The sequence below is a fragment of the Spermophilus citellus genome (genome assembly GCF_964194105.1).
Source record: "Spermophilus citellus genome assembly, chromosome: 13".
Lineage (NCBI taxonomy): Eukaryota > Metazoa > Chordata > Mammalia > Rodentia > Sciuridae > Spermophilus > Spermophilus citellus.
This window is the reverse complement of record NC_138193.1, coordinates 101,502,080-101,573,364: the sequence shown is the minus strand read 5'-3', so window position 1 is coordinate 101,573,364 and position 71,285 is coordinate 101,502,080. Positions and strand designations below refer to the sequence as shown.

Here is a 71,285-nt window from a genome sequence, read left to right as displayed (position 1 = left end):
TTCTAGATTGGGCTTTTGGCATCCGAGATCACAGGGCTCTTGTCAGGGCTTCATCTACCAGTTACCAGGCCAGCTTCATCTGCAGCTGCCCTTTCTGTCCCCTCTGGGCTCCAGCCAAAGAGCACCTGTTTGTCCTTGGAGGATGCCATGTTCCTTCCTGCCTCAGGCCCTTGGCTCCCGATCTGCCTCTGCCTGCCTGGTCCAGGACCCCTCCTTTCCATGTCACCTGTTATCTTTCATTAGAGGGAAGCTCCATGGGACAGGGCCTTTGTCTGGTTCCCCATAGTCATCCCCATAGCCTAGGACAGTGCCTAGGACATAACCGCTATTTGCTGAGAGAATGAATAAACAAATAAGCACTTCAGATTTCTGTCATACCTTACTCTCTCAGTTTATCCTTCTTAGGATCATGTCCCCTCTGTTAAGTGCCCCTGTTACTGACCTACTCTACACACACACACACACACACACACACACACACGGCACAGGTGTTCCTCATTCCACTGAACATCACTGTATCGCACTCGGCAGATCCCCAGATACTGCTTTGCTACACATTGAAGATTTGTGGCAACTCTGCTTAAGGCAAGTCTACTGAGCCACTTTCCCAACAGTCTGAGCTCATCCCATAGCTCTAGGTCCATTTTGGTAATTCTCACAGTTTTCCAGGCTGTTATGATGATCTGTGATCAGTGATCTTTGATGTTAGTATTGTAATTGTTTGGGGCACCATAAGCCCTACCCCACGAGACAGTGAATGTGACCAATAAATGTTACGTATGCTCTGACTTCACCAAGGCTGTTTCCCAACTCCACCTCCTTCTCCTCTCCTCCTCCTCCTCTCCCCCCTCCTCCTCCTCTTCTCTCTCTCCTTTCTTTCTTCTCTTTTCCTTTCCTCCTCTTTCTTTTCTCTCCCCCCCACTCCCTCCCTCTCTTCTCCTCTCCTCTTCTCTTCTCCCCTCTCTTCTCCAGGTCTCCCTATTCCCTGAGACACAACAATATTGAAATCCGCCCAGTCTGTAACCCTACAATCTCATCTAAGTGTTCAAGAGCAAGGAAGGTGCACGGAAGGCTGAAGGCTAGGCCTCTTGTGATTAAAAGTGCTGCTCCAGCCAACAGGTGAATGGTATGGAACGGATATGGAGAAAGTTTCGTGGTCAGGATAGAAGATCAATCGAGCCACAACATTCCCCTAAGCCAGAGGCTAACCCAGAGCAAGCCCCTAACTCTCTGCAGTCCTATGAGGGCTGACAAAGAAGCTGCAGCATGTCATTCTAAGATCTAGCGAGGATGATCAGTGAGGTGGCCACACCAGCAACGCGGATTTTCAATGTCAACGAAAGAGCCTTTCCTTGGGAAAAGGTGCCATCTAGGACTGTCACAGCTAAAGAGGAGAAGTCAATATCTGGCTGCAGAGCTTCAAGGGCAGACCAACTCTCTTATTGGGGCCTACTGGGACGGGTGATTTTTTTAAGTTGAAACCAATTCTCAGTTAACATCGCAAAAACCCAGGGCCCTTAAGAATTATGCTAAGTGGACTCTGCCTGTGCTCTATAAACGGAACAGCCAAGCCTGGATGTCAGCACATCTGGTCACAACATGGTTTCCGATGTTTTAAGCCCTCTGTTGAGACCTACAGCCCAGAAAAAGATTCCTTCCAAAATATTACTGCTCATTGAAAGTGCACCTGATCACCCAGGGCTCTGATGGAGGTTCACATGGTTTTCGTGCCTGATAACCCAACATCCCCTCTGTAGCAGGGATGCTGCAGGAAATTCAAGGAAATTTCAACTTCTAGTCTCATGACTTAAGAAATCCGTATTGTAAGGCTATGGCTGCCACAGATAGTAATTCCTCTGATAGGGGAGGGGGAGTAAATAGAAAGCCTTCTGGGCAGAAGTCAGTGTTCTAGATGCCATTAAGAACTTTAATGATTCGTGGGAGGAAGTCAAAATATCAGAACTAACAGGAGTTTGGAAGAAGTTGATTCCAACACTCAGGTCTGACTTTGAGGGGCTCAGTTTGAGCCTCAGTTCAGGAAGTCATTGAAAATGTGACGGAAATAGCTAGAGAACTAGAGTTAAGAGTCAAATCTGAAGTTGTGACTGGATTGCTGCAAACTCATGATAACATCAAACAGAACAAGAGCTGCTTCTCATGGAAGAACAAGGAAAACAGTCTCCTGACGTGGAATCAACTGCTGGCGAAGATGCTGTGGACGTGCTTGACTTGACAACACAAGATTTAGAACATGACACAAACTTAGTTAATAAGGCAGTGGCAGGATTGGAGAAGACGGACTCCAAGTTTAAAAGAAGTTCTACTGTGAGTGCAGCGGTACCAAACAGCTACTGAGAAATCCTACGGAAGAGTCAACTAACTGGTGAATTTGATTGCTATCTTACTTTAAGAAATCACCATAGCCACCCCAACCTTCAGCACTACCACCCTGATCAGTCGGCAGGCATCGACACCCAGGTGAGACCCTCTACCTGAAAAAAGATTATGGCTCACTGAGGACTCAGGTGATTGCCAGCAGTTTTTAGCAGTTTTGTTTGTTTGTTTGTTTTGTTTTGTTGTTGCAGTGCCAGGGATCAAACCCAGGACCCTGCACATGGTGGGCAAGGGTTCTACCACTGAGCTACACCCTAGCCCTTTTAAGTAGTTTTCTAATTCAGATACATAATGCTATTGCTCACCTAGTAGATTACAGCCTAGTGTGAACATAACTTTTATATGGACTGGGAAGCTAAAAATTCCACGTGACTTATTTTATTATCATTATTATACTCACTTTATTACAGTGGTCTGGAACCAAACTTGAAACATCTCTGAGGTGTACCTGTAAATATGATAATATATAATACACTAGTCTAGTAACTTATGTCAGGTCTACACAAAATGATAAGCTCTACAAAGTCAAATATTACCATTCTACTCACCCTGAGGTTCCTAGTGGTGACCTTATTATAGTGTTCAATAAATGTATGTTAAATGAATTAATGGCCAAAGTTTAGAGAGGCCCAGTTATTCTAATTATTTTTATTTTTATTTTTTGTAGTTATAGATGGACAATATGCTTTTATTTTATTTTTATGTGGTGCTAATGATCGAACCCAGTACCTCACACATGGAAGGCAATCACTTTGCCATTGAGCTACAGCCCCAGCCCTATTCTGAACTATTTTTATCATAAGGTACTCAGGGAGATTTTTTATAAAAAAGGGGGTGGTGGTGGTGGTCAGGAATCAATTAATGAGAAAGGCACTTAAGGCAGTAGGTATTATTTTGGCCTGTTTTGTGAGCTGTAACATATTACCTGAGGCTGGGTAAATTTATATATTTAATGGGCTTATTTTGCTCAAAATTCTGGTGACTAGAGGGTCCAAATAGCATGGTACCAGCACCCTTTGAGGACTTCCTGACTTCCTCACAACATGATGGACAAACGGAAAGGGAACAAGTTGCATGCAGAAGGCACTAAGGTGCAAGAGAGCAGACTGACACAGACAAATTTGATTCATCATAACTCATTCTCACTAATCCAGTCCCATGAGGCCTGATCCAGCCCTCAAGACAGCATTAATGCATTTATGAGGGTGGAGTCCCCATGACCAAGTTACCTTCCATTATGCCCTACCTTTTAAAAGTCCCACCACCTCAATACTGCCAAACCAGAGGCCATAATTCCAGCACATGGAGCACTGGGGGCAAGTCATAGCAGCATGTTAGCCACATTCCTGATATTTCAGAGCTTCTGGAACTTACTCTGGAGATGAAGAGGAGATAGTGGTGCCACACCCAGGCTCCTGTTGCTAAGCTGCAACCCCACTTCCCTTCTTTTGGTTACATGGAGGAGACTTACGTCAATATGGCGTCTCATGACTTATCTTCTTCTATTTTATAGGGTAGAATTACAAATATGCAGATCTTACTGAGATTTCTTCCAATATTTATATTTTTCTCTATATATGATATGTTAAAGTTTTCTATATGTTCAAGTCATGTCTGGGTGACCCATTGTTTTTTACTCCAGAATATATATATATATATATATATATATATATATATATATATATATATATATATATATTCCCCATTTTAGACTGAAAATCAGTGGAGAAATGAGACACACTTGAAAGACCACTGCCTTGTAGCCATTTCTGATGGAAGACACATGCTCTGTTAAGTGAGGGACACTCCATGAGGTTAATTTGCTTTATTGCTCATGCATTTCCTGAAGCATATGGTGACAGGCAGTCGATGTGGGCTGCGAAATCTTCAGGGACATGTAAAATCTTCTCAGGAGCCAAAGATGGTTTAGTGTTCCTGGCTTGGTTTGCAGGGGCTGCCTGGCAGATCCTGATGCAACCCTCAGCCACATGGGCAGACTTACTCCCTGGACATGTGGAGGCCAGAGACTAGGCTGGGACAAGCCACTAATTAGCAAATGAATTCCCCATAGACCACCCTGCCACTTCCTATTTGCTGGCAAAAGTTTTGCCATCTGTGCCCAACAAGAGCTATCTTGATCCTGGACATGGAAGACAGCTTGGGTCTTCTGAAGCTCCCAATCCTAGAGAGGTCTAGGAAGTGTAGTCCCTAGAGCACAGACCACAAAGAATCCAGTATGTAGGAGTTCTATTTTTAGGTTAACTCAGTGATAGGGTGTCTTTGAAACCAAGGTGTTTTTCTTATACCTGCCCTCAGAAACTAGGTAGAGTTTGTTGTATACAAGGGAGAAAGACTAATAACAAATCTTCTCACTCTTTATATGGTTCGAGTCACGTGTCAGTCTGTATTTCTTGTTATAACAAAATGCCGGAAGCAGTGTACTTTATAAATAAGAGAGGTTTATTTATCTCACTGTTTTGGAGGTTGGAAGTCCAAGATTGGGCAGAGTTACTGATTCAGCCTCTGGTGAAGACCCCTATGACTGGGGCACCAACCCACCTCTCTTAAAGTTCCCAACACTTTTTAACTTTGACACACTGGGCTCCAAGCTTCCAACACATGGGGTCCTCAGGGACACACTCAAATCTACCCAGACCATAACAGGAGGTAAAATAGACATAATCTAAAATTTGCCATTTTGATCCTTTTAAATATAGAAGTCAATGACATTAAGCACATTCAAAGGTCGTATGACCACCACCACTATCCATTTCCAGAGCTTTTTATTATCCCAAACAGAAACTCTATACCCATTAAGCAATAGCCACCCCCAGCCAACAGTAGCTGTATTCTGTTTTCTCTCTCTGAATTTGACTATCTGTCCCTTTGTGCCGTGGCTTATTTCAGTTAGTCTATCCCTACAAAGGTCACCCTTGTTGTAGCAAGTGTCAGAATTTGCTTCTTTTTCTAAGTCTGAACAGCATCCCATTGTACATGGGGACCACTTTGGGTTTATCCACTCATCCTGCTGGACACCTTTCTGCTATTGCTAATAAGGCTGCGGTGAGCACGGATGTACACGGATGTACGTGTGCGTATGTGTTTGAATCACTCTTTCAGTTCGTTGTGGGTATATACCTAGGAACTGCCAACCTGTTTCCCACAGTGGCTGTGGGAAATGCATGGAGTTCTGGTTTCTCCACATCCTCACCAACACTTGTGATTTGGTTTCCTCTGAATAATAGCAACCCTAAGGAAGTAAAGTGATATCCTGTGTGGGTCTGATTTGCGAGTCCCTAATGTCTTATATTGTTGAACATCTTTTTATGTGCTTATTGGCCTTTGTATATCTTCTTTGGAGAAATGTCTACACAAATTCTTTAACCATTTTTGAGTTGGGGTGTTTTTGTTGTTGAGTTGTAGGAGTTCCTTATACATCCTGCATATTAATTCCTATAAGACATATGATCTGAAAGTGTTTGCGTCTATTTGATAGCCTGTCTTTTTACTCTTAATAGTATCCTTTGATGTAATTCCCTTGTTCCTGTGTATTATATACCACAGCTTACAAATTCTAAAGTATGTTTTTTATTTTTAGTTTCATGAGCAACATATGAATATAGTCTCCTGATTTAAAAACTGTTTTTTTTTTCATGGACACACTACCTTTATTTGATTCATTTTCTTTTTATGTGGTGCTGAGGATCGAACCCAATGCCTCACACGTGTGAGGCAAGCACTCTATCACTGAGCCACAATCCCAGGCCCCTGGATTTTTTTTTTCTTTCAAGCAATACAGTTAAACTAAAGTCAACATTAGGCTTTACTCCCAAATCCCAGCTTGCTCCCAAGAGACAGAAACTTAGCAGTTTGCTTTTATTAGCCCAAATCATTTCCCATGCATCTGAATATAATTTCATTCATTCATTCATCCATCAAGTATTTCTTGAACGTCTGCTATGCTGTCGACTCTGTTCTATGTTCTGGGGACACAGTGGTAGCAATGCACGTAGGTCCTTACCCTGTTGGAATTTGCATCCTAGGTGTGGGGGAACAACAATAAACAAGGAAATCTGGACTGTGAGAAGTACTGTGAAGGAAATGAACAGGAGGCCGTGAAGGAGAGACTATGTGGGGAGAGGAGAGGGAGCCGTGCTGAGGAGGAGGAGGTGAACTGAGACCTGAAGGGACTCATCTGCGTGCAGACCTGCAGGAAGAGCGTGCAGGCAGAGGAAGAAGAGTCTGGAGTGGATGGCCTGCGGTGACCTCAGGACAAGAATGAGTGTGAGACCTGAGATGCGGGCAGTGGGTTCATGGAGAGTACTGGAGGCCAGGGGAGGCACTGGGCTCCATCTTAAATGAAATCACAGGGATTTTAGGCCAGGGAGGGATCTTTATAATATTGCTCAGCTTGCTGTCTAGACACAAATTAGGAGAACGTTGAAGATATCCCGAGCAGGGCTGATGAAAGCTAGGACTAGAGGAATGAGAGCAGAGAATGGGAGAAGCAAATGGTTTCAAAATGAATTTTGGAGTCTAGTGACGGTTGGGTTGGGTCAGTGAAGGAAATAAAGGAACTGAGGATGATGGTTGGTGTTTTGATTTAAGCAACTGAGAAGAGCAGTACCATTCCTCCATCCAGGTAGGCCAGGGGTGGGTGGGACGGGCAGGGCTGTAACATTGGGTTCTCTTTTGGACTTGTTAAGTTGGAGATGTCTGTTAAAGATATCAAACAAGTGTGCGGAGCGTCATCTGCAATCATGCATGACAAAGAATTTTTTTAAAATGAGGCAGTGGACACCTGTCCCAGTTGCTGTTGAGAGTTAAGAGAGGCAGGAGAAATGTACATTTGGATTTTGTGACATAATGGCCATCGTGACAAGACCAGTTTCATGGGGTATTAAGGACAGAAGGGATATTGGAATGGATGAGTGGATGAAAATTATAACAATAACTAGAACTTAAGTAAAATTTACTTTGGGTCAGACATCGATCTAACTTTTTCCCATATATCAATCTGCAACAGCCCCAAGGTAGGTACCATTATCACACTATTTTGCAGATAAGGAACGACCTTTTAAGTAACTTGCCTGAGGCCACACATTTAGGAAATGACAAAAACTAGTCTTTGAACCCAAAGAGTAGCGACAACTCTAATTATAAATGGAGAGTGTATTAAGATGAAACCAGATACTATGATAAACACCCAAACTCTAAGTAGTTGAACAAAATAGAAGTTTATGGTTTTCTCATCTAAAGTCCAATCAGAGAGAGGAGTAGGAAGAGTGAGGATGGGACTCTGCTCCATACAGTCACTCAGGGTCCCAAGCACTTGCCTTGCAACCCAGGAGTCATCTCCAGCTCATGGCATCCACAGTTGCCTTAGGTGTCAACATCACATTGGCAGAGGCTGGAAGAGAAAGTGGAGGATCACGGAGGAGGATTCTACAGGCCAGACTGGGAGCTTGCATGTCATTTGTGCCCACGTTCTGTTATCCAGGCCTCAGTCACATGCGAGAGGAGATGGAAAGTGTGGCCCCTGGCTGGCAGCCACTTGCCCGCGGTAGCACTACTCTATGGAAGGGAGCCGTGGGTTTTTGGTAGACAACTGGCTGCCTGCCACTGTGAGCAAAGACATGGTGGTCACCTGAGAAAGGTACGCATCATCATTAATATTGTAATGTGGGAAATACAGGAGCACTTTTGTGCACTGATGAGCAAGTTTTCATAGACAGGGAGAATCTAATGATGCAGGAGAGAAGGGATAATTTCAGGAACAAAGTCCTCAGCAAGGTGACAGGAGATGATGGTCTGTTGAAGGGAATAGGGAGGATGTGGGCAGGTGAGGCGAAATTAACATTGGCACAGACACAAGGAGGAGTGGAGATTTCAAAGTGAGTATTAGGACTATCCCTGCCTCAGGGTTTCTTTTCTTTTTCTTTCTTTTTTTTTTTTTTTGGTCAAAATGTTAAGCAAGGTCATGAGCTAGATGTGATGCAGGGACATGGATGGGAGATGTGAAGAGATGGAATGCACAAAATAATCATTTTAGAAAGAGAAATGAACTTAGCAGGGAAACATTTTGGGATTACCAGGCTGTGGCGCATGATCATTTGAGGTTTGTGGTCATGAATTTAAATGAAAATTACCTCCAGAAATTATGTGTGTGTTTACATTAATGATGTCTGTCATTCTCCATGTGTAATTTAGCAACTTGCTTTGTCTCCTTCCGATGTGCTGTGCGTACAGTATTCCACAGAATGGATGCACCAGTTTATTTAACCAGTGCCCTGTGAGGACAGCTAGGTCATTTCCAGTTTTTTTATTTGGATGAAGAAAACTTCAGGAAGGATACATTACCTGCTGCCTCGTCCACACACAAGTGTTTCTCCAGTACTTACCAAGAAATAGATTGGCCGGGTTATCAGGTGAGTGCATTTTTATTTTTAATAGATTCTATCAAATTGCTCTCCAAAGTAACTCTACCAATTTATACTCCCACAAAGAGACCATGAGAACGCTGTGCACATCTTCATCAGCCCTGGATTCAAGCAAACTCTCTGTTTTGCTTGTCTAGTAGAATAAAAGGTTTTAACATACATTTCCTTTATTATTGGGGATATTACATCTTTCCGTAGGTTTTTGATTATTTTAATTTCTCCTTTTATGAATTATCCTTTCATATCCTTTGTCCTGTTTCTTGTGTATTGTTTACTTTTTCATATTATTTATAACAGATATTCATATTTTTGACTGTTATTTATTTGGATATTATAATTATTACAAACACTTTTCTTAGTTGGTTGCTAAGTTTTAGATTTTATTTATGGTGTCTTTTGACATTGTAGGTGTGACCTTTTTTAAAGGCTTTCATATTAAGTTCCTTATTTCACAAGATTTCCCCGTCACTAATTCCTAATTAAACTTTTAATTTTGAGATAACTCTAGATTTTCATGCCTTTTTAAGAAATAATGCAGAGAAATTCCATGGACCCTTTACCCAATGTCCCCCAATGGTAGCACCATCCAGTGTCACAACCAGGGTATTGACATCACTGTGGTCATGATGTAGAACAATTCACCCACCACAGAGACTTTATGTTGCCCCTTTAGAGACATGCCCAGTTCTCTCCCTCATCCCCACCCTAGTACCCCACCCTCCTTAGCTCTACCAATCACTAAACTGTTTCCTATTTCTAAAATTTCATCACCTCGAGAATGTTATATAATTAAAATTAACTGTATGTGGTCTTTGGGGTGTTGTTTTGAGTTTGTTTGTTTGTTTTTTCCCTGACTCAACCTAATTTGTTGGAAATTCATTCAAGTTTTTTTTTTTTTTTTATCAATTGTTGTTTCTTATTGCTGAGAAGTAATCCATGGTATGAATATTTCCCTGTGTGGTTAAGCCTTCATCTATTGAGAGACATCTGGGTGGTTCCCAGGTTTTTGTGTGAACATAAGTTTTCATTTCCCTGGGAGAAATGTTCAAAAGCATAATTGTTAGGTTCAATGATCGGTGCATGTTAATTTTTTAAAATAGACTCCCCAACTGTTTCCCAATGTCTACAACAGTTTATATTACCATCTGCAAAGTATCATAATTTCTTTACCCCCTGCTCAGCATTTAATAGTGTCACTATTTTTTTTTAATTTAGCCATTTTAGTAGATGCACAGTTGATAACTCATGTGGTTTAAATTGCCACTTCCCTAGTGGCTGGGGATATTGGGCATCTTTTCGTGTGCTTACATCCATAATTATACTATCCTTGGTGAAATGTCTGTTCATGTCTTTTGATCAGTTTCACATTTGGCTGTCTTCTTAACTACTCAATTTTGAGGTTTTCATAGAGTCCCGGTCCTTTGTGAGACACGTGTTTTGCGAATATCTTATCCCCTCTGTAGCTTATCTTTTAATTCTCTTCATAGGGTTTTTCCCAAGGCAAAAGCTTTACATTTCAATGAAGCCCAATTTATTAATGTTTCCCTTTGTGGAAAATACATTTGGTATTAAAGCTAAGAACTCTCTGCCTAGCCCAAGATTACAGACATTTTTCTCCCATGTTTATGCCACTGAAAGTTTTGACATTTTATGCTTCACGTTGAAGTCTGTGGTTCATTTTGAGTTGATTTTTGTACAGGATGTAGGGTCTAAGTCAAGGTTATTTTCTTTGTTTTGGTTTTTCCTATGGATGGGGTCCAATATTACTAGTGCCGTTTGTTTAAAAGACTTCGTTCTTCATCTAGAGAATTGCCCTTGCACATTGTCAAAAATGTTTGCATCTATTTCTGGTCTCTGTTCAGTCCCATTGATTTTTTCCTCCTCTTCCAATACTGCACTGCACTGCCCTAAGTATCATAGCTGTACAATATCTTGAAATTACATAGACTAATCCACACTTAATTCTGTTCCAAAATTTTTTTATTTGTCCTAGTTCCTTCACTTTTCCAGGTAGATTTTAGAATCATTTTATCTATATCTATTAAATATTTTATTTACTTTCTAACTTTTTTCTGTGATAAAACTATAAAAAAAGAAAACCTTCTATATTTTCTTCTAATTATTTTACAGTTTAAAAAATGTTTAGTTTTTTAGTAATCTGGGGTTTATTATTATGAATGGCATAAAATAGCATAAAATAGGAATTAAACTTAGTTTTTGTACAATTATTTATTCTTTTTTTTTTTTTTTTTTTTTTTTTTTGCAATTCTGGGAATCAAACACAGGGATAAGCAAACACTCTACCACTGAGCCACAACCCCAGCCCTCTCCTAACATTTTTTTATATCTTTTTTTTTATTGGTTGTTCAAAACATTACAAAGTTCATGACATATCATCTTCCATACATTTGATTCAAGTGGGTTATGAACTCCCCTTTTTTACCCCAAATACAAGTACAAGTTGCAGAATCACATCGGTATCCCAACATTTTTAATTGAATATTTTCTTACTCTTTTGAAATACCAGTTTCATCATACACTAAACTTCTATATAGTCAAGGGTTTGTTTCTGCATTCAAGATTCTGTTCCCTTGGTTTATTTCTCAATTATTCATCTATGGCTTTTCATTTTATAACTCTATCATATGTTTTGTTAAAGCAAATGAAAATAGAGACCTGGTTCAAAGAATCCCTGAGCAGACAGAGCCAATTGCACTCAGAAGTGACCTTTGCTTGGTTTGCAAACATAAGCAAAACTTAACTTGAGCCATTTCTTGTCAACACCCATTTAAAAAAAAATGGAACATGAGTTTAATCGATCAGAAACATCCACAAACCTGTGTAACTAGGGACCTTTCAAGTAGGAAATAGACCACATAAGCAACTGTGTAATCAGCCAATTGAGCATTTTCTTTGCTTCACTTCTGTGATCATCCTAAGTCTCTCTCTTGGGTTCCCCCCAGGGGAGCTATACAACCACTTTGGAGTTGGAGCTGCCAATTCACGGATCACTTTAGAATTTGTTGTGCCTCTGGTGACTTTTTTACCACTTTTGCGATCTGACAGGATAACTTCCTCTTCACTGTTCTGCCTTTTAAAAACAATCTTATGTATTTTTTCTTTCAGGTCAATATAAATAATCACCTTGTCAATTTTAATTAAAAACCCTGGTTGCCGTGGTTATTAATATTGCACTGAGTTTATGAATAAATTTATCATGGATATCTTTATAATATCAAATAATTTCTCATTATGGTACACACCTCCCTTTATTTCAATTTCAATCTTCTTTTATGTCCATTATTAAATGTTATGTTTTTTTTTTATATATGTCTCTCATACTTTTATTTAGGACTGTCCCTAAATATTTCTTGAGTTTTAATTGTGAGGAAAAGAGGATCGTTTCTCACGTGTTTTCAGATTGGCCACTGTCACCTCGCCTTTTCACATGGGTATTCCCCTGGTGTCCTCATAGCAACCCTCTGTGGCAAACAATATTTTAAAATATTGATAAAGAAGAGATGAAACTCAGGGAGATAAGCCTGGATCCACCCAAGAGTAGGTCCTCTGGGCTCCCAGTGCCGGGCACAGCCCATTACCTCACAGAACTCATCTGCTCCAGGGAAGGTTCTGGAACGTGTGGGGACAGCATCGGTAGAGCTGTGGGGGGTCTCCTTTGAGGTCCGTGGCCTCTCTCTGAGGTCCCGAGAGGCCTCCTCTGCTGCAGCCCAGGCTCCCGAATGCTTTGTCGCCATACCTCACAGGCTGGGTCTGCTTTGCCCTGCGGTGGCCTCTACCTGGCCCTGTGAACATGGCCTGCCATACATGAACCCAAAAGTCCATCCTCCAAAGTGAATGCTATGGCATCGTGAAAAGGTTAAAGGGTTATTGAGCCAGGGGGTCAATAGTGGGGGCCAGGCCACTGAGGACAAGGTGAGAGAGAGGAGCATATGGAGGAGCCTGGTGGGCAGCAAAGAGGGATTGGAGTGAAGGAGACCAGCACTCAGGCATCACGGTGAAGGACGACATCTGTACGGGCACCAGGCCAGGCAGCAGGAATTGCAAGGCCTCGCCGCTGCTTTGTGGAGTAGCCACCACATAAGATAGGGTGTGGCCTGGGGTGGCCTGGGAGCCTGAGGAGCGAGAGAGCTGTTGGTCCACTCTCGTGACTCTGAAGTGGGCTGGGGGGCTTCATCATGGGCTGATCCTGGGCTTCTCTGACTACTGAACATGTTTATCCCTCTCACGATTCATCATGGTGCCCGGAAGGGTTCTATCTCAGCTGGATCAGGAGGCCAAGGGACAGTGCATCATAAGGCATGCAGGGTCTGTATCCTAGGGCCAGTATCCTACAGAGGTGTCAGTGAGGAGCAGAAAGGCAGAGTCCCTCAGAGGAAGGGAGACTCGGGGCTGGAATCCCACCTAGTCTTCCCGGCTGAAATACTCAGGTCCGTCACTCCTGTCAGTTCAGGGTTGGTACCGATGGAAGGTTTTCAGCCTCTTGACTTTATGACTATTGCTATTTTCTCATCTACAAAATAGTAATAAATTCCACGGTCCCCCAACTGCAGGTTGCTCACCCCTGGGTGGTATGATAGATTATTTATGTAGCAAGTGTACGTACCTTTAAGCAATGTTAAACCACATGGTGAAAAATGTATTCCTCTTTATTTTTGTCCCCAGGGATTACATAAGGAGAAAGTCTCTGGTCTTGTTGAAAGTAGGATGCTGTGGGTTCAAGTAATAAGACATCCAAATTAAAAGTGAATAAAGGGTTGGAGGTGTAACTCAGTGGTGGAGCACTTGTCTGCCATGCACAAAGCCCTGGGTTGCATCCCCAACAAGGAAGAAAAGCAAATGAGACAATGAGGAAAATGTATCATCTCACATAATCAACCCAGGGGACGCAGTTCTGGGGAAATTCAGGAGTTCAGTGAAGACTCGTTAGAGACCCAGGTTCTTTCCCCTGTTCTTTATCATCTTTGGCCTATTGGCTTGGCCCTTAGGTATGTTCCTTCATGGCTACAAATTACCTGCTCCAGCACCGCGAATCATATATATATGACCATATATGTGGTTTTATATATATATATATCATATACAAATGATATATATCCCTACCTAAAAACATTTTTTAAAAACCTTAAATCATAGTTTAAGACTTGAAAAAATTATTGAGATAAAATTCACACAAAATAACCCTTTTAATGGGAATCATTCAGAGGCTCACAATATTGTACAACCAAAGTAAACTTTTTTAAAAGTTGCGATAAATAACACGTAACAAAAAATTGACCATCTTAATCATTCGTGGGTATACAGTGCAGCGTTAATTTTATGCACACCTAGGCAATGGATCTCTAGAACCTTTCATCCTGCAAAACTAAAACTCTACCCCAAAATAACTCTTCCCTCTTTCTCCTCCAGCCCCTGCTAACCACATTCTACTTTCTCTTTCTGTGAATTTGAATACTCTAGATAGTGAAATCCTACAATATTTGTCTTTTTGTGGTTTGCTTAAGAGAAATAAGCATATGACAGGATTTCTTTATTTTTCAAAGCTGAATAATATTCCATTGTATGTGCCTTCCACATTGTCTTCACTGGTGGACATTAAAGTGGTTTCCAGGGTTTGTTTGGTTTTTAAACCAGAAGTAGCTCTTCTCAGAATCTTCCAGCTGACCTCACTCAGATCTCAGTGGTACTGCTGGACCACAAACCCATGCCCTGGCAGAATAGAGGCTAGGAAAGGGACCGTAGCACTTTCAGCCCCTGGAGAAAGAGGGCTCGTCCATTGAGGGAGAGGGCATCAGATACCTGTTGGGACCACTGGTGTCTGCCACAGTGGATCTTGAACTACTCCTCTCTGATAGTTGTTAAAGTACCTCAGTCACAAAAGAGCATCCAACAGGTGATAGGATGGCCTGGCATTTGATGTTGTAGCTGCTTATGACAATTAATGGTGAGTATGAAGTGTCCTTTCAAAGTTGGGCTGGGGGCAGAGCTCAGTGGTAGAATGCATGCTCAGCATACCCAAGGCCCTGGGTAAAACCCCAGCATCAGATAAAATAAGTGGATTTAGGTTTCTGTATTCTTTATAAAAAATGCAGAGGTGGTAGGCAAAAGAGAAGACAGAAATCTTAAAGGTGGTAAACAAATGAGCCAAGTGTGGGATGCTAGGGAGCGGTGCAGCAAGGCTTCAATGGAAATAGCACACTCCAGGGCTCAGCCCAGGGCCTGGATCGTGGAAAGGCTTTTCTCGATGACTCACAGCGGTGACTGTCATTCCAGGTCGGCAGATCCAGCCAACAGAATCGAGCATTCCCAGTTCAATCAAGATTCTCAGCTAAACAATAAATGGTGTTTTTCAAATAGTGCATGAGACATACTTACACTAAAAAGATTGTTCATTGTTTATCTCAAATTCAAGTTGAGTGCAGCAACCTGTGTTTTATCTGGAAACCACGGTGCCCGCTTCCCCTGGAGTAAGGGAGAGCTGGGATACGGCTTGGAGACACTGGGGGAGTCTTGGGGCTGCCCATCCTCTATGAAGGAGCTGACAGGAGGGGTGTGGAAGCTCTGGGGAAGCCAGGGACACACACCCAGGAGCAGCCCCAGCCCTGGCACTACCCTGGGTCCCCGGCATCAAACTGGGACTCTCCAGCTTCCTGCTTCCCACCCTCCAACTGCTTGTGACATGGGAGGGACCACGCCTCTGCAGAATCCAGGCCAGGTAGGAAGGCATCATGGTGGTCCACAGGTGTGCCTAACGTCTCCCTCTGCCTGCTTCATGGCAGACACCCCTTCACCCTCAGGATCTCCCGGGATGGCCCTGTGGCCCTGCACTGGGAGAGCAGGATTTAAGTGCACAACTGTGTGTCCAGGGAGAAAGGTCTCAACAATCCTAGCTGCTGGTGTCTGGAAGATGGAGGCTGTGATTCATACCCCCCGCCCCCCAGGAGAAAGAGACTGGTGAGCCCAGGGTGTCTTCTGTCTGTCCCAAGCACTGTGCAGCCCCATCGCTCACATCCAGAGAGCAGGATGACACATCCACAGAGAGGGTGACACAGACACTGTCTAGTGCTTACTCACGCTCTGCCGTGTGCCTGGGAGTCTGGTGTGGGTGTCCTTCCCGGGAGAGACAGAAGCGCTGCTAGGGCAGAGACCTCGCCTTCCTCTCTGGCCCCGTGGAGAACCCACAGGAGCCCGTGGGTGGCCGCCTGCCCTGCTTGGAGCTTCTGTCCTCCAGCAGACCTCATGAAGAGGTGTGCCGTTGTGTGCCCAGGCCCTTCAGCCCACACCTGTGGGACGGGTGGTGGGACCGCTGCACGCCTCGCTCTCGGTCCTTCAGGCACACGTGGAGCCCTGGGGCCAACACAAACAGTCCTCCACTGCAGGCAGCACCCCTCTGTGGGAAGGAGGACCCCTGTGGCTCCCCGCCCCGGTTCTGCTCACCCCCTTGTTCCCAGAGGCCCTCACAGGAGACAAAACCTCCCGTCAGCCCTCCTCTGTCTCTCTCATAGCAGCTCAGCCTCCTTTTCCTTCAGATGCGCCAGCTGTTCCCTGTCCCTCCTTGCTCTTGGTAGGCCCAGGAGGAAGACGCTGGCCTTCAGATCCCACAGGTGAAAGCTCCCTGGTTTAAACTGGCCACTCCCAGTGCCCAGATGAGCCCCCCAGGACATAGAGCCAGTTTGAAATTCTGCTGACCTTCTCTTCCCCTGGAGCCCAGTGCCCAGGATGTTGGCATTGCCATGTGCCAAGGTCATAGGTATTTGCCAGGCCCAGAAAGGAGGATGTGGGAGAAAGAAAAAACACAACCCAAAACATGCAGCTGGGCCACAGGGGGACCTCTGACTCGCCCCTGACCACCTTGTGGAGCATCCTTTATCTTTTCCAGCCTAGGGTGGGTGCTCTAAGCTCTGCTCAGGAAAGAGAGAAGGGCAGTGACTGAATGAGAGGTAAAGCCCCTCCCGGCCTCTACTGCCTCCCCTGGAGCCTCCCCTCCCAAATGCTTCCTGCAAGGTCGCTGCTCCCCCGAACACCCCTCCCTGCCCACCATGAAGTCCACACCCCAGGAGGTGCCCACAGACAGCCCTGGCTCTTGAATCTCTGGGCGCACTCATCTGAGGGGAGGCCCTGGGACAACTGTCTGCCTGTCCTTAGGCAGTGGACCTCCTCCTCCTCACTCCTGGGCTTCCAGAGAGAACACCCTAACCAGGCAGCTCAACCCGCACCTCTGCTGCATTGTCATGCATTGTGGACCACAGCCTGTGCCCTGACCATGTGTCCCTGTCTCTAGGGCATGTGACTTCAGGTCCCTCCCTGTGCAGAGCGGACCGCTCTGAGGAATGGCATGGCATGCAGCACAGGGTAGCTCTGTGATGTCAGGGGACAAAACTTTCTTGTGACAAGAGTTGGGCAGGGAAAGAAAGAGAGGCATTTAGGGGTCACCGTGGTGGCCTCCAAAATGGGGACTGGCTTAGTGACTGGGCATTCCTGCCGCAGCCCAGCCCTGGATCTGATGGGCTGCTTTTATGATGATATTAACTTTTTGTACATATTTCTCCTGTATTAAGTTAAACTGCATCTGCTCAGGCAGACGTCCAGGCCCAGGGCAGGCGGACGGGGCGGCAGGCCCCAGGGCTCTGGCGGGCAGGCCTTCCTGCCGTAAAGCTCTGTCTAATAGGAAATCCAGGCTGGCGTGTGGGGCGCGGGCCGCCAGAGCTGCTTCCTTTATGGGCTAAGACCTCAGACGACTTGGCCTTTTTTTTTTTCCTTCTTCTTCTCCTTCTTCTGAGGCCCCTCCATGTGGCTTCTGAGCTCTGGGTCTGGGCAAGCCTCCTCTGGGAACAGTGGTGAGTGGGTAGAGCGTGTGGTCAGAGCCGCTATCAGACTGTGGTTTGTATAGACAGCCCAGCAGGAAGACGGGGACCCAGCCAGCCAGCCGTGATGGGGCAGAGGGTCAAGGAGGCTGCCCAAACAGGCGGCAGAGAGGCCCATGTTGGGTGGGGAGCCAGTAGTGAGGAGCAGGGCCCCAGGCACCGGAGCTGACTGCACTGTTCCCTGGCAGCACTGGGCAGGCATTGCCATGGGGACTTAGGTCATGGAATATGGGGACCAAGCAGAAGTGAGGTGAGAGAGCTGCCCCTCAAGACCTCCCCCACAGGGTGGGTGGAGAAGGGGCTCCCACCCTAGTCCCTCAGCCAACAGCACAGCCACCTTTGCTGGCATTACTTCATTTCCCAGCCACCCCCCGTGACCCAGGCAGTCTGGCAACGGGTGAGATGCTCAGACTTGCAAACACTTATTGGACCCCTAATGTCACCAGACTGTGTTAAATTCTGAGGGTACAAAATAAATGAGATGCAGCCCCTTTCCTGCAGCTGCCCCTGGTGTGAGAGGCAGCAGGAGTAGCAAGTAGAATGTGTGATCTTGGTCCAACGTGGGCCCATTCCAGCCTTGGCCCACTGTTCCCAGGCCCTCCTCACTATCCCACCCCTTGAGCGAAGCCAGCAGGAAAAACAGCACCTCCCTTCCCATTCCACCCACAGGGCCTGGCTCCCATCTGGGACGCACTGCTCTCCAGGAAGGCTGAGCTGGGGTGACTAACCGTCTTCACCTCCAGAAAGCCCAGAGTGACTGAGTTTAGCTGAGCACAACTCCTTCAGGTAGTGACCAGGCTGCTCTGTCTCAGGACCAACAGTTGCTCGAGTGGACCTAGTTTTCAGGTGGCATGTATTTCCTTGAAGGCAGGAAGAGTGTTCAGTCATTGTCTAATGCTGTGTTACAAACCACCCCCAAAACCTAGTGGCTTAAAACAACAGCAACATTTATTTAGCCCATGAATATGAAAATTGGACAGGGATAGATGGGGCTACTTGTCTTCATTCTACTTGGCTATCTGAAGATCTCAGAAACTGGAGGCTATAAAGTAGCCCCCGGACACCCATGAATGTCTGAAACCACAGGTAGTGGCAAACCCTTGTTTTATCCTACATATACACTCCCTATGAGAAAGTTTGGTTTGTATATTAGGAACAGTAGAAGATTGACAATAATTAATAATAAAGTAAAATAACCATAACAAATACTGTAGTGAAAGTTATGCTTTGGAACCATTAGTAAGTAAAGTATGGGCTACTTGATCACAAGCACTGTGGTCCTGAGGCAGCTGATCTGATAACCAAGGTAGCTACTAGGTGACTAACAGACAGGTAGCATATACAGCGTGGATACTCTGGACAAAGGAATGATTCACAATACACAATATAACAGATTTTCTCACACTACTCAGAGCAGCATGCAATTTTAAACATTTCTGGAATTTTCTATTTACTACTTAGAACATGGTCAACTATGGGTAACTGAAACTGTGGAAAGGAAAACCTCAGATAAGTAATTATCTGGAGCCACTCACATGCCTGGAAGACCCTATATGTGGGAACCAGAGAAGCTAGGGCTCCCTGAACACTTTTTCTCCCTATAGATGTACCTCCCTGTCCCTCTAGCACAACAGGTTTAGGATAGCCAGACTTCTTACCGATGGGCTCACAGAGGGCACAGAAAGATGTTTAAAAATTAGTTCTCCACCTGCAGTTCCAAGGTGTCAGTTAATATTTTCGTTAATGAGTGAAAGTGAAACAACATGGACATGTTAGAATTCCACTCTGTCATCAATATCACTAATGAGTTTTTTACTGAATTCGCTAAGAGTTTCTAAGTACGTAAACATTTCCTCCATTTTTAAAAAGTTAGACAATGTAATAACTAAGGACAGGACACACTTAAATTTTATCTGTGTTATTTGCATTTTCTTCATCACTTTCTTATATCTTAACAATCAACAAAACAAAAAGTAAGCCGTGATGTTTAGTGTTTGCCAATTTTCATAGTGTAAATATTCCTGCTTTAACTGATTTCAGGCCACCAGCGTGATATCAATGAACACAGAGATGGGACAGATGTGCAGTAGCACACCACTGTTTAATATTTCTATTGCAGATATCAGTAGAGGCCAATAACCTCAAGAGCATAGACAATAGTAAAATATTTAGGGAGTGATGAATTTTGAACATTTATTACCCTTGCTTTAATATAGTTTAATTAATTATAATTTAATTGTTAATTATGGTGTGTTTATCAACCAGCTCACAGAATCCCTGAGAATTCAATAATCTATTCTCACCAGTGTGTAGAAGGGGGCAGCACACTACTGACTTAAAGCCAGGACCTCTAACCCCACAGCTCGTCTTCCCAGCCCCCACTCAACATTGACAAAGGTGTGAGAGGTCCCCAGCAACAAGAGGTGGAGTTGAGATTTGAAGCTGGTCTGACCCCAAAGAAAGTTCTTAACCACTATCATTTATTTGGATGATTAGCTCCAGTGTTTTTCCTTGGCCTACTTCCTTGGGTGGGCTTGGTAGGAGACGGAGATGCAAGGAGCAGACTCTGAATTCCTCACTGGGCTCCACTGCCCAGGACATTGAAGAGTCTTAAATGGCACGAATGGCTTTTTTACTGAATTCACTAAGAGTGTCCATAGTCAAGCATGATCCAATCTCTGAAGAGCAGAGACCTACTCAGGGTCATCTGGGAAGTCTGGGATTGTGTTCAGACTAGAGCCTAGGTCTTCTTAATCATGTCCATCCCCGGTGATCTGTGCCTAGTGGGGACCAGCCAAAAGGAGTCACTACTGCAGACAGATGTGAACTGGAAAGAAGTCCTAAAAGACACACAGATACCAGATACCATGCCCGAGGCCTGCTATTGCCCAGGCCTGTGTGGGGCCCTCTTGTAGGATGCTCTGGTTTTAAAGAGGATGTGTGATGTACCACATAGCAGTCCTAAGCCCACTGGGCCACACGGTTGCCTCTAGCCACATTTTACTACTTATATTTAAATTCATTAAAATCGGCTACGCACAGTGGCACATGCCTCTAATCCCTGCTAAAATTAGAAGTCAGCCTGGGCAACTTAGTGAGACCCTGTCTCAGAATAAAATAAAAGGGGCTGGGGATGTAGCTTGGTAGTTGAGCACTTTCTAGCATGTGTGAGGCCCTAGATTCAACTCCAAGTATTACCCCAAAAAATTCTTTTTTAAAGTAAATTTGTTAAAATTAAGTGAAATTTAGTAAAATTTCATTCTTGGGTCGTGATAGCCCCCTTTCAAGTGCTCAGTCGCCACACTGTGCTATGGAGCACAGGCCCAGAGCATGGCCATCATGGCAGAAAACTCAAATGGACAGCTCTGGGCCCAGAAGGAAGTGAGATAGGATGGAAAACCATGCTCTGACCAGCTGGCCTGCAGCCAGATGCCCAGGAGTGGCTCCTGGTTGGAGAAGCGGTGAAGACCCAAATCCCAGGGGCCCTGCCCACCTCAGGGCTTCTTTCCTTCCCCCTCCCAGCCCCAGGCCCAGCAGGATTTCTTGCTTTTTCTCATTTCTTCCAGCTGCCGGACCTGAGGCCTGTCTGCAATTGTCTGCCACCACCAAGGGCAGAGGATGGGGCTTGTGGGGACCTGCCGGGAGCTGACCAAGAGCCAGCAGTCTTGGGAGCAGCAGCTGATCCTCCTTGGGGCAGCCAGTGACTGGCCCAGCTGGGGTGGAACCTACCGAGCACCTGCCCACATCCAAAGGTGATCTCCCAAAGACAACTTGACAGCAGAAGGCTGCCGCTCAGGAAGGCCAGGCACTGGGGAAGCAGCCAGGCTGGAAGCATATCTGCTGCATCTCAGAAGTCACCTGTCTTCAGCATTATGCAGGCCTCGGGAGGGGCAGGCCCTGCGTGTCTGCCTCTCGGCACCTTTGATGCTCCTTAGAGTCTTTCATGTCAGAGATGTCCTCTGCCAAGCACCCCATGTGATGTTTGCTCTGGGGTTTTCCTTTTATTCGCTATTTTTATTCATCTCATTAAACTGGTTCTGTGCTGAGCGAAAGAAAGAACCCAGAGGAAAATCAATGCCGCCTGGTTTATAGGGGAGAGGTGGGGGCTCATTTCTGCAGGGCGGGGGCAGCTGAGAGCAAAGAGCTCACCATCCACCCACACTTCAAGGCTCAGCTCCTCACACTGTAAAATCTCCTAGAATCTTTATAGAATCCGCATATACTTCTTGTGGAAGAACACAAAACCCGTATGTGATCATAGTGGAATCCAAGTAGAAGCTTCATAGAATCCTTTTAGAAGCCACAGAAAATTATCACAGAATTCACCACGTTGCCCATGGAGACCTGAATCCCTGCTGCCCCCTCCCCACACACACACTCCGTCCCCTCTAGGGGAAAATAGCATGTCACCTCAAAGGAGGCCTCCTTTCCTTGGAGAAAGGCCACTTGACAGATCCAACTCTGTGTAGATGTACGGGCTGGAGACATGGTCCAGGGTACGGTTTTGTGGCCCGATGGGGAAGAAATCTCTTGAGGCCCTTTGGTCTGTGAACCTGGTCCTTTGAGAAAAGGGGAATAATTGGCATAAGGATCCTAGGGTTTCTAGGAAGAAAGAAGACCCATCCTTCTCAGAAAACACATCCTGGTGGCCTGAGTGCACTGCTCACTGGAATGCAGGCCCCATGAGGCAGGGGCTTTGTAGGTTAATGTGTGTCCCGGCACCTGCTCCTGTGCCTGGCACATAGTAGCTCCTCAAAGAAATATTTGTTTAGTGAATAAATGAATAAAGGTATGCTTGCAGGAAAGAACTTCAAAAGCCGCAAAGAGTAGCCACCAGGAGACAGGGGCAAGCAGGAGGCCAACGCAAGAGCAGTCAGGGCACTAGTGATCAGGGGCACTGGGGTGGACCTGGACAAACAAGACTTCCCTGCTGAGTAGGTGAGCAGAGAGCCAGCTGTGTGGGAAGAAGCCAAGGACATGGATCTGGCAATGCCAGGGTAAGGTTTGTGCAGAGGGACCCTGGGGTGGGGCTGGGGGGATCACCAAGATCTGCAGGCCAGTTTTCAGCCTGTCCTGGGCACATGGGCTGAGGAAGAGCTCAGCGTTTTAGGTCCATGCAGGGTCTGGAAGACTGAGTGTCCTCTCCAGCAGTGTGGCTTTCTTTCATACTTCATAATTGTGCTTTCCCAGAAGCCCCCCCCCCCCCGGGTCAAACTTCAAGAGCTTTGCAGAGACACATGGAAATGGCACCAGCACGCCTGGCTGTGGAGCTTTGATGGTAAAGAGGAAAGAGACTCACTCTGCATCTTCCAGGAGAAGGGGCAGTCTATAGCGGGATCCCTGGGCTCTCAGAAACCCCACTGGGCACCAGCAGAGCTCATTCTCCTCAAACAGCTGAGCCCTATGTGTGCGTGTCTGTCTGTCTGTCTGTCTGGGGGCAAGGGCAGCTCTGGCACTTCTGCTCTCAACAGCTCCTTCTGCCCACCATGGCTGAGCCCCAGCTCTGCACCCTTCCCTGGGCACGGCTGTGAATGGACTTGTGCCCTCAGTACTTGGAAGAAGCAAGATGTTTTAGTCCCTGGAGGCTAGCATAGGCCCTGGATATATGTTTGAAAGATGAGGGGAGGGAAAGATATTTTTAAAAATCCAGTTGAGACACTTCTAACCCAGAACTTATTTTTTTTTTAACAATAAGCACTAAATATCCTGCTTCTGCAAACATTCAAATTCAAGTGCCTAGGAGGGACAGCTAAAATGTAAGGTAACCAAAAGGCCACATCCAGGTGGCCCTGGTGCCTCCCACAAACATTGCCTGTGCCCCAGCACCCACACTTCCTCTGAGCAGCGGGAAGTGGTGACTGGTGTCCTTGGGGATGCAGTAGCCAGATGTCGGCCCAGCAGCAGCAGGAGGAGGATTATGGGAGGCAAAAGTAGCAGGAGTGGGGTCACATCACAGAGGTCCCCAAAAAGCTGTTGAGTTGGGGCTTGGTGTTTAAGCTCTGGGAGCACTTTGAAGGTTCTGTGCAGGAGAATGACTTTGAGATTAGGGCACTTGGAAGGGTTAGGGTTAGGGGAACAAATGTTCCTGTGCCTGGCTTGGTTTGGGGGTTTCTGGACAGTCCCCAGACCCCCTTAGTGACACTCTCAAAGAGTATTTGGTATTACTTATTGGATTTTTTTATATTAAGATTTGTTTTTAATTTTTCAAGATATGATAGTGTTGCACTTTTATGTTTTAAGAGTTCTAAAGAGATGTATACTTATGAAAGCTGAAAGGTGCCTGAGCTTTGTTTCCAAATAACCTACCTCCATGGGGTGGTGGCAGGGAGTGAGTGGGAGTAGAGATGAAATACAATTGGCCAAGTGGACAATTCACTGAAGTTTGCTGGTGGATCTGTCAAGAGTTTATTATATTTGTTTACATTTTTCTGGTATATGAAAAAAAGAATCTCAAAGTAGACAATAAATAGAGTCATGGCAATTCAATGATTCTTAACCAGGAAAGATTTTTGCCCCCAGGGACAATTCTGGACAAGGTCTGGAAACTTCTTTGGTTGTCATAATTTGGGAGCAGGACAGTACACTACTGTTTCTAGGGGGCCCAGTCCAAGGATGCTGCTAATGGCCATAGTACACAGGGTAGCCCCCAGGACAAAGAACTCTCTGGCCAACAGTGCTGAAGCTGAGGAGCCCTGGGCCAGTGGAATGGCCTCTGACTTACTTCAGAGCTCTGCTGCATGAACAGGAGGAGGGATGGGCCTGGGTGTGGAATCAGTGCAACTTACACTGACAAAGTAACTGGAAATCTAGAAGTGGCCGACAAGGGCTTCAAATATACTTATCCTCATCTACTCCCCCCAATTCACTAACTAGCATAAAAGTTATTCTAGGTTATTTGTCCTTGGTGAAGTGATTGTCAAGAAATATGTTTGTCTGAAAAGATGGCATAGACACCTATGTCTTTGCTTGAGCAAGACAGAAGAATCCAGCAAACCTAGAAGCCTGACAACCATGGATGAGTGATTTGAATCTGGTCCAAGTTGGTTCTGGGCCCCCTTCTGAGCCTCCCTTCTCCACACCCCAACTCTGCTAGAGGGTTCTGTCTCCTGGTCCAACTTGAAGGTTGGCTGCTCCTGCTGATAGAACACAGCCATCTCTTTGAAACTCTAGCCTTATCACACAAGTGACTGTTGACATACTTAGGGACAGAGAAAAAGGACCCCTCCAAGTTTGGTGAAGAGGGTCAAATAGCTGTTTTGGACCTACTTGCTATTAAAAATATGTTGTTGTAGAAGAATCTGGTCTGCACTTGCTTTTTTTGTAATGTGCCCCCTTGTAGCAAAGGTGAGGCCTGAAGTCAACTCCCACCTATTCCTGGGGACAAGAATATTTGCCTAGGAACTTGATAAGCTGGCTGAGATCAGTGAAGGTAATCATAAGGGTAGGGGGGAGAGAGAGAGGGGAGGGAAAGAGAGAGAGAGAAGAACAAATTTAATACGAGATTAGAAACCACTCCTTCTTCAAGATTATCTATCTTTCTTATATCTTCCAGGCATGCCACATACCTCCTGGGCCCCACTACCAGGTGTCATTAAACAGCTGAATTGGCTGAGATCTGGAAGATAATGTGGTCGATGTGCATGGAGAGTAGATTACAAAGGAGATTAAACCTATTTCTTAACTTTCTTCAGGATTTTCCTAGTACTTTCCACATGCCTTGCTGACACCAACACCATGTATCACACACGCACACCTCTTCCTGCCCTGTGGGTTCTGATACAGTGTTATCTTCAATCATGTCAGGAAGTGTCTCTTTGCACCCAAAGTCTCCAAGGTATGTCCTCAAGCATGTAGGAGAGTTCTGTGGCCTTGGTCTGGCCTCAGGGGCTAGAATTCATCAAGATGGCCAAGATTGGCATTCAGCTTCCCTTATTCTACAGCCAGGCCTCTCTTCCGTCTCCAGATGCAGTCAGCCAGGAACAGGTGCCTCGTGTCCTAGAAAGCAGGCGTGTCCACTGTCCACCCCATGCCCCTTTCCTGCACTCTCTGTTCAGAGGCCATGCAATTAGGGACAGGAGGACAGTCAGTGAACAGAGGGAGTGGCCACGAAGGTTCACAAGAGACTTTGTTTTCAGGCTCCAACAGCTTAGGGGAGCAAGCTTCTTACAGCACATCCTGAGAGCCCATTTGGGCTGGGGACTGACACAGCAGTGTGGGCATGGGCAGGCCATGGAAGGCGTGAAGAGCCAGAGGTTTATGGAACTGTCATAAGATGAGTTTCACTAACTTCCTTGCTCCAAGAAGTGTCGCTGCCCTAGCTGGCATGTTCACAGGCACACGCACACATATACACACATGTGTGCATACTACATGCGTACACACACACACACACACACACACACACACACAGTCTCCTGTGCTGTATTACCTGGCCTCAAAGCCCTTTCTCTCCCAAGGTCTCAGACTTCACATCTGACTGGATATTTTATCTACTAACCCTATAGTGCTGACTCCCATGGGACCCCACAAATGCCCACGTAGGCCCAAGGGCATTCTCTGAAGTAGACCGCAGAGCCTCTGGGGGGCCCAGAATACCTCCCGAGAGGTATAGCTCCCACTTCCGGCTCTTAGCTGGAGTCACTGGCACCATCCCACGTGACTACCTGCCTCCAAGCTAGCAGCAGCATCATGGGGAATATTGGGGTGCAATATTGGGGTGCAATGCAAGGGAGAAGATTCTAGGCCTCCATAATCTCTGCTGTCCCCCTCAAGCCAAGCCAAATAAGCAAATGCTGAGCAAAACAAATGAACAAAGCATGCTGCCTCAGGGCCCTGCCTGCCTTGGGGTCCTCAAGCCCCTGGGTCCCAGGGACACTAGGCTTCTGCCAGGCATGGGCACAGCTCTTCCTGTGTCCTCTTCAGCAAAGAGTTGTCCAGGGGCCTTGCTGGCCTCTGCTTTCTCACAGCAGACTCAGCCCCCGATCCCCTCAGCCCTGCTCCCACTGCAGAGGAGTCAGGGAGTGTAGGCAGAATTTAATTGCCCGGCAAGTTCAGATTTGCATCTTTGATCTGCAAACCCGGCAGGACTGGGTGGTAGAGAGAATGTGAGATTCACGCACAAAGGGACAGGGCTTGAAACTCACCCTTGTCACTGATACCATGTGACCTTGGGCGGGGAGCCTGAGTTCCTCGTCTGGGAAATGGGGAGAGTTGTACCTAACTCGCAAGAGAACCTGTAGAGATGCTTAACACTATAAACATCCCAGACCACACTCGTGTTCCTTTCTGGCATTAACTGAGCCCAGTGACGCGTGTTTCAGTGTTGGTTCCAGGCACTGGAGTTTCAGGTTATTGGCACCGTCAGCACTTTGTGCAGCCCTAATCCTCATGACTAAAGGACAACCTGTGAGGACAGCATTAGCAGCAGCAGCAATAGCACTTTTTTATAGACCAGGAAACTGAGGCACAGAGAGATTCCAAAACTTGGCCAAAGTCACACAGCCAGTTAGTGACAGAGCTGTGGTTTGAACCACAGTACGTGGGCATCGGTGCCTCCCCTCCTGGCTACGTCACTCCACTGCTTTGAATTCATCCTAAGAAACCTACAAAAGGACATTGTTTGATTCAGTCAAAATTATTTACTGCACTCTAAGAAATTGGGAAAGGGGGTCTCAGCCCACGGCAGGATGCTCTCCAGGGGGCCCCCGGGGAATGGAGCACCCCCGGCCTGTTGTTGGAGGTTTGCTGAGACCTGGCAGAGGCGACCCTGCCCTATCCCATCTTCCTCCACAGCCCACTCGCTGTGTTTGAACAATGATTAACCAGCAGCGGGCAGGCTGGTGCAGGCCGGGGCGGGCATGGTGGGTGAGCTCACCCCTTACACAATGGCTGCCGCGCCCGCCTGCCCAGCTCGGGGCCAATCCAGTGGGGCAGGGCCAGGCAGGCTCCCAGAAGTGAGGGGAAGTGGGGCTGGGAGGAAATAAAGGGCAGCCCATATAGACACGTCAACCATATTCTGCTCTGTCCCCCAACCCCATCTTATAAGGCCTCAGTGCTGTGCTGGGACCAGGCTCACTGGAGATGTCCCTCAGACAGGGTCACCTGAGCCCACTCCTACTGCCCCAGTCACAGAGCATCAGCCTCCAGACTAGACTGGAGGAGGCAGGAGCTGTCTTGGGCTCCCCTGTGCTTTAGGCCCATAGCACCCCACTCCCCTAAACTCCCAAGCCTTGCTGAGCTTCGTTCTAGGAGAGTGTACCCCACACCCCAGCCCCCCAGGGCCATGCCCTGGGAGATCCCAGTTGTTGGGGGCCAAGCCTCATAGCGGTGATGAACTTAGAGCTCAGACTGCACCTAGGCGGCCCCCAGACTCATCGCTGTGTCTGCACACTGCCCACTCTGCCTCCCCGAGGCTCAGCCTCTTGTTTGTTTGTTGAATGGAGCACTGAAGTCCTTTGTCCTGAATAAGCTCTGTGCCATTTCAGGTCTGGCTTCATGATTTCAGAAGCTGAAACGTGCAGAAAAGTTGGTGTCATGGAGCCAGGGTTGTAAAGATGATTTTCTGTGAAGGTGGAGGGGTGGGGGCACCACACACAGGCTTCGTCCCTCTCACTCGAGGGCCCATTCCTCAACAGTCCATAAAGACTGGTCCCTCCTGGACTGATGAGGGCGGATAGCCCGTCTGAAGGATCATCCCCTTTCTGGTCTCCTTCCAAGAACCCCAGGGGTCTGGGTGCCAAGGCCTGACCTGAATAGGCTGACATGCCCCTCCTCACAGCCTAGGGACATGTCACCCCAAGGCTCTGCAAGAACTTTTCAACAATTAAAAAGGAGCAGGCCTCTCCTACCTGAGAAAGTATACCCTACTTTTGTCCTAGATTCACCCATTCAGCCTCTCGTACCCAAGTTCTGGGCCATATACTTGGGGCTCCATATCCTATTTATTCCCTCAAAGCCCAGACGAGGGAAACCTCAGTGTTCCAGCTCAATGGAGTCTTCCCCACCAAGGACCTGTGAGGCACAGGCAGCTCTGGACCCTTACACTTGCCTCCCATAGTACCTTCCTGGGCTCACCGAGCGCCTCTCTGGACTAAGTCCTGGGATAGAGAGAATAGGATATGCTGGCTGTCCTCTGGTCCTGTCCCCTGGTGGAGAGCCAGACACCGGAGCAGCCAGACACTCAGAGGCAGTGAGGATGAGATCCTGAAAGGCGCCTTTTTGAACAGGACTTGTTCTAAGCATTTGCATATATTCACTTATTTTGTCGCAGGCTCCACAGGAAGTCTGCAAAGCAGATTGGTTCATGACCGCCAATTTAGAGATGAGGGGAAAATAAAGGCATGGAGAAGTTCAACAACTCACCAAAGACGTACAACCTTTGGAGTTTGAGAAAGGCAGGGCCAGGTGGCAGGGCCAGGTGGCAGGCCAGGCTGGAGGTGTGATGGGAGTTGGTCAGACAGGGGCAACAGAAGGAAGAGCGTGCAAGACATCCAGGGAGGTAAGTGCTGAACTTCACCCCACTGTTCCTGGAGCCCCAGTTTCCTAAGAGACATTTAGCCATGGCCCGTCCAGTTCTTCCGGTGAGCCACCATGTTAAGAGTGGCCTTGGAGAGGGTCAGTGAATAACAGGTTGGTGGCCTTTCTCTTCCCCTTCAGATGCAAGGAAAAGGTTCTCAGATGCATGAATTTAGGAGTGACAGGGGTATCTTGGGGCTCCCAAAGCAGAGTTGGGAGGACTCTAATCCCAGAGACGATATCAATTAAATAATCCAGAGCAGCCAGCCATTGCCCTGCCAAGAGATCACCATCATCCAGGGAAGCGGAACATGATGTCACACCTCCACTGAGGAGCTATCTGGAACTTAAATCCCTAGTGGCTTACAGGGAGTCAGGTCTAGGCTTTCCTCCAGAGGGGGTCCAGGTGCTGGAGCAAGAGCACATATCAGACTGGGAGGGTCAAACCCTTCAGGCCCCTCCAGACCGAAATCTCCTTTGTAACTGGGCTACCTTACATTGTTCTTCCAAAAACAAACACTTGATAGGCTATTTCTCCACTGAGTCACTGTTCAGTTTGCCGGCTCCCAGGAAATCAAACACACTCTGGCTTTGCCTCTTCATCATTCTGACCACAGTCATGCGTTACCCTCTTCTGGGAGGGACTTTCAAGCCTCTGCTGTTTCTCACCCAAAAGAATACTGTGCAGTTAGTCCCCAGAGGGCTGGGCCGGGCGTGGCCTTCGCTTATCTCACATTCGCTGCCTTTGAGGGGGTGGGAGTTTGCTCAGTGCATCTCTCCATTTGCCCACAAGATTGCCACATCTCCTTCTCCTGAGAGCTTGGCCCACCATCAAGCCTCCGTCCCACCCCCTCGCGCCCCAGTCTACAGGGCTGGTATTCATTACTGTCGGGTCAAGATCTGATTCAGCCACGTTGCTTCCCAGACAGCCCAGCAGGCAGACAGCTAATGCCCCGGGTGACCCAGGCCTGACTGACTGGTTGGTCAAGTTAGATGGCCATGCCTCTAACAGGAACCGCTGGGTGGACTTCAGCCTCAGTAGGCCGAAACTGCAGCAGGACCCATGGCACAGTCCCCTGACATGCCCGGACTCACCAGGTGATACGGAGACCAGTGGTGCTCCTCTGGCAGCAGACCCCAGGAGGCAGGTGTGAGAGCCAGCAAGGCACCTGCGTTCAGGCTGGTGGAAGCGTTGAGGGGATGGGGTCCTCCGCCTTCTCTCTGTACACTTTTCTGCCTCTCCCTCTGGTGGTCCCGAGGCAGCTTGCTCCACCTGCCCCCATCCCCTGGCAGCCGGAATTCTTTGTCTCCCAGGTGAGGACTCCTTAGTGTAGTCTCACCTTCCCTCTGTCATCCTCACACTGCTCCCACCTGTTCCGGGAAGGCCTTTCTTCCCAGAGAGTTGTCTGGCTCCGCCGTCCAGCCAAAACCCCACCTTTGCACACCCCAACGACAACTCCTGCCAACACTGTGCAGAGTGTGGAGTCGTCATCTGGGTCTCTCCTCCCCACCCAGAAAGTGGGACTTGATGCTATAAAGAGGCTAGGTATCTGTGTTTCAGTCAAAGCCTTCTTCCTTGCAGGAAGCAGGTCTTCCCACCACAAAATTCCCCATTAACTTGGAGGTCGGACAATGAGCCCCGAGGACTGCATCCAGGGGCTCAGGTTATATCAGAGCAGCCAGGGTAGTGCAGAAATGGAAGGGGGGAAGTCTCCATGGAAATCAATAAGTAAAGACTCTTTCTCTCTTTCTGTCTTTTCCTTCTTTCCTTCTCCCCCCCCCCATCTCTTTTCCCCTTTTTCTTTCTTTATATATATATTTGTCCTAGGGAATGAACCTGGGGCTTTGCAGATGCACATGCTAGGTGAGCACTCTCCTGCTGCACTACATCCCCAGCCCTTTTTAGCAATTTTTAATATCAAGATGGTCTTCTTGCTAAGTTGCCAAGGCTGGCCTCAAACTTGCTATCCTCCTGCCTCAGTCTCCCCACTCACTGGAACTACAGGTGTAATTCCAGTAATTTTTTTAAAAAATATTTTTTAGTTGTAGTTGACACAACACCTTTATTTTATTTATATGTGGTGCTGAGGATCGAACCCAGGGCCTTGCACATGCTAGATGAGCACTCTACTGCTGAGCCCCAGCCCCAGCCCTAGTAGAGACTCTTTTTTTAAACAAAGCATGGATGTCTGTCACAGACAAGAAGGTAATGAATGAGAACACTGGGGCTAAGAATCAGCCATCTGATGAAGGCCTTTCCAAGACTCCTTGCTGTGGAGGGGGAGGGAGGAGAGCCTGAACTGAGCTCATGCTGTCCACCATGGCCCCCTTCATAGAAAAGGTCCTTATAAAGTGGCTTTGCTCAGCCCTTCTCAAGGAATCTCCTGAGTCCCCACAAGCCCTGAGCAGAAGCTCAGAGCAGCTTCACCCATGGGGGCTCTGAAGGCCTCAGGGTTGAGCCCTGGGCTCTCAGAGCCCTGTCCTGTCTTCCTTTTCCTAAGCACCCTGTGGGGGGGAGGGCCAGAGCCTTTGATAGGAAGACCCACATCCTGTTGGGATTCCCCCGTTAACTTCCACAAGGTCACCAAGCAGCTTTTCTGGCAATAACTCAGAAGAGCCCAGGAGAGTAGGGGGACCTGGATCCTGGGGCCTGGGCTGGGTTCACAGGTTAGCAGCTCTGCTCAGAGGAATCTGACTTAGAGGCCTTCTGACCTTGCACAGAACACTTTCAGGGAAGAGGTCAAGAGCCCTAAGGGTCATTTGAACAGGAAGTTCTCAGGTCACATCAAATGTTCCATGTCACAAACCCTCCATTTAACCCCTTTCCAGGAAGTCATCAGTCTCACTGGAAGAGTGGGGGAGGGGTCTGGTAGTGTAATTGTCACAAGTCTGAGGCATCCAGAGGTCTCTGCTCAGTGCACTTGGCTAAAGCTCCAACTGTATGCACTGACTATCGAGGGGTGGATTCCCCCAGCCATCCCCTGATAGCCCAGCACAGGGAGAAACTGTCCCTGAATCACCAGGGGCTCCAGGGAACAGCTGAGGAGGGCGCCTCTGGCAGCAGACCCCAGGAGGCAGGTGTGAGAGCCAGCAAGGCACCTGCGTTCAGGCTGGTGGAAGCGTTGAGGGGATGGGGTCCTCCGCCTTCTCTCTGTACACTTTCCTGCCTCTCCCTCTGGTGGTCCCGAGGCAGCTTGCTCCACCTGCCCCCATCCCCCGGCAGCCGGAATTCTTTGTCTCCCAGGTGAGGACTCCTTAGAGTAGTCTCACCTTCCCTCTGTCATCCTCACACTGCTCCCACCTGTGCCTGAAGAGACTCTGAGGGCCTGAGTGGAGCCAGGTGGGAAGGAGAGGCCGAGAGTTGCTTCATTCACAACTCCCAGGACTGCCTCCTCCCAGGTCCCCTGACTCCTGGAGGTTTCTGGAGTCACAGACAAGGTCTCCTAGCATCCCAGGGTCCAGCTCAGTAGCCCTCTCCTCCTGGAAGCCCTCCCTGGGAGTGCAGATGGTCTTAGAATCAAAGGGCAACTGCTGAGAAAGGAGTAGGGAACAACAGAAGCCAGGACTGCACATGCTAAGAGGGGGAGAGAGAGAGGAGGAGCCACGTGGCCTGCCTTTGGGGCTCAGCCAGGAGCCCAGCTCTTGAGGATGCCCTTTGCCAGGGGAGTTCATCCCTGGAGCTACGGGGTGAGGTGGCAGGTAAGAGGGACGGCTCCCTGAGCAGGAAAAAGGACCAGGACAGATGACTCCCCCAAGAGTGGCACTGAGGGGGTGGGGGACACACTAGCTGTCCCGTCTGAACGCCCTCATCTAGGGAACCCTGCAGAGTGACTAACCTTTCTAGGAAGTTGCCCTTGAGCAGGGAGGGATGGCAGCTGGGAACCAAGGGCCAATGGTGCTTCCCAGCACCGTCCTGACCCACAGGAGCCCACGTCATCACAGACCCTCAGGCCCAAGGTGCCCCTCGAGGGTGGCTGCTTTAGCCAATATGGCACCTGCTGGGGAAAAACTGTCCCTGGGGAGCCAACATCCACCACCCACACCCAGGGAGGCCAGCCCCCACCTCTTCCTGCCAACTCACACCCCTTCCTGACCTTGGTTTCCTATTTTTCCAGTTCTGCCAAGAGGGCATCCTACCCATCTTCCTAGACCAGCCGAGAACTCCTCCCTGACAGTTTGCTCCCTGGTACCCATGGACTCCAGCTCACAGGTGCCCCAGCCCTGAGATCTAAAGTGCATCTTTGAAGCAGGATCCTGAGATCGCTAAGGGCTGAGCACCCATCAGGAGAGCCAGGGGCCTGGCATCCAATTGGTGCTCAGCAGGATCTCAGCAACGGACTGACTCTTTAGTCCCTTCTGTCCCTCCACACTGGCTCCTACTCCCTGTGACCTGATGCTTCAGGGAGGTGGACTAGTTAGGAGCCCCCAGAATTCCTGTCTAGGGGCTCAGCCCCACACCGGGCTTCACAGGCACCAGGCTTCCTGGAGTGTGGCGCCAGCCTCGGGGCTGATTTAGCCACTGATCCAACAAGGGGGTGCCCGTAACTTCTTTCTGCCAGTTATTGGTTGCTGCTCCTTTTCCCTCAGGAACCAACTTCTGTTCAGAGTCAGCAACTTGGGACAAAGAAAAGGGGTGACCTCATGTGATGGCCACAGTCATGAATAGGAAGATGTGTCTCCTTCTCCTTCAGGGGAACATTTTTCTCCCCTGGGAGGGAGGCCGCCAGTCACAGTGTGGGCTCCACGTCAGCGGAGTGTAACCTGGATGGGTTTCCAGACAGCCACCCTGTGCAGCAGAAAGAACACTGGACGGGGACACGCTGGCCGTCCTGTCTAAACTCCCCCATCTGGGGCAAAGAGACCTGGGCTTTGCATGACCAACCCTCCCAACACCACTGACAAATCATTCCTCTTCTCTGAACCTCAATTTCAAGAGTGTGCACCCAAGAATCTTCACAGCTTTAGGACCTGCAGAAGCCCACGTGCTCAGAGGAGTCCTGAGGAGTAGCATTGTCCTAAGATCCCACTGAGGGGCACATTCCAGCAAGCATCTCTCTCCCCGGCTCCCGGAGGGACCCTGCAGTGCTGAGATAAAGCTTTGAAGTCAGGCAGGTCCTCTGACTCCTATAATACATTGGGCAACTTCCTGATGATTGTTTTACAAGTAAGAAGACCTAAGGCCTCAGAAGGAAAGGAGAGCAGCTGAGGTCTGGGCGGAGGCCTGGGCCTTCTGTCTCACAACTCTGTGCCCCCGCCCCGCTCCCTAAAGGACTTGCCCTGAAGGGTCAATGATCAGAAGAGGGGCCAAGGCTCTGGAAAGAATGTTCCCCTCTCAAGGGCTGAAATGCAGGCTGCCATGCCTCACTTCGACCTGCCTAGGAGGCCAGTTCCTCTGCCCGGGGGGATCTGTGGATGTGCTGCAGATACATGTGTCTTCAGGAGGGTTGCAGGCTGCAACCACATGGCCCCAGAGGGAAGCCCTGGGTGGCGGCTGGGGCTGCAGCTGGTCTTGTGCCTTTCATCTCCAGATGCCTGGGCCTCCCTCCCCACATGGTGCCCAGAAGGCATGGGGGGCTTCCCCTGCTGGAAGCTCACCGCAGTACTGACAGCAGGGGGCTTCGCCTCCCGGAGCCCTTGAAGCTTGAAGATGTCAGTTGTCACAGCCCCCCCCACCTTCTATACCCCTCACAGCCTTTTAAGGGGTGTTTGATAACTGGGACTAGGAAATGGGGAGCATGGGGGGAGGGCAGAGAGGCGTGGGAGCAAATGGAGCCCTCTCCACTGGCCACTGGAGGACACGCTCAGGTTACTGAGTGTGCCTGTGCAGATCGGTTTCCACACCAGGGCTGCTGGCCTGAAGGAGAGTCCTCTTTTCTAGTTGCAATGAAGACCATGCCTCGCAGGTCTGGATCTTCCAGGAGAGGCACTGTTTCTAACATGCACATAGATACTCAGGTGCCCCTGCAGGCCCTGAGACTGCCTCGGGGGTCTCCATTCCTAGGCAGAACTGCGTGGACAGAAGGCCTCAGAAGGTGCAGAATAACAGCTGGAGCTCAATTCACAGACTCATTCCCTCCCCGTGCCCGAGCGTCCCTTTTCCAACCACCCCACCTGGATGGTGACCACTGGCACTTCCAGCCAGGAGCCTGAGTACTGGACCAGTCAGCATGGTGCATGGGAGCCCACAGAGCCATCTTGAGAAGCCAGAGTGGGCAGTGACCTTTGATCCACAGATCCCTGTGGATGACTCCCTCCAGAGAAGGGGGAAGGTGGCCCAGAGCCCAGCCCCGTCCAGAGCCATCCTGAATCTCCAGGCTCATGGGCCAGTGTGATCTGGAGATCAGGCTGAAACAGGCCGAACTCCAGGACGCTCTGGGCTCAGCCAGGTCTCCCCTTGGGATGTCAGTCCCTGATTCTCCTACATGTCCTGGGAGAGTGAGGTCTCAGTCTCTATCCTTCCTGCCTTCTCACCAATCTCTCTCTCTCTCTCTCTCTCTCTCTCTCTCACACACACACACACACACACACACACACGCACAAGTCTCTACGGGGGACCATCTGTGAGACCTGGAACCTGGTCCACTTGTGGCTCTGACACACTGTGATCTGTACCGGAAGCTTCCTTAGAATGGGCATGTGTACATCAGGCGCTGCGAGGCAGGTGATCCCGGGGCTGTCTGGCTGTATCTTCCCTCTCCCTCTTTCTTCAATTCCTCCTTCTCACCAGGAGCAGAGAGCCGGGGGAGAGAAGAGTTAACGCCTGAACAAATGAGCAGATGGAGTGCAGGGTCTCCCTCCACCCCGATTTCCAACCCCCTAATCCCCTTCCCATCCCCATCTCAGGGCCTGGCTCTGGGGCAGAACCCAGGTGTTTTTCATTAAGGGTTTGTTTTATTGCAGATTCTCAGGCTCTGGGGGAGGAATGCTGGGAGAATTACCTAATCCTCCACCCCACCACCAGGCTGAGCCCCCACACATCAGGAGTCAAGTTACCATCAGGGGTCTGTCCTTTCCCACTAGCCAAACCCTTCCTGGGAAGCTTTGCACCCTCTCAGGAGGTCAAGCAGGGCTTTCCACCTACCCTTCCTCCTGCAAGAGCCAGAGCATCCTAAGGAACAAAATTAATTATCTCCCACTCTTACTTTAAAATCCACCAAAGATGGCCCACTCTCTCCCACTGTCTTTTAACAACGGGTTCGGATTTGTAGCAACTGCCAATTTCTATGGTGTAAAGATTCCCTCCCTCCATGGGCAATTTCAAGCCACCAATAGGAGATCGCTGAACTCAAGTCCATCATCAGCTCTCACGGCCAGCTGGAGCTGGTTCCCGCACACCATCACCTCTACCCCTTTACCCTTGACCTAGGATGCAAAGCCCTCCTTTACTGGCCTCAGGTGCCTTCCAGACTCTCCCTTCAAGCTTTCCCACCCTGTACAGACACCGCACACTGGGTGGCTCCTGGGGTTCCCTGAGTACACCTCGCCCTTGCCAAGTGCACACCTCTCGTTCTGCCAGCCGGCCCCTTGGAGAATCCCCTGTTCAGCTGCCTCCTCCGGGCAGACTCCTCTAGCTTCCCAAGCTAGATGAGATCCCCTTCATCTGTGTCCTCACAATCCTGCCCTTGGACTTCTGTATTGTTTAATAACATCTGTGTATCGTTGCCACACAACTGCAGGGTTGTCAAAGGCCAGAATGTGCCCTGGTTTGTCTCTATGTTTCAGATCCTAACCCACAAATGGCTCAGTGACTGTGCTGAAGGAGGGGCATTCAGGTAGGGTATGCTCAGGGTGCAGAGCCCCAGGGGAAGAGCTCCCTCAGGAACCAGGGCCATTCGCTTAAATTTCCCAGCAGAGGCCAGCACCACATTCTCGGCCTGCTTCCTGAGGCTACAGGACAGACAGAGAACACTACCAATACTCACCCCATCACTGGAGTGGGCAAGGCCTCCACCTTCTGGATCTGAGATAGACCAAATGACACCCTCTGCCTGCCCCCTGGCACACAGGGCCACAGAGCTATCTGGGGCAAGGCAGAAATGAGCCACCACCAACACCCCACCCCCGGCCTTGTGTGCTTGTGACCACAGTTCCCTGCAGGCACATTGTCATTTCTGACAATACCACCAGGCATTTTGGAAGGCTACCCTTCCCCATGCCTGGTATAGCCTTAGGGATCATGGGGGCAGTTCCAGCCTGGAAGATCCACACCTGTCCAGGAAGCCTCTATGCACAGTGAGTGGGGAAGACCTGGGTCTGCACCTTGGCTCAGCAGCTAGGACGTAACAGGCTGTGTCTCACTTTCCTCATCTTGCAAATGGGGTAGAAACACCCACATTTTAGGGTTATGTGACCCTAAGTATAGCAGCTACTGTATATTAAGTGTTTGCAAAGTGCCCACAGGAAAATGCTAAGCACTTTACAAACATTACCTTATTTAATGCCCTCACCACTCTAATTATGAGGTCAGAGCTGTTAGCCCTCTTTCACAAATGAGAAAACCAGATTCTGAGTAGTTTATGGTTGGACAGCAAGTACAGTAGGGTCTAATTCCAAAGCTCCTGTTCCTACCACTATGTCCCTCTGCATCCTAAAATTGGAGGGTAGTGCAATATAGGGTCTGGCATGTTCTAGGGATGTAAGAAATGATGGCTCTTATTTATAATTATCCAGAATCCTGCTGGGTGGCAAGTAGCAGGAGACTGTATTTTCTTCATCTCTTTCAAAGTCTCATCTGAATCGGAAGGTGGGCATCAGCATTCCTGGTTGTTAAATAAGGAAACTGAGACCCAAGGGGTGGAGGCTTTGCTGTGGTCCCTCAACTAGAGGGGGCAGACACCAGGTCTGGACAGAGGATGCCCCGAGCTCAGGAGAAATGCCCTCTGGCTGTGGGCACAGGTGAGGACAGGGGAGGGAAAGCAGGCCCGGGGAGGGCTGCCACCAGGCCTGACTTGCAGTCTGGACAAAGACCAGTTCTGCATGCCAGACAATTCTCTGGTCCCCACCATGAGCCACATAAGTGAACCCTGTGGTGCTGGCGATCCAGCCCTGCCACCTTGAACAAAACACTTCCCCTCCAGACCTGCTTCCTCCTCTGTAGCCTGGGAATGAGACCTCCACCCTACACAGCCCCAGAGTGACTGTGAGAATACAATGAGTTTGAGCCCTTGGGGTGGAAGTCCTTCTCGGAGGGGTGTCCATGAGCCCCGAGTCACCAGCCTTGTGTTAGACCATAGGTGAAAGCCCGTCCCAGGACATCTAAGCTCTCCTCTGGAAAGTCGTGACTACGCCATCACTTTAGGCACAAAGCATGGCCATGTTCCTGTGAGGGTAGGCCTGCTTTGTGTCGGGATTCTTAGGCCTGGAAGCTGCTGGTCCATCACACTGAGGAATGTTTCTAATTGGGTTCAAGTGGTAGCAAATGTGGAATGGCAAAACCCCTTCATTAAAAGAGAAAAATGGATGAATGTTTTATATAAAGAACAGTGAGAACCTGAGGGACACAGAAAAGCAGCTGATAGAATTCTTCCTCCCAAAGACTCTGACCAGGCAGCCATTAGCTGGAATTTGGACACACTCATGTCACTTGTTTTGTCCTGGCTCAGAAGTCACTGGGCTGGGCTCACAGGGGAGGCTCAGGCTACGTCTGCACCAGGGACCTAGAGCCCAATGTGTATCCTCTTCCCTGGCCCTCATGCTTCGGGGACAACGTATCAGGAAAGTGGGTCTACGTCATCAAAGTCCCCTGGGCCTGGTTCTCAGTAGGTCTGGTTACCTTCTACGCAAGAATCATGGAAGATATGAGAAGTCATTTATCTAGTGCCATATCCTACAAATGGGAGTCACTGAGGACCAGAGGGAGAGAGCCCTAGAAAGTGGATGACCGTGCTGGGCTCCTGACCGCTCCCAGTCCTCGTGCTATCACAGGTTCAACAACAAGGTCCATCATTTTCTACCCTGCTGTACTTGCTGTCCAACCATAAACTCCTCAGAGTCTAGGAGGCCAGGCACCATCCCATGATGCCTTGGGAGATCACAAAAGCTGATAAATGGTGGAACCAGGATCTGACACCCAAGTACCTAACTCCAGGGTCTTCCTCTGACCAGCATGCTATCCTGGCCAGGAGCCCAGTCCTGCACCACACCTGGTGTTCCTCCGTAATGGAGGCCTATTCCCTCCTGCTATTCTCACCATGCCTTTTGGATTCCAAATCAGGATTTGCACTTGAACAAAGGGAGTGTTTTGGTTTCAGGAATCTAGAAGTAAGGCCATCCTATGAGTGATTGCAAATAAAGTCACCACATCCACACCACAGAACACTAAGAACGACATCAGGGAACCAACTCCTGAGGTTCACAGCTTAGATGAGCTCAGACGCCGTCTCCTAAGCAAAGGAGCCAAACTCAAAAGGCTCCAGGGGTTCCAATCGCAGGACACCTGGAAAAGGTGAGACTGGGGACAGAAAGCTCTGGCGATGGGGGAGGGGTTGACAACCAAGGGCACAGGGAAGATTTTGGAGGTGATAAAATAATGGTGTGTATTTGTAAATAAATGATATATCAACAAGGGCAAAGGTATGTCAAACACATTTTAATTTTTTTAAAAGAAAGAAAAAAAATTATTTTTCCTCTTCTCTTTTTCTCACTCATTTTGACCTTAGCCTAAATTTGAATGATTAAAGAACTTCACCCAGTGGGTATTTCCTAAGTGCTTCCTGTGGGACGGGTCCTGTGCTCTACCCAGAGAGGAAGGCTGGAAACAGAAGCCATCCTCTGCCACCACTCAGGGGGTGCAGGGCCCTCCTCACCCTCCCAACACCGTGCCCAGGCCAGTGTACCACTGTCCCTGTTCCTAGGGACTCTAGATGGCTTCAGCCTAACACTGATCAATGTGGGTTCGTTAGTTACTATGTGCTGAAATCCTGGAATTTCTGAGATGTTTCCATGGCTTAAGGACCATAATATATAAAGTGGGGACCTGGGAATCATCCTCTTCCTTGTCACACCACCCCATCTCGTGTCCCTCCCAACCAGGGAAGGAGGGAGTGGCACAAATCACCAGGCAGGCGGTCAACAGGAATCTTGTGTTGAAGCTTCTCGCTCACCTGCCCTTGCCAGGGGAGGGCGGTTTGTGATGTGTTCTTCACTGGACCCAAAGTGCTCTGGGCTGCTGTGCAAAAATCAATCCGCTGGCCAATCCTGTCGGTCCTTCTCCTTGAATATCCACTGACTCCATGCGTGGCTCCAGGCCACAGCACCCATCACAGGGACCCCTCCGTCCCTCCCAACTGAGCAGGCCCCACACTCCCTAGCACTGCAGCTAGCAGGATGGGCCAAAGACCAAAGCCTGACCGCCAACCCCTCAAAACCATTAGCATACAAGGAACGCACAGCCATTCATAAGGAAAAGGAAAAAAACCTAGAAAAACGGGCCCCCAAATATGAAAAAGCAGTTCCCATACTAAAAAAAGAAAGAAAAATGGCAAAACCAAGAAAATATTCCTAACTTAATTTTCTATTAAATAAATGAAAATAAAAAACACATAATACTATCTCCATTCCGCAAACCAGAGGAAAAAAGGAAAAGGAGGCATTTGGTAAAATGTGGAGACAGGTAAGGGGTATCTCTCGGACTGGATATCGGGCAGGTATGGGGAATTGGTGAATTTGGAGAGGACGATTGGAAGAACACTTTTTCCTTCCACCCAGGACCTGCAGCTAGAAAAGGTAGCCAGGCGAGGACCAAGGAGCTGATCCAGCACTGTCACCAGGAGCAAAAGCCTGGAAATGAGGGGTCGCCAAGGAGAAAGTGCTGGGTCACGTAGGGTCCATCTGCAGCCCCTACAAGAGTGGGGCAGAACCGTCTGCATGGGCCAAGATGAAACCAGGTCAGAAGAAGGATCTGTAACTCCAGGTATAGACGATCCTCCTCTGGATGGGAGTTTTTATTCTCAGGTACACAGATGGCACGACTTTCTGGAGATGTGCACTAAAAACCTGCTAGATGAAGTTGCCTTTGGCCCGAGAGACACGCGGGGAGGAGCTCACTTTCATCTTGTCCTTTCCTGTTCTGCTTAGATTTCTAATCACGTGCACACAGAGTATTTTAATGCTTTAAATGTCATCAGGAAATATCCGGGTGGTGGGACTTGAGACATATTTGGTTTTCTTCTTTATACTCTTCTATGTGAAAAAGAATCAAAATCGATGGGTTTCAACGCCTTCACTGCACTGGGGATAAAGTCCACTCTCCCACCAGGACACCCCGGGAGGTGCCAGTCCCAGGGCTGCTTCCTCCAATTTCCTCTCTCTGGACTCCTGGCTCTGCCCACATCAGCTTTCCACGCTGCAGAATCCCATGGGGTTCCATCCATCTAGATCACCTCCCCTGCTCCCGGACTGCCTCTTAACTTGAACTTCAGCTTGATTCCAAATGCCCACCCAGTGCTTGTCCCCAGGAGCCGTGTCGTCCTGCTAGCTGGATCCCCGGCACTCCAGCCTCACCTCCTCTGTGCCAAAATCCCTACTCGGCTGTCATGACCTGTCCACTGGCCAGCAGCCCTCACTCCCCATCAACAGCCTGGAATGTTAAGGACAGACCAGGATCACTGTGCAGAGCCCAGCACTGAGCCTGGCACGTAGTAGGCTTCATAAATATCTGTTGGCCGAACTGGCAGATGACTGAGAACTAACAAAGAGCCAGCACCTCAGGCTTATCCCTACTGCGGGCCTGTCCGAGGGGTGGCACTCCTGGACCTGGCCTCCGACACCAGCCCGAGCTCAGGGAAACTGGAGGGGCAGACAAAGCAGCCAGCAGCCGGGCCGCCGCTGCACTGCAAGGTGGCTTTGATTTCCTCTTCTGCGGTGCCAAGTCCCTGAACAAATATTTTCCTGGAGTGGAGGAACGGCATAGCTCCCGGCCTTAAATGCTGGAAAGGCAGTCGGGTAGGGCAGGTTCCAGGAACCAGAGAGGTTCAGGCCGGCTGTCGCTGGGGAGGAGTGGTCACTCAGGCTGCCCTATGGGAGGTGCCCACCTCTGGCTGTCTGAGGAGGGGGCCTGTGCCACCTACCCTGTGGGGCCCGACTGGCTCGCCTGGCTCCGCGTGCAGCTGTGAGAGGCTTTTGCCCTGGGCTTCTCTGCCCATAAATTAGAATCCTCTGGGAGTCTGAAGAAAACGTAGGCCATGTGGGCCTCCCTCATTTTTGCTGAAAAAGCTACAGTGGGGTTTAAAGGAACTAATTAGAATATCAGAAGCCCTTTTATAAGCACTTTTTTTTTCCCTTTAACTTTCCTCTTGCGGAATAACATACACAGAGTACACTCATCTAAGTGTACAGCTTGATGATTTATTTACATACACGTTCACCCTTGTAATCACCACCCACATCAAGCCAGAGAATATTTCCGGCACCCAGAAGGTTCCTTTGTGTCCTGGCCTCGTCAACTACCACACCTTCTGCCCATTGGCTTCTAGTATCATCAATCACCTCTGACTGCTCCTGAATTTCAGAGATGGATCATGTGGCATGGGCTCTTTTGTATCTGGACTCTTGTACCCAATATATTACCTAGGACATTCACCTATGTTGTGCATGCATTGGCACCATTCTTTCTATTACTGAGTATTATTCCACTGTATGAATTCACCACATGCCTCTCCAAGTGCTCGTGTGGATTGGCACACCCTCCAACAGCCTAGGAGTCCTCTGTGACTTCCCCACCCTCCAACACCATGTCCTTTTCAGGGAAGGGGGATCTTGTTTGATGAATGTATTTCTAAGAGCAAGACAGCAGCTTGGCCAGCCACAATAGGCTCCCAAGTGCACAGACTCCCCACTCTAACAGGGAGCCCCTAATCTGGCACGGGCACTTACCTTGCACTCATGTCCCAGGGGGCCTAGTCCAAAATGGGTGCAGGGTGGGAGAAGCAGCAGCGTTGGGGGGTTGGTGAGGGGAAGGGAGAAAGCCAGGCAGGTCGGACTCTCTGCAGCATTAGGGTTGGTGGGCCCAATTTCTAAGTCTCTCTAGGTGCCTGGCTGGGGTCCTCTCAGTTCCTGCTCATTCAGCTCTAGAGGTCAGCCCACCTCCTGTGGCCATTGAACACCTCTTTAGTCAGGCTGGGGAGAAAGGGACCAGTAGGCTCGATGGGGGTAGAGGTAAACCATGATCCCAGGGCTCTGGTGCGTGGAGGTTACCTGAAGACCCACTTTAAGAAGACCTCCCTCCAGATGCTGTTTTGGGGGCCCATTCACCATCAGTGCCTAACCTGAGGGGTGAGATCACCCACCTCAAGGATCAGCTCTGGGGCCACTGTCCCTTCTCCTCCCCTGAGATTCCATACTGTCCACCAGCTCAGAGGACGCCCCAACGTGGACACCCCTTCCCTCAGGTCCCCCTCGGGCAGTGTGCCTGTGGAACAAGTTCTCACTCCGTGAGTTGGGGCCACACCTCACAATTCCTGTTAGTGTCACCTCCAAGCCTCCAAGCCCAGGCCTATCATTAACCCTCCCTCTCCCCTCTCATGGCCTTGCTCTCCTGCCCCTTTCCCAAAGTCCCTGCAGAGGCTGCAGGCTCCCCCTCCCCCTCAGAACAGGGTGAAGTGACTTGAGGAGCAAACCCCGAGGCCAGCAAGGCCAAGCCCGCAGTTTAAACAGAAACCAGCCGCAAAGTAGGAACGCAGCGGAGCGGCCAGGATAAGACGCTCATTGGTTAGAAAATGACTTGAAAGAGCTCTTGGTGGCAATTCGGGGCACCCGCTCCCATACAGAGCACACACCCAGGCCTGACGGCAGCCTGAGCCAGAGGCCGGGAAAACGAGAGGGTGCTGGACTGCTCCCTTCAGAGGGGCTGGGGTCTTGGAACCTGGCAGGTCCTATGTGGAAGGAGCATTATTCATAAACTCATAAATATCTGGGCAGTCAATTCTACAGCTGTGTCCTCACTATTCAGCCCAGGGAGTGGCAGAAAGTAGGCCAGGTCAGGGCTGGATGGAATCCAGGGCTAGACTCGGAGGGCAGGCAGCTGGAGGCCCCAGAATATGAGGGCCCCTTTGGTGCAATGTGCTTCTTCAACTCCCGGATCTTTCACTATCTGTCTCTCCTACTGTGCAGACAATACTGTTGGGCCTTTGGCACTGGAGACAGTTTGCTGGCGAGTTTTCAGGAATCATACACATAGAACAGCCAACTAGGAAAAATTTGGAGGCTCTCATGTCCTTGAGGAAGGGAACAATCTAGTCAGTCTTAAGGATGGAGGAGGGCTGGGTAGGTGCACGGCCAGGAGCCTGGGAGGAGGAGACCTGCACAGGGTGTGTGGCAGGGCAAGGAGGGCAGAGGTGGGTTCCATCTTCCCTTAGAGTGGAGGCACCAGCACTCCATATACAGTCCAGAGCTAGGCTCCTACAACAAAGGGGACAGGACAGGACATTGAGAGGCTAAGAAGCGATTCTACTACCACTACAGTGTCTGCTGTCCAGAAATGACAAGTCACATGGGCCCAACCAGAGGCTTGTGTACCATCCCATAGACCAGCAACTGAGCACAGTCCCAAACCCCTGTCCCCAACCCCTGCTGTGTCTAGTTGCTCCAGCAGAGAGCACAGATCCCCTTCATTTGGTGGTGCAAAGTAGCTCAATCCAGAGTGGCCACAGAGCAACTGGAAAGTCATCAAGTTAAATAAGCAAGGACGGGAGTTTCGGGAGCCCTGTCCTAGCAGAGGTGCAGGAGAAGGGCTGCCTGAGGTCCTCAAAGAGGGCCTAGATCCACACCTCTGCCGGAGGCCAGTGGCCTCAGAGGTCAAGCTGTGTGCTGTCTGGCTATGTTAGCCCTTCAGAAGGATTTACATCATGGCCTTAGAGACCTTTGGCCGAGCCTACCCACCTCTAAAAGAATTTTAGCCAAAACAAAAAAACAAACCAGAGAGGCTCTGGACCTGGATCCCTCCCCTCAGAGACACGAAGGCACACAGCCTCTAGGCCCAGCTTCCCGAAACCACCCACATTCAGAGAGAAAAGGCTGGACACATCCACACAACCAGCCCAGAGAAGAAGCAGAGGCCACAGAGTTCACATGACTCCTTTATATTAAAGTTTATTACATTTGGAAAATCTACTGTACAGGGAAAACCCATTGGATTAAGTAGAGTTTTGCCAAAAGCAAAAGACGATCACTCTCTGGAAAACATTCCTGACTCCGCCCAGGGCAGGGGCTACAGGAGCTTCAGGTGAACTTGGTTCTTGATGGAGGGGCCTATGCCATCTCTGCACAGATGGCTCTTGTCAACTTCCAGGAGAAAGCATCCCCCAGAGATGGTGCCAAAGGCAGGAGGGTCTCTGCCCCCTCCCACTCTTCCACCTGCCCCACAGTCCTTGCCCTCCATCCCCAGCCTGAGCCCCAGGATCAAATTCTCATGAAGGCTCTTCCAACATCACAGTGGCCCAGGCCACAGGTGTGGTCCTGAGTTCATGGATACAGGCATGATTGCTCAGAAGAGGTGGCTGCCCTACTGCAAGCAGCCTGGACTGGCCAGCCCAGCAATGGACCACCAAAAATGGGGCCACCAAACAGGTAGTCCAGACCCTGTCGCACACATGAGTGACAAACACAGAGACAACTCACAAATGAGACCTACATTCTGGCTTCCAGATTTGGTTCTCCTAGCTTTAAAAACAACAAACAAACAAACAAACAAACAAACAAACAAAAACAAAGTCTTCTTAACCCTGATGCTCTCTCCTGAACGTAGATTAGGGAAGCAAGTTGGGGGCGACCGAATCAACTGACTTGACTTACCTCGGAAGTAACAAAGTCTACTGGGGCTATGGACAGAGAAACTAGAAGAAACGTGTGCAAAAACAAGTCGATATCTAAATCAGACCTCCCCACAATGCAAAGTGAATTCCCATGGAGCCCTGAACTCTGCCCCCGAGCCCAGGCGGCCACGCCCAAGCCTGCTGTCCCTACTAAGTGCTATGGTATGTCAGCCGAAGCCCCATCCCCAGAATTTTCCAGCCACAGTGGGCCATCCAGGTCCAAAGCAGTGGGGCCCCTTTCTCTCCAGAGCTGGATCTGGGAGGGGCTGCTCCAATTTGGAGAAGCCAACTCAGAATGGCGGGACACCAGGTGTGGCTGTGGTGGAAAGGTCAGATGCGAGAAACCCTTTGCGCCCAAACCTCCAGGCAGAAGACGAAGAAGCAGAGTGAGCCCCCCAGGACACCCAAGGACTGCATGGGCAGGAGCAGCCCGAGGGCAGAGTGCTGGGGCGGTGGCACGGTGGCGGGGAGGCCAGGGCCTGCAGTTCTTCACGGAAGAGGCAAGTGGGGGCCTAGTGAGTGGCAGGGAGCAATGGGGACAAATGCTCCTCTCAGGCATAGAACTCCTCCTGTTTGGTAGGCTTTTGGTAGGCGCCGCCGTTGGCTTGTTTCGGCTCCTCCAAAGAGTAGCTGCCCTCATCCTTCTTCTTCATCCGGTACAGCATGAAACCGACCAGGCACACAGCAAAGATAAGCCCCACCAGGCCTCCGGCAATGACCCCTAGGAAAGGCGGACAGGGGATAACTCAGCTCAGCAGCTCCTTGGGTTCGGCAGCAACCCCTCCCATTATAGGCAGCACAGCACAGCCTCAGGTCCACCCAGAGCCACAGTCTGCCCCCTCCCACTCACCCCAGGGCAGACTCACCTCCCAGTACTTCCTTCCTGTCCAGGAGGCCCTGTGAGGCCCCTGTGGCCCCTGTGGTCTCTGGATCCACGGGGGGCTGATTCCGGTGGTCGGGCTGTACTGGTACCACAGCTGTGGTCTCCTCAGATGCTTCAAAGATGAAGTCCTAAGGGAGGGGACGTACCAGGCTGAGCTGGGGCCACTGCCACAGTGGCCTCCAAACCCAGAAGCACCTCCTGCCTGTCTGGTCTCCACTGCTACCCACTGGGACACACCCCATCCTGGACTTGCCATATCACCCTGGGCCCTGGCTGGATTGTGGCACAGCTGTTACCTCAAGTGACACAAAGCACACATTTTTGTATGAAAATAAATAGGCTCATTTTTAGTGTAAAGTATAAAATGATCACACCACTCTAAGACAAAAAACAAGACTCAGTAGAACTTGTACCCCTGTGTAAGTCTGGGGGCCCCCTCTGGAGTGACCTTTATGGACTCTTTGTCTCTGGTCTTATAATTAGTCTGCCCTCCTCTGGGTGAGGCCCTGGGGGGGGGGGCAGGAAGAACGTGGGACTCTGTGACCTTGTCCTCATGATGGGAATCATGATGTGCTCACAGGACACAGGGTTTTAGGCTTGCCAGGTGCCAGGCACTAGGGGCCACCCAATGTCCTGGGAACACAGAGACTGCTCACCTGCTCCCCAGAACCCTCTCCTGCTGGAAGCTGATCCTCAGCAGTCCTCTCAGTGGTAGAAGCACCTCCAGACTCCACACTGGGCATATGAGAGTCTGGCTGGTCAGGCGCTGTAGGAGCTGAAGTTTCATAGTGGCCAGGCTGCATGTCCCTGTGGGGATGAGAGGTGGCAGGTGCCTGGACAGTGCTGGCTCTGGCTGTTGAGGCCCGCTGAGTGGTCGGGAGCTGTGTGGTCTCCCTGGGTTCTGGGGCGGTCTCCTCCTTGTGGGCAGTGAGGTCAGGCTGGGCTTCTGCGAGGATCACGGCCTCTCCCTCTCTGGGCCTCTCTCCCACCAGCAGGACGGAGGTGGAGGCAGCCATGGCGTCCCTGGCAGTGGGCTCTGGAGCCCTGGGCGTGGTTGTCAGGAGCCACATGTCCTTCCAGGTGGATGGGCTCTGCCGGGGCAAGGTGATATCCGGCAAAGCACCTGCAGGGCCAAAGGCAGAGCGTGTCAGGGTGAGAGAGGCCCCAGAGCGCATAGCCCAGCCCCACTAAGGCTGGGAGGCGGGTGGGTGCCTGGGCAAGACTCAGGCTTGGACGCCCCAGCCAGCGAGCAGCCATCCTCCCTCTCCAGAGGCTGAGTCCCTAGGGTGAAAACTGCTGAAGGAAAACTCAATTTGGAAAAGAGAAGAGGAGAGCGGCCCTTCCCTGCCCCTGCCTTGGGGACAGCTTGGCCTCCAGGAGCCACCAGAAAGATCCCAGGGTCACCTGGGAAGGAGCTTTTCCATGACATGACCATTGTGGGGGCACAAGAGCCTTACCCCAGTGCACACACCCTTCCCTCTCCCCAGAAGGGTTCAGGCTCCAAGAGCAGACACCAGTATCCCACCTCCCAGCTCTCGGGTTACCACCCTGGCCCCTTTCCTACTCATGCCTCAGCCTCCTTTCTGAGCTTTCAGGCCTCTTCTGAGGTCGCAAAGAGCTGCCTCTTCTATAAGGACTTCTTCAGTTCAGGACTTCTCTCTCCCAGGAGAAGGGAAACAGGAAAGGAGACTGAAAGATCTACCTAGCAGGCCCTGAGCTGCCTTTTAGCTCCCAGCAACCCTGTGGTCAAGGTATTATGCCCATTTCACAGACAGAAACACAAAGGCTTGCAGGAGTCAACGAGCCTTCCAAAGGGTGGTTCCAAAGGGGACGTGCCTGTTTGCAGTGGGCAGCCCTGGGGCCTGCACTTCGCCTCCCTGGAGCTCCATGAAGCACAAATGACATTCTTTCACTCAGCATCACCCTCCTGACCCAGCTGGGAGGAAACAGGGAGAGGGCTCACCTGCACCTGAGCCAGAGAAGTTGTCGGAGTCATCCCCAGAGCTGTCTTGATCTTCAGGAGGCACATTTGTGGGCACAATTTGCTGGAAAAGGATCGTAAGAGGTTATGAGGGGAGGCCTGGTGGGAGTCGTGCTGTCCCAGGGTCCCTGTTCTAGACAGGTGAGTGGCCTCAGCCACCCCGCACAGCACACACTGTGCAGGTAGGAAGCCCCCACAGGGGGCTCCGGGGCCCTCGGCTGAGCAGCCATCTGCTTCTCCCTGCACATCCCATCTCTCAGAAGAACAGAAAGCTGTGCCACAAACACAGCTGTCACCCCATGGGACCACATCAGGACTGACTGAATAGTCCATTCATGGTGGCCCATTCACAAGGAAGAGTCACAGCCCATGGTGGCCCATGCCACACTAAGAATCAGGTCTTGGGGGCTATCAGCTAGGGAGCTTCATGAGCCCCAGGAACAATCCCAAGACAATTTGGACTCAGAAAAGCAGCCTGAAGATGTGCTGGACACCAGTGTGTGAACAAACGCCTGCAGGTGTGAGGGCCTTTGTCAGGGCCGGGCACAGCAGGGAGCTATCTCACCGAGGAGCTTTGTTCCCACAGGCAGTCCCAGGCCTGGCCATTAAGCCCATTTTTCTTATCCATAACAAGGACTGGGTCCTGGCCCTCTAAGTCAGGATATTGTCCTTCTTGGGTATTGTCCTTCTTGGAGAAGGAAGGACAGAGTACCCCTCAGGCTGGGCTCAGCTGAGAATAATCTGGAAGGGGCTCTGCAGGAAAGGCAATGGGCCTGGGACAAGACCTCTTTGCCAACAGCAGCCCCCAAAAAGTGGCCTGCCTTGCCCTACTCCAACCTGGAAAGGCTGTAGGTGTCAAGGTACACACACGGCCAGCTCCTAAGGCAGGGGCTGACCTGCAGGACTGGGGATTGGGCATCTGGAGGAGGCAGAAAGTCAGGATCATGTCTTCCTCCAACACTGGCTCAAGATAAATAATCAGAGGTCAGAAAGGGTAGCTGTGAGGGTCCAGTTCAGCAGCGAGATTTGAACCCAAACAACCCAGTTCACTAAATCCAACAGAATGAATAAAGAAGCAGAACCCCATGGTGCAGCACAAGAGCTTTAGAGACCCCTGGAGTTCTGCCACTTATTAAATGTCATCAAACCTCTTATGGCTATAGTCTCCCCATCTATAAAATGGGCCAATAGTAACATCTATAGTCTAGGACTGTGGCAAAAATTCAGTGAGGTTATGCAAGTAAAGAATCTAACAGTAAGTGCCCCCACTGGGGCCAAGCTCTAACTAGGGAGTGAGTCACTCAACGTGAGGAGGAAGGATCCTGGGGCCCACGGCAGCCTCTAGAGCCAGCAGCCCTATCTGGACGGAGGGCAGGATGGAAGTAGATGAGGTTTCATGAGAAGCGGGCAAGAGGGGCCAGTTCACCAACAGCCTCTGCACAGCTTGTCAGAATGGCCCACCCGAGATTGGGCTCCAAGAGTACAGTCACCTCAGACCAAGAGGCTCACCAGTCCTGGTCACAGGCCCAAGGCCTCACTCTTCAGTGGGGAGAGGAGAAAAGGACAGACAAGACCTGTGGCCTCATGAGGCAGCCCTGGGGCTGAGTTGGACCAGGCAGAAGCTCCATAGCTAGGAGCTCAGGTCCAAGGGACACATTAGTCACATGTAGAAACCGTGAGGCTAAAAATAATGCTGAACTTCCTTTGAAAGTACAAAAGCAAAACTGTATCTTCCTTCCCCCAAGAGCAAGGTTTTCACTCTAGAAGGGCCTTTCTGTTCCATCAAGAAGAAATAGTGGAGTCCGTCATGGCCCATCCACAAGTAGAGTCACAGCCCATGGTGGCCCATCCACAAAAAACAGTCACAGTCCAACCCCCTGACCCCACATCAGACTATACCCAGTCTATGCCATCCCAGGTGGTGTTTCAAGACCGTCCACCAGGCAGATGCAGATGTGGAGATCACAGCTATACCCTCACCCAAAGCCTCTGCCCCACCCTCTCCTGATGCCCTGATTCCCTCCTTTAGAGAGAAAGCTCCAGACTGCGGAGAGGTTCAGGGCTCCAAGCAGACAAGCCTGATGGTAAAGAGAGGCAAGTTTCCAGTAGAAGCCAGAGTCATGGGGTCCAGGACCCATTCAGCAGATAAGATAGCGCAGGCCAAGAAGACACACACACACTGGGGCCCAGTACAACCCTGTAGGCACCGCCCTGAGCCCAGGGGAACACAGGGAGGCCAGCCTCTCACCTACACAAAGAAGCCCCAACAGGTTAACAGTTTCCCAAGAGACCAGGGCCAGATAAGATTCTGGGTCTAGCAACAATTTGTTCCTCTGGCTCTACTGGCTTATCCCTCTTCCATCTTGTTTACACAACAAGTTCTTAAGCAAACCTTTTCTCCACTGAAGCCAGCAAACCAGCTCCCTGGGGTTGGTGGGGTTGGCGGGGAGCTGATCTCTTCTCTGGGCCTCTATTTTTCACTAAGGGGAGGGGCTCCCTAATGACCCATGTCCCCTCCCGCTGTGACCTTCTCCACAGTATCTCAGATAAGGGAGGGAAATTAGCAGAAAATGCTGAATTTAAATGTGGACGACCAAGGTGGGGCTAACTCTTGAGTTTTGGGTGTGATTTCTGGTTTCATCCCCAGCCTGCAACAGACCCCCACCACTAAGGCCTCACCAGGGACTCCTCCACGTCACCTCTCACCTGACTGCTGCCCAGGGGACAGGTGGGCTCAGCTGGGGCTCCTGCTCTTTGGGGAGGCAAAAAGCCAAGCTGGCCTAATATTTCACCTCTGTGGGAAGGAAGTCAGTTGTCCATAGACCAAACTCTGCTGTGAGGAAAGTGTGGGCTGCCACACGTTCTGATCTCTCAAAGCGCAGCACAGCCCCTGGAAGCCCACTGGCTTGAAAACCCAAAGCCAGGAGGTTTGGATCACCTGGAAACTGGGGAATCCTAGGGCAGACACAGGGAACCCGGCCACAGGGGGTGAGAGAATGGTGGGCCCAGCTCTGTCTTAGCCAGGCAGGCTCTGGCCATACCCCGGGGCTATGTGGGGAGGACACTGGCAAGAGGCCCAGTCAGGGCTCCGGTCCAGCAGGAGACAGGGTGTGAAGGCAGGAGGCCTTGCCTACGGCTGGAAACACTTCCCGCCCATTACTCTTTGATTTCTACAACCCACCTACAGGACTGAGATTAGCATCTTAGACAGATATGGAGCTCAGCCTCAGAAAGGAGGAGGGACCTGCCCAAGGCCACCCAGCCAGCAAGTGTCCACACACTTTTGGTGTTACTTATGCTCTTCTCACTGCCATCTTTCTTGCTCTCTGGCCCTAAAGGTCATCTTCCCCAGGAGAGCCAAATAGTTTTAAGGTAATGTGGCTAAGATTTCATGCCAGGCACGGTGGTGTTACACCTGTAATCCCAGCTACTCAGGAGGCTGAGGCAGGAGGATGCCAAGTACAAGGCCAGCCTGGGCTACTTAGCAAGGCCATCTCAAAATTAAAAATAAAAAGGGCTGGGGATGTAGGTTAGTGGTAGAGCACCCTGGATTCCTGGGTTCAATCCTCAATACCAGTCCCCCACCCAGTGGCTGAAGGTACCCAGGTACCAGTCCACACCTGAGAGGTGCAGAGGGATGGTGGGGAGCAGATTGGGGTCATGGAGAGAGTCTTCATCCCTGCTGCCAGCCATGCCCAAGGGCACATCCGGAGTCTGTGGGTAGAGAGCTGGCAAGGAGGTTTCAAGAAGGCAGCCTGAAGCCATCTCCTGCCAGCTCCCACCCCCACACTGGCCAGAAAGAGGACCACCCTCCTTGGCAATCTCCAAGTATAGGGAACACCTTGCCCTGGGTGCCCGGGGCAGAGGGGCAGTCTATACTATAGCACTTGCCAGAACATCTTGGGCATGAAGGCACCTGAGCTGTGTCACAAGCCAGTGTATCAAGTGGGTGTCCCCAAGACAAGGGACTCTGGTGGACACAGTTGCTAACTACAGAGGTCGCTCATCCGCCTCCCACCCTATCACCCTGCAGCCACCAGGCTCAAAGGCCTGTGGTTTCCAGCCGGCATCCTCAAACACTAACATGTCACCTACAACTTGATTTAGTGATGGATAAAACACAAATTCCTTAAAAAGCACCAATCATTTCACAGGGTTGTGCTCCTTTTCCAACCTGTGTCCTAAATCTACAACGGCATGTAAGAAGATAAGGAGATTTTGATATTAAATAGGGTTCTCAACTTCAAAGACCTAGGACCATCATCCAAGGGGCTCTGGGGAGCAAACAGGGTAAGAGACGTCTGGTCCCAGTCTGGCAGAGGTCCCAGCCCCGCAGAGCACACACTTAGGAGTCCCACTCCAGAGGCTTCAGGAAGAGGGAGCTGCAGAGCCTGGGCCCCCAACCAGGCCCAGGAGAGGATAAGATAACGTCAGTGCAAGACACTCACGTAGGCAGTCCTGGGAGCCCGTGCATCCTAAGTGGAAAAGGGAGGACGGCTCAACGTGGGTTGGCCGTAACTGCCCCAGTGGGGTAATGAAACCCGGCTTCTGTGGGTGGGAGCCGAGTCACTGACTCAACAAGTCCCATTAGTCACAACACCAGGGACAAAGAGCTGCCCTTGTCAAAGGAGCGGGTTACAGTCATTCCCAGCAGCCTGAATTCTGTGGACGTGATACTAGCTCTGGGGCTTGTAGGACCCTAGGCTTGTTCCAGGAACCCAGGCTTCAGGGTCAAAAGGCAGGTGGGCCCTGCGTCACCCCAGAATAAGCAGCCCTCACTTCCGCCCCATTGAGACTCAGCAAACTCCTCAGGAGCCTTCAAACCGTGTTTCAGAAGTTGTTTTTAGCTACCTCAGTTTCTTGGTCAGATCTGGGAATCTAAGATACAGCTGCCCCTTTCCCCAGACTTCACAGTCATGGGGTGTCTGAGCTGGTTTCACCCCCCACCTCATACACACTTCACAAGAGCAACAATGGCTGAGGGTGACACTGAACCACCACCTGTGTCCAGGGTCCCTAAGAGTCTCTAGGAGACGGTGCCAAATGAAGTCTCCTGAGCTCCAACCCCAGAGGCTGACTAAGAAGCTCCCAGGTCCCGCAGGGGCTCCGTGGGCTGCACTTTGAGAACAGCAGTCTAGAGAGGAAAGGCAGCACCCAGAGGGCCAAGGCTGGGGGCCGGAGGAGGCACCATCTCCACTCAGGTCTGTTGACCAAGACCAGTGTTCAAAGGCAAGGCAACAAACGGCGACGGAGACCCATAAACAAGTGCCAGAGACGAGCCACCTGGGAAGGCCCCAGCACTCCTTCTGCACTTCTAATAACCTCCCTCTTGACAGAGCCATGGTGCCAGCCCAGTCCCCTCACCATAGGGCGGCAGGGACCCACTTCCACAGGTCCCCACAAAGGAAGGCAAGAACCTTTGTCCTGAAGCTGGGCTGAGACTCGTGTCCACCAGGGACCAAACGGGGTCAGCCTTGGTCTCCCAGGCAGCTGTCTGCCCAGCCCACCTTCCTGCTGCCCTGACACAGCCACCCAGCTGGAACCAGGAAGAAAGCCCCACTGAGCGAATAGACCCAGGTGGGCCCAAGGGTGAGGGCTGTGCCCCAAGGACAGCACCACTGCGAGGCCCTGGGGTGGCCTTTCAGAGCCATGGGCGAGGTGGGGGCAGAGAATGTTGCAAAATACCACTCCCCACTGCGGCCCTCCAGGCCCCTGGTGTCCTGAGGCATGGGGCTGGTTACCTCGCTCCCTCTGTGGGGGGTCACTTGCACCCTCTCCTCTAGTCCTGGCTGAAGCAATTGGTTCCAAAGCATCTTTAACAAGGGTCTCAGAGAAAGTGCCAGATCTGTCCAGGCTGGGTGCCCTGGGCAGCCACATCTTTGGACCCCCTGTCCAGGTGAGAAACAGAAGTGGCTTGGTTGGATAATCCTAAACTGCTTCCCAGCTCTCACAGCCCAGGCAGGGCAGTGGATGGTGACAAGGAGACCACAGACCTGCCCGGGGTAGGACCACAACCCAGGGCCCCAGAGACTTGGAGAAGCTTGTCTCTAACTTGGGAGCTAGGGAGGCCTTCCAGGGAGGCCTGCTGAGGCCAGTCTCCTGACCTGGGCCTCAAGACACCCCCCCAAGCCACACCCAGGAGGGAAGGACGCTGTGGGTGCCTCAAGGCAGCACCAGCACTTCCGGCTGACAGGCACAGGGATTTATCAACTCACTGTCTCCACCACAGTCAAGCTGCGGCCTGCCTAGGATGACAGGCAGGAGTGATGGGCCCGGCCCAGGGCGGGGGCCAGGGAACAGGTAGACAGGTACAGGGAAGGCGTCAACAGCCTTGCTGAAGAACGTGGGACACTGGCACCCACAAGGCCCCACCCCAGTGGCACTTTCACTGGGAAGACCACCTTTCTTGGGACTCCCTGGGCTCACATCCAGTTCCCCACACCCAGCTGTCCCTGCCTTGCCACTCTGAGACAGATACCTCACTGTCCTGCAAGATTCCTGGAAGGGCCATGGTGGAGGGACAAGCTCGGTGCTGGATTTTAAAGACCCCCTGCTGACAGCATTTGCCCTTTGGTGTGAGATGAGATGGGAGGTCAAGGCCCTGGCCCTTTCCCCTGCACTGCACGGCTGCTCTGAGGGGCCAGGGCCATCTGGGGAGGCAGGTGACCCTGGCAGCCCAATGCCAGCCCTGGTGCCCATGCCAGGCCAGTGTTGTCCCCAGCCCTCTGGTCCCACCCTCTGTGGAGCTGGCGCCTTCCGTGCAGCCCACGTGCCAGGACTAGTCTCAGAACAGGCCCAGCTGAGAGCTGGGTGTGGAGCTGCGGGCCTGGAAGACCAGTTCCCCGGCTGCTCCCCGCTTGCCAGAACCCAGCCAGGCCAGGCAGGGCAGGGCGAGATTTCACTTGGCAGGGAGCAAGGCCGCCTGGCCCAGGCCCAGGCCCAGGCAGCAGAACGCCTGCTGCGCTCCTGAGAGGGAGCCCCAGGCCATCCTTCCTCAGGGACCCCTGGCACTGACCACCAGGAGACAGCCAGGGAAAGAATAAGAACCAGCACAGGGAAAATGGGACTGTCGTCTGGGCTGTGTCCTTACCTATGGGTGACCTTTGCACAACACTGCCTCAGGTTGCCCATCTACACAATGGGGGATGGAGGGGGTTGGTCAAATGGTGGCAAGAGGTTCCAGTGGCTTCTACTCTTCCAGTGCTCTCCAGATGGGGAGTCCAGACTCACCCTCCAGGGGCAGCCAGGCAGGCACAATAGCCACCGCAGGGGCATTAAAACACAAATATGGTGCTCAGCGGTGGGCAGATGCACAGTGGGCAGGTGGAGGACAGAGACACCAACTCGGTATCCTATCTCTCAGTTCCCCAAAAGAGTTGTGGCGTAGGAAGGATACTGCAGGTGTCCCAAATAAAGGAGCCTCTGGGGGTGGCAACTGGCAACCTACAAGGAAAGAGGGGGCTGCCAAGGCCTCTGGAGAGCGCGGTCCCTCCCCAGCCGTGGCTGCCCTAACGAACTAAGCAAGACCAACCAGCCCCCAGGAAGGCTCCAAGAACTGCCATCTACCTGATCAGTCCCTAGGTTCTACAGGGCTTAGGGACCAACACCTGTGGCATATGGACTTCTAGGGACATTCTTCCCCTGCACTGGCTAAATAAAGTACTCTCAAGTTTCACAGAGGTAGAAACTGCAGTTCTCAACACACCTGCAGCCAAGCAGGGTTCTAGGTATGTGTGTGTGTGTGCCAGGGGGTGGGGGGACGTTTCAACTTGATCACCAAAATCCGTCTTCTCAGTGTATCCCCTGGGAAACGAAGGTGTCTCTGGGAGACTGAGGGGTGCTAGTTGTTCACACTAGAGCATAAATCAGCTCCCTGTGGGGGAAGGGTGATTCTGGAACTGGGGCACTGGGAATGAGTAGGAGCTACGGAGGATCAGAAAGGATAACAAAAGGGAGGCTAGAAGATGCCAAGTGCAAATTTTTTAACCTTTATCAGCATGTGAATGACAACACCACCACACCCAGGAATGACAGACTCAATTCCCTTTGAGCCACATGTCTGTGGCTTTTCCTCCCATGTGCAGAAGAACACTAGGCTCGTCTGGGATTCGGCCTCTCAGATAAAGTACACTTCAGAGAGTGGAGGTACTAAGGCTGCTGAGAGGCACAGAAGGGCACAGTATCCTCAAAGGGACCTCACAGCAGGGTGGGGCTGGCACCTTCTGGCCTGAGTAGTAGAGACTGAATAGGATCTTCTGTGGAGGCTATGCAATGGGAGGCGGGGGACACAGCACAGAGGGGAGCAAAGCACCCTGGGCCCTTCCTCCAGCACCTCGCCCTCCTGAGGGGTCTGCACTTGCTCACATGGCCAGGCTGAACTCCCAGCACCCCCCGCACCAGCCCCCTGCATCTGCATTCAGTGCTGAGATGGCTGAAATGGGGGGTGGGGAGGCAGCCCTGGTCTTAGCAGCTCAGTGACCCCAGAAAAGGGAATCAGAAATAACACCCTGCCCAGGACCCCAGGTCAATCAGCAGGTGGGAGAAGATCCTAAGGGTCTAACCTGGGCTACTGAGTATTATGTACCGGGAACTGGTCTAAGCACTTTCCTGAATTAATTACCTTCACAACCACTTTCAATTCTAGTACCACACCTATCTTACAGATGAGGAAGCTAAGGCGAAGGGGACTGTCACTTCAAGGGCATACTGCCACAGGGGCAGAGAGAGGCCAGGCAGGCTTGCTCAGGCAGGCTCGCTCTTAACCAGCCGCTCTCTCACAGGGCTGGAGGAGAGCAGCCATCATTTGCACTGGAGCAGCACAGAGGAGGGCCCTCCCAGCCGGTAGCCTGGCCAGCTACAAAGGCGTCCACAGAGAACCTGGCTCTTCTGCAGGGCAGACTTTAGTCCGAAGTTGTAGGTACAGGCCACCATGCCCCAGAGCTGGGGCCCTGCTGGGCTGGCCGGAGCCCCCGCCCCGGTGCCCCAGTTTCTGGGTTTACCTGGCCTCCTCCCATCTGCCAGCCCAGCCTGCATGGCTCAGGTCAGGAGCCAGTCCTGGAAACAGGCTCAGGTTTTCCGAGAAGGGGCAAAAGCCATGTTTGCAGAATTTGTTACATCAGCACCACTGGGGCAGGACTAGCAGGCCATTCACACAGAATGACTGCCCCCCTGCCACCAGCCACAGCGGCTCTCCTCACAGCAGGCGAATCTCAACCTCCCCCATTGCTCCAGGCAGGGAAGGGGCTGCCCATCATACTGTGTTACTTCTTTAAATCTTTTCTAAAACCCTCTCAGGCAGGATATGAGAAACTCACTCCATTTTACGGATGAGGAAACTGAGGCCTGAGGCTTAGCAGGGAAAAGAATTATGCCCAAGACTACAGAGGAAATGAGGAGGCCTGGAAGACACCCAGGTGAGCCAGATTCCACCCAACACCTCTCACCACCCAACCTGGTCTGGACTAACCAAGGCAAACTAGCAAGGTAGTTCTGGTCCCCTCACCTGCCCAATCCCTAGGTTGGGATCCCCAAAGATAGGCAGACATAGGCAGCCAGGCCCAGGTGACTGCTCTTTGCAGGAAAGGCACGTGGCCCAAGCAACCACTGTGTGTCCAGTCCCAGAGCTCTCTGTTCCTCACACTTCCCTGAGCCAGGATGCCAGTCCTGCCTCAGATTCACTCACGGGGACTTAAGAGGCCAGCTTCCCCGGCTCCACAACACCCAGGCCTGCCCCTGGGAAAATCACCTCTGTTTGCCCCACAGTCCCAGGTCCCCACAGAGTGCCTACAGAGATTAGGGCAGGGAGGTGGAGACAGCCTGAGGACTTGTGCAGCCCAAACAGGGGGCCATCCGGCCAAGCTGGCAGGCCCTGGCCAGCCTGAAGGTTTGCAGACCGAGGTCCTCCCCACTCTCATCCTGGAAGAAACTGGTCACCCGACAGCAGCACCACACCCCCACAGCTTGCAACAGGGAAGCTGGAATGACATCAGCTGCCACATGGTCTTAGCAGCTCCTGAGATAGCCGGCAGCCTAGGGCCTCCTAAGCCCGAATCTCACCTCCATATTCTTCTAGAACACTCCTGGGCAATGGAATCTCCAAGGCCCAGAGAGCTTCCTGGGCAGAGTACTGAGATGCTGCTGGAGAGGAGGGTAGAGCCACTCACTGTGTGGCTCTGCCATGGGGATAACACAATCAAGTCCTCAACCAGGTCAGGCCTCTGAAGCATCCGCAGCCACCAATAGTATGGGTGGCACGGAAACAGTAAATCCAGAGCCCAGGGCCTAAAGGTCTTTCCAGGACCTCCTGGTACCAGCACATGCTGGATGCCACAAATGGACACCAAAAACCCCAGCTTCTGGAAGTTTCCTCCCTCTTTCTCACATTCCACCCTGGGGGGCAGGGGTGATCCTCACCCTACCCACTCAGGCTGGACCTACAGCCAGAATTCTGTCTCCTTAGTCTGCCAGTTCTAGGTCCCCTCCATCTGCCCAGCTCCAAGGCATCTGGACCCCAGACTGGGCTTTCAAAGCATCCAAGCCCAGGCAACTACCTTAGTGGAGAAGACAGGGGGACCCATGTGGCCACAGAAGCACCAGTAGCCCCAAGTAGAAGAGACTATGAGTTCCAGTTGCCATCATTGGCTGGGAGGGTTTTCTTACTGTCATGGAGATCAGTGGTGCCCAGGATTAGTCAGTAGTGTCCAGGAGTAGTCCCAAGTAGGCCTGGCCACCTTGCAGCTCCTGTTGACCCCAACAGGGAGACCCCTACCCAAACATTTCCATGGCCAGAAAGCAACCTGTGTTTGAGGTTCAACAAACAACCTGCTTTACAGCCCACGCTCCTGGGTGGAAGCTGTTATCTCGTGGGGCTCTGGGACAAAATCCTTCTTCTGGCATGGAACGAGGCTGAGTCGAGAGTGTCTTTCATTGTCATGCCCTTCAGGCCTGTCTGCAGAGGCCAACTGTCCAGTTGGGTTCCAGTGATAAGCACCCTCTCCTCGTGCATGCCCTGGGCCAGGTGTGAAGCTGCGTGGCCAGCACAGGTGGGACCCTACATCTGGCTCAATCAGGCAGGGCTCACGAACACCCCCCAGTACCGAGCAGACTCCTCCTGAAGAAGCAGAAGTAGCCCCCACAGACAGCCACCAGTCACATGTCATAACCATGAGAGGTCATGAACACAAGCATCGTGACCTCTCCTCTGCCTCTCAGCCTCCTTTCCTCATTTCACACAAAGGATCAAAGAGACCCACGTCCAAAGCCACTCTACAGTGGAGAAGCCGGGCCAGGCTGGAAGCCAAGCCCCGGGGCCCTCAACTGTGCCTCCCAGGACAGTGGGCTCCAGTGGGTCAAGGCTGGTTGGGTGAGTCTCCAGGGAGGACCCGTGGGCCTGGCACCATGACTCAGCTGATGAGTGGAACGATAAACACGCCCGCCTGCCCGCTGCCCCAACCTGCCCGGCACTGCTTTCATTCCTGCTGATGAGCGGACCTCAGGGCAGGTGCCAGGATGCCTGGGCGTGTGCAGAGAACATCTCCCGCCCCGCCCCCGCCTGACCTTGCTCAGGGGCTGCCGTCCACCCTGGTTCCCACGCTGAGCGCCAAGTCACCCCTCCAAGCAGCCTAACTGCACAGTCCATGCTACAGAGACCAGGGGCAGCTAGTTCTCCCTCTTGAGTCCCCAGAAGGAATAATGGTAGAGAACTATCAAGTTCTTCAGTGTCACCTTCATCCTTTCCAGGACAAGGTCTCTCTGCAACCATGTGGCTCTCAGAATTGAAGGAGGGAAAGAAGCCACTGAGCACATTGGGAAACAGGCCTAGAGGAGCAATGGCCTGTCCTAGCCACACAGAGTCGGTGGCAAAGTTGGAACTAGGAAGGACAGGTGTCCCAGCTGCCCTTCTCTGTTGGAATGACTTCCATAGACTTCTAAGCCAGGGACACAGAGTGTCAGAGCTGCCATTAAAAAGAGGAAAGACAGCAGGCAGGGAGCAAGAGAGAAGCAAGCGTCCTGGTTTCTGGGAAAGAAGTTGAAGACCAGATTCCCCCAAAGCTCCGACCACAGCTGAACATGCAGGAAAGCCCAGTGGGGAGAGGGCATGGGAACTGCCCAGGCAGAGGCCAGCATGGCTGCAACCCCCACACACACATGTGCACACAAGGCCCCTGGTGGGGCTGCAGCCTCAGGTGAGTCACTAGGCAAAGAAGTTTTCCCAGGGCTGGAGGCGCATCCTCTACATATAATTAGGCAGCCCACAGAGCCATAAATGTCAGGAGGCTGGAGACCCTTAAGGGCTCCCAGTGTGAAGAGGGACCAAGGGTAGGAGGGACATATCCAGAAGACTGGGAGTTCACAAGTCAACAGGAAGGATCACTGGGCAAACGACTGCGTGGAGGAGCAGACCCACCACCCTGCCCCTCTCTTAATTCAGTGAGTGAGCACTGCAGGCTCCCTGGGATGTGTTCACCTGGCTTCCATATTCATAGGCCCTGCCAGACCTCTGACCCCTCACCCAGGCAGGGCATGACAGTGCTCACCCCTCCTCTGGGCCACCCCCACACTGACCACTGAGAGACGACCTGGTGTGCCTGTGTTGGGCCTGGGAATGCTGTCGACCTCCCTGTACTGTTGCCCCACCTGACTGTAAGCTTCCTGAGGGCAGGCAGAAGCAGCACATCACACAGATAGTCAGCCCTTTCAGGACAGCTGTGCAGGGGCTTCCAAAGTCCGCCTGCAGCTGGACTGCTTGGTTACTGAAGTGACCCTGAGTCAGGGTCTCACTTCTAGGGCCTCATCTTTATGGTCTGTACCCCAAACATACCTCCTCGTGGTGAGGGATATACATATTCCTGCCCTCTCCTGGCACCTGTCAGGGCATTCATGTCACACTCTGTGGAAGATTCCAGAATGCACATTCCCACCCCAAACCCAACCTCTACTGGAACAGCTGAGCAGGAATTGACACTGTTCTGACTTTATTCCAGGGTTCATGATCCTGGTGCCCAAAGCCCTTCTTCCATAGACTCCTTACTCTTACTACTTCTCCCTGGGCACACTGAAGGCAGGGCCTCAGAGGACTGTCAACCCAAGATTCCAAAATTGGCTGAAAAAAAAGTGGACAGTCAGAAAACTGTCAGTTCCAGGACTAGGGAATCATGACCAGTTCCTCATGTGGCTACTCCCCTAGTGGGAGCTGGCATTGGAAGGGACCAAAAGTGAATGTGGTATAGAGGCCAACAGTCCTGGATTCTGGTCACCCCACTTGTGCCATGGTATCCACTTCCCAGCCTTAAAAGGAGACCTACTAATTCTGCAATTATTTCCCCATACCCAGGATGCTGGCACTGCCTGGGACAGGCACGAGGGCACCATCCAAACAGGCTATTTGGTACCAATGACATAAGCCTGTGTAGGCCCCAGCTCCAGCACCCCATTCCAGACCACATGTATAAAAATCCTAGTTCTGTTCTTCCGCTCCTTGGAGGGTCTCGTCATCACAGGCCTTTGCTTCCTTATGCAAAAAGTGGGGCAATGACATATATTATAAAGGCTTGGGAAAGAAGGAATAAGAATCTAGGAAAAGAACCAAGCATTCTCCAATAGGCACCCAGGAAAAGGCAACCTTAATTGTATCGACAGCTCACTTTCCTTGGGCACTTTTATTACAAAGCACTTTCACACATCCATTATGAAATGAACACACAAATGACAGAATGAGGACAGGGAGAACAGGTATTATGATGTCCGTGTTAGAGATTAGGACAAGACTTGGAAAGTGACTCACCCAAGATTATGTAGTAAATTAGTGTCAGAGTTGAGACTGGGTCCTGGGGCTCGGCCTGGTCCCAAACTGTTCTGGGCCTGGCCAAAACAGTAGGGGTGCAAATTATATAGAAACAAACTCACACAAACGTAAGGAGATGGAGACAGAATCAAAACTAAGAGTCACAGTCAAAGCTAAAAGACAAAGGCCCTTGTTCATCAGGACATAAAGTAAGCTAGCCTCACCAGTCCAGGCTACCTGGGACTGACAATTCACTTACAGATTAAACCAGGCTGCCAGGTGCACCCCTATAATCCCAGCAACTCAGGAGACTAAGGCAGAAGGATGGTAAAGTGAAAGCCAGCCTCAGCAAATTAGTGAGGCCCTAGGCAACTTAGCAAGACCTTGTCTCAAGAATTTTTAAAAAATTTTTAAAAAAGGGCTGAAGATGCAGCTCAGTGGTAAAATGCCCCTGGATTTAATTCCCAATACAAAACGGACAATATCTGATTTAACAAACTGATTAAATCAGAGGAGGCAGATCCAAGAGACCATTCTTCCATTCATCTCTCTCCTCTAAGAGAGATCCCTAAGTACCTCACCTAATCAGCATCTCTTTGTTGCTCTAGATTGCAGGGGTGGGAGGGGGGTCCTATAGGAGGAAAGTAACACCTTCTTTCTGCCATCTGTCACTGCTCTACAGAGATCCCAGTTGAGTTCCAGGAAGGACACTGAATTCATGGAGGTCATTCACAGGTGAGCCCCTTACTCAAGAGCCTCCAACCTTTGTCTTGGATATAATTCTAACTAATCTGATAAATTTCCCAGCACTCCTGGGAAAAGAGTAACAAATTAGAATCGAACAGAAAAGCTGCTGTACTCAGGCATACCAATGTCACTTCTGGCTATCACACAGGGGTTGAAAAAGAAAAAGACCAGATCAGAATTCAAAACAGAGCAACTAGTGGCCACCAGGTACCAGGGCACAGTGCCCTCTGGAGACCAGTAGGCCCGGGAGACTGTGCCACAACCTGGTTCCCTGGCATCCAGAGGAGATTAAATTATGTCTAACATTTTGTTGTTGCTATTGATAAAGGAAGGGAATTATACATATTTCAGAGTCCTGCCCAAACTAAGAATACTTTGTTTTAAATCACTGAAAAAGTGATTTAAATCACTGAAAAAGCCTGGATCTCAAGGGCACCTCATTCTCAAGGGCTTTCAGGAATCCAAAATTCTGTTGCATTTGAAAAGATCCTTCTATAAAACACTGCAAAAATCAGGCTTTCCAGTCATTCTTTCCAGGCCCCTCTCCTCTCCCCCAGCCTCACCAATGTGTGTTAATAAGATTTTATGGGAACCCATCAAGAGCCACAGGTAGAAACTTAAACTGGCCCCACCCTCTCGGGGGAGCTGAAGCCAGCCAGCGGTGACATCACCTCTACAAGGCTGAGCCCAGGCAAGGCAGCCAGTGCCTCCCCCGCCCCCTCCCAGGCTGTGGGGAAATGTCTCTACTGGTCCCCATAATTAAGGCAAAAGGGATTTTATGCCTTTCAAGAGGAGAAGAGAGAAAGAGAAAAATAGCAAATAACTATTACAGAACAAGCCATTTTTCTGACATGACAGAAACAAAAGATCACGGGAAACACACACACACATAGACTTTTTAAACAAACCTGTTTCGGTCCCTGGGGAATGGCTATGAGCTACCGCCAGCCCAGCAGCCTCCCCTGGCCATTCAAAATCAAGACACCCAGCAGTCAGTGGCTCCCCACCTCACTGGTCCCCTGGGGGGTTCTGACCTGCTTCCCACAGGAGCCAAAGTGAGCCTTCCTTTGGAGAGGGCCAGGTCTAGGCAACTTATCCCGTTTTAAGCAAATCTCAACTCTCTCATTTCTTTCAGGAAAAAGGAGGAGGGGACTATGGGAGAGTGGGGCCTATGGGAAGGTATGACACTTTATGCACCCACTTTTAACCAAACATGGACATTCATTGTAAAAGGGAGAGGGCAGCAGGGCTGGGAAAGAGAAAACAAACTAAACTTTATAAAACAAGAAAAAACAAAACAAAACAAAACAAAAACACCTGTGCTCCAAGCTGGAGTCTGATCCCAAACTCAGGCAGTACTTTGGGGCTCAGCTCAAACCCCTCCTCCAAGAGGCCTTCCCAGAACTGCAGTTCTAAGGACTTTCCCTCCCTCCTTTCCCCTGAGACTCCTGCCTCCTGGGCCTTGTGTCTCCCTACAGTTTTGAAGTTTCTGGGTGGAAAACAGTGTCTCCTACTGCAGGATCTGCCCCTACTCAGAAAGCAGGAAACTCCAGGACACACGGTCCATAGGGAGTCACCATCTCCAGCTGCCTCCCCAGTAGTAACAGGCCCCCTGAGATGCCAGCTCACAGGAATGTCTGCCTCAACCCAAGGCAGGCGGAAAAGAACCACCCCTCACAATTCTGGCACAGTATCCCACCTTTGCAGCCCCTACTTAGGCCCCATCCTGGGCCTGGAGAGAGAAGCAGGAGGTAATGCCAGGAGGGTCAGGGAAGTATACCAAGCGCCTCCACTTCTTTTCTGGAGTGGTAACTATGATTCCAGGCATACTCTGAGTCCCACAAAACCACAACCCTCGAGAGCAACTTCTTGGACCTGAAAGCAGTGCACTAGAGACTCAGCTTGGAAACCATTATCCCTCCCTAGTTCCCCCAGCACAGCACCCCACACAACACAGTCCAACTCATATCTGCAATTTTTCTGGGAATCTGGACCTCTCTTGGACTTCAGAGTGCTCAAAAGCACAAGTCACCTGGAAAGCTACCAAGACGCTTTACATGTTAGCCTCAAAAAACGACAGTACCTACATTACCTGGGGAGCCAAACCCCGAAGCACTTATTAACTGGCAGCTACTAACATAGAGGGAAATGCTGGGAGAGGATATTGAACAGATGCCACACTGGAAGTACAGGGCCCAGGTCCCCACCCCGTGCCCTACCCTCATTCCCTGTCCACGTGCCTCCCTTTCAAGAGCTAGGGAAGTCCAGCTGTCCAGATGTGGTGTCGAGAGATCGCCACTTCCGGAAGGGGAAGAACCGCTGGCACCGCAACTCCCACCCCTCTGCCTCCCAGGGGGTGGCCCAGCCAGCCCTCCCAGAAGACCCCTGGGACTCCCGCACCCTGTGCCAGGGCTGGGGGAGTGGGCACCCGGCGGCCAGCGCTGACACCTGGCGGCGACCCAGCACCCTGCCCACGTCAGGAGCCGGCGCTGCGGGGCGGATCCCAGCAAAAGGTTACAGGGGCCGAGAACAAAGCGCCCCCATTGGGGAAGGCGGGCTAGCGGCCGGCGGCTGGGGCGGGAGAGCCACTTTCTAGGGACCCTTGGAGCTCTTCGTCGGCCACGTCCCTCTTTAGAGAAGACAGACCTCCACCAAAGGTGGACGCTGCATCCCATCCAAAGGCCTCCCTCGGCCGCGAGCTCCACGTTTGTCCCTCTTTCCCCGCGACTCTACTGGGCGGGCCAAGGGACCCGCCTTCCCTCCGCGCAGCTTCAGCACAAAGCCGAATCGGGGGAGGGGGAGAACGGATCCGAGGTCCACTCGCGTGGAAGGCTCTCTCGCCCCTCGGCCGTGCCGGGCACAGGAACGCGCTCTCCATGGGCAACACAACTTCAGCCGCTCAAAAGTTATGCTCCTCGGATCTCCAGCGTTCCGAGGCCAACTTCCCGGAACCTCCCGCTGCCAGCTCTGTCGAGCTCACCTCCGGCAGCCAGGGGAAAGCCCAAGGACCCCACGGCTACCCGCCAGAGTCGCGGCGCAACCCTGGTCCAGCTTCCTATTCGGCTTCGCTGAGCCCAAACTTGCCTCGGCGCAAACCACCCTGAGCTTGGGCTCGGCGACACCGGGCGCGCAAGCCCTGATCTGGTTTGAATTAGGATCTTCAGAAGGGACGTTGTGGCCGCGATCACAACATCCCTCCAGGTCACTGGCGGAGGCCGGGCCGCCGCGGGGCCGAGAGCGACGGGGGTGGTGGGAGTGGGAGGCCCGGACGCCGCCGCGGGCAGGGGGACTCCAACACATGTGGAGACATTTTACATAATTGAACGCGGGGCACCCGGAGCGGCGGGATCCGAGTGGCGCCAACGGACGGCGGAGGGAATTGGGACGCGAGCCCTGATTTCGGGGTTCACCGTCCCAGGACCCGCCGGGCTAGAACGAGAAGTCCCCGTTCCCCTCCCCCTCCACGTGCAGCTGCCGGCAGCGTTAGGTGGTGAGCTCCGGCTACCCACCGCCTCCCAGCTCGGCCTCGCGCCGCACTCACCGGCAGCGCCGGCTGCATGCGCAGCGCCAGCGCGCAGAGCCAGAGCCACAGCCAGAGCGCCGCGCGCCTCATGCTGTCCAGACCGGCGGCGGGAGCTCGGCGGGCTGCGCGGGTCCGGGCTGGGACTGAGCGGAGATCCGGGCTGGCTCTGCTGATTGCGCTGTGCTCTGCTCCCTTGGGCGCCCGCCCAGCGCACTACTGTCCTAGGCGAAGACTGCAGGGTCCACCGGCCGGAGTCCGCTCCAGATAGCCGATTCCTCTGCGTTCGGCTCTGCTCTAGCCCTCACTTCTCCCGCCGAGCTCCGCCTTATAATAAACCCGCAGGCCTTTAGCCGTTGCAAAAACTAGCCCCCCACCCCCAGCTCCCTCAGGTCTCCGGGCCAGCCCCAGTCCCACCCCCTAAAACCCCGCCCCTGAGCCACTGTGCCAGGCCCCTTGGAGCGCCCCACCCCCGCACAGTCCCCGCCCCCTAAGGTCCGATCCCGCCCAGCTCCCACCGGGCAAGGTCAGAACCCCGCCTTCCTCTCCAAACCACAGTCCGGGGTAATCTGTGGTTCCCAGCGTTGGGGCTGGGCTGATCCTGAGCTGATGGGGTCCGGGAAGCACCCACTATCGCGTCGGCCCCGGTATTGAGGTGCTACCCCGGAGAAGGGCGGAAGGGGCGGTAGTTGGTATTATGCGGGCGCAAGTCTGCAGCGCCCTCTGGGCGTGGACTCGTGGCGCCCTCCAGGTATGCAGGACTCCCAGATTACAGTGAGAACGTTTTCGGGGGCGAGGTGGGGGGGAGCAAGGAGATGAGACCTTAATCCTCTGGGACACACACACACACCACCTCTCTCCTGGCCGAGGATGGGACTCCCTGCGCCCGGTCAGCACAGGTGTTCACAAGCATTCACGTTATCCCAACATCTACAAAGTACTGAACACTCTTAGGGCTGTTTTTTTAAAAGGAGTTTTCAGCGCCTTTCTATAGAAGACAATGCCCTCTCTCTTCGTATTCCGAACTAAAAGGAAAAATAAATAACTGCTTTGTTCCCAGATGACTTTAGGCATGCCCATCTGAGAAGCACCGGTGGAGTTGCTGCTCCTTTGCTGTTCCTTCGGTGTTTCCTTCACCCATCAGGCGCATCGGACCAAAAGGCCACAGAGAGCCTGCAGGTGTGGGGCCAATGACCCTGAGAGCAAAGGGAAAGAACCAAACGGCCTCTGCCCACGATCTGGGTGCCAAGTGACCTTTGCACCTGGACCTGGAGACTAAAGATGGCGTCTTCCTCAGTAATCTTTCCCAAGCAGAGGGAAAGGCTTCTCCCTGTCCCCCTGCAATGAGAACCAGTAGGTTCTCCTAACGGCTCTTTAGCGTCTCAGAAAGTCTCCTGTGTTTTCCTTTTAAAGGACTAAACCTTCCTGGGTTCTAGGTAATGCAGGAAGGGAAACTGCCTCTGGACCCTAAATATCCCTCCACCCATTGAGCAGGTTTCCCTAGAGTGAGGCAGCCTCCTGCCACACTCTTCAAAGGTGACGACCACCTTATAGCACTTTACATCATGAGGGGAAAACAACATTGATCTGGGCAGGATTGTTCAGTTTGTGGGGAAAAACAAACAAAAATACAAAAACCCACCAAACCGGTGATTTTTAAAATATGAAAAGACTGCCCATCAAACCCTCTACCTCATTTTTTCTATTTTGAAGAAGCAGAAAAAGATAAGCTATTGAACTGACCCACTTTTTCCCTCCAAATTGGGTTGCTTCTGTCCCTGATCCTGAATACCTATTTGATCTCAGGCAACCCTCCTTTTGGGGTCTCAGTATCCCCAGGCCTATGGGTGGTGATAGTTACTCATCAGGACTCTGGGGAGGCAGACACTGGGTATCTGAAAATCCTTAATGATGGATCATCTATCTCGCTGCTGGCTAGGACCTCATAGTAATGGCCTGCCCTGGAGCTCAGGAAGTCCTGGTGGGTTAAAAATGTCTTTTAGAAACAGACCCTGAATGTATCTCCCAGAGGATGGTCCTCCCAGTCTGAGGTCAGCTCTCCTGAACCAATCACTGGCAAGGGGAGTTTGCTCCCCAATAAGGGTTTAGATTGATCATTTCAAGATTTGAATCTGGGAGAACCAATACCACATCCGCAAAATGTTTCAGCTTCCTAAAAATCATCAGATGCTTGTGAGGGCATTCCTACTTCAACCCCATGCTTATATTTTCTTCAACCCCACTTGGAGGAAAAATGGATCAGTTCCATATCTTATCTTTCTCTGCTTCTCAAAATAGGAAAACTTGGGGTAGAGGGTTTGATGGGCAGTCTTTTCATATTTCAAAAATCACCAGTTTGGTCTTTTTTACAAACTGAATAAATTTTCCCAGATCAATCTGTTTTGAAGGGGCAGGCTGAAAAGAGGAGGGGCACCACAGAAGGGCCCCATGACGGAGGTTTGGGGCTTGCCTTTGGCCTGGCTAACCCCTGCCCAGCTCACATTTCCCCCTGCCCACTCTGGTCTTCCTCCAAGACCCTTCTCAAAGGACTATGTACCCAGAATCCCATGTTTCCTCAGACCTCCTCCAGCCCATAAATGCGGCCCTGTCCCTCCCTGTCTACACAATCCACACATCACCCTCTGCCAAGAGATCCTGAGCCTTTACCTCATGTAGCCACTAAGGGGTCAATGCCTGGCTCAGCAGAGAGCCTCTAGCTTCCCTCCCTGGCACTAAGCAAGGTATCCATCCTGAAGTGTGTCTTTACCATGGGTTATTTTCCACCATCCCTGGTGAATCACTGTGCTCCTTTCCCAGTAAGAGAAAGAAAGTTACTGGAAGGCAAGGCCAGCCTCCTCCCCTCCTTTCTCCTGTTTTTCCTGTGGACACATAGGACCTCATTCTGGGAGAAATGCTCTTGACAGGGGTGGCTGCTGGTGACAAGTGTGTAGGAAAAGTGCCCAGCACCTGGCTACAGAACTACCCCATCCATGCAATAGGCATCCACCTGATCAGGCATTCTCTGGGCAGGCAGACAGCATCTATCAAACTGGACGCACACTGACCCTTTCACCCAGGAGGTCTCCTTCAGTGCATTTTACTCCTCGCAAGAATTTCCAGTGTCCAGAGAGCCATGTATAAATGCCCTACCCTAAAGGGAAATGGGAAAGTGAAATAACCATGAGCGTTCCCATACTGCAATTCCATAAGGTTAAGACCCGACCTGAGAAGTTTCTTCAAAATCTATTTTTAAGTGAAAAGAGTGAGACTATATAAAATGTATAATATATATACATATATGTATATATTAATGTATATTATATATATTAATGTATATATGTTAATGTATATTATATAATATATACATATATAACACATATTATATACATATAATAAAGATATAATATATACATATACATTATATAATGCATATATTATAAATTATATAATATACAATAACTAAAGAGTGATATATATTTTCTTATTAATGGCCAAAATTTTCTTAAAACAAAAATATGGTGATAAATATATGATTATATATATGTATTACTTATGTATGCATACATATATCCATAATATATGTGTGTATACATGTAATAAAGAAAGTCATGGTGTAAGATGGGATGAGAACAGTATAAAAGAACTTTCATGTTTGTTCTGTTTTCTTAAGTGTTTATAATGAGAATATTTTATATATATATATATATATATATATATATATATATATCGTCTAACTTTTTAAATTTGCAGTTATTTACTTACTTAATTAAGATGTTTCCAATCTCAATCCATAAACCCTCCTCAAGCACATTAAATAAAACCATGTTTGTTACTAATACCCATACCCACTTTACTCACCATACAACCCAAACTCCCACCCCTCAGAACCAAGCTCCTCCCACACGAAGCTCCAACCATCCCTTATGTGACTTCATCCTCAGGAGGGCAGCAAGATGGCGGCATTCCATCCAGTATCACATGTTCATGGCTAACAGAGCCATGTTCAAACACGAGACCATTTCCTCCTTGTGTTTTTCCTGCGAGTGAGGAAATATCTCACAAAATCCCTCCTCCTCCATTTTTTCTCCCACCACACTGCCCCTCAAAGAGGGTCTCATGCGCTCCTGAACCAATCACTGGCAAGGGGAGTTTGCTCCCCAATAAGGGTTTAGATTGATCCTTTCAAGATTTGAATCTGGGAGAACCAATACCACATCCGCAAAATGTTTCAGCTTCCTAAAAATCATCAGATGCATGTGAGGGCCTTCTGACTTCAAGATAACACAAACACAGCTTCTTTCATACCAACTTCTTCCCATTGTGAGACATTTGA

General features: G+C 50.8%; 1 protein-coding gene across 1 annotated transcript; it reads right to left on the bottom strand.

Moving 5' to 3' along the window:
• Positions 1-45,315: 45,315 nt before the first annotated feature.
• SDC1 (syndecan 1) lies at positions 45,316-67,320 on the bottom strand. Its single transcript, XM_081264865.1, has 5 exons — positions 66,974-67,320; positions 48,885-48,966; positions 47,578-48,044; positions 46,905-47,049; positions 45,316-46,759 (listed from the first exon to the last, which is right to left on the bottom strand). The coding sequence occupies exons 1-5, from the start codon at positions 67,043-67,045 to the stop codon at positions 46,590-46,592; spliced, it is 936 nt and encodes a 311-aa protein (XP_081120991.1). The 5' UTR covers positions 67,046-67,320; the 3' UTR covers positions 45,316-46,589.
• Between the last annotated feature and the right edge of the window lie 3,965 nt (positions 67,321-71,285).

Bases quoted from the DNA above. Each gene is read 5' to 3' on its own strand.
- SDC1 (XM_081264865.1), bottom strand. From the start codon at position 67,045: ATGAGGCGCGCGGCGCTCTGGCTGTGGCTCTGGCTCTGCGCGCTGGCG. The intron at 48,045-48,884 runs GTGAGCCCTCTC...TTGGCCCTGCAG, and splicing joins CTTCTCTGGCTCAGGTGCAG to GTGCTTTGCCGGATATCACC. The intron at 46,760-46,904 runs GTGAGTCTGCCC...CGCCTTTCCTAG, and splicing joins CAGGAAGGAAGTACTGGGAG to GGGTCATTGCCGGAGGCCTG.